The sequence below is a fragment of the Paramormyrops kingsleyae genome, chromosome 8 (assembly GCF_048594095.1).
Source record: "Paramormyrops kingsleyae isolate MSU_618 chromosome 8, PKINGS_0.4, whole genome shotgun sequence".
NCBI lineage: Eukaryota > Metazoa > Chordata > Actinopteri > Osteoglossiformes > Mormyridae > Paramormyrops > Paramormyrops kingsleyae.
The window spans coordinates 36,154,303-36,215,250 of NC_132804.1; the positions used below are offsets into that span (position 1 = coordinate 36,154,303).

At 44.3% G+C, this 60,948-nt stretch overlaps 1 protein-coding gene across 1 annotated transcript; it reads left to right on the plus strand.

Moving 5' to 3' along the window:
- Positions 1–1,246: 1,246 nt before the first annotated feature.
- On the plus strand, positions 1,247–60,498 carry wnt4 (wingless-type MMTV integration site family, member 4). Its single transcript, XM_072715754.1, has 6 exons — positions 1,247–1,499; positions 1,581–1,739; positions 50,111–50,346; positions 56,951–57,082; positions 57,324–57,466; positions 59,948–60,498. Exons 2-6 carry the CDS (start codon positions 1,663–1,665, stop codon positions 60,413–60,415), a joined length of 1,056 nt encoding a protein of 351 aa, XP_072571855.1. The 5' UTR covers positions 1,247–1,499; positions 1,581–1,662; the 3' UTR covers positions 60,416–60,498.
- The last annotated feature ends 450 nt before the right edge of the window (positions 60,499–60,948 follow it).

Below are 60,948 nucleotides of genomic sequence, written 5' to 3' on the forward strand. Positions count from 1 at the left end.
CAAAAAAATACAGTGATGTCAGTTCGGACGTAGCACAGTGCTCATTTAGTAAATGCACAGCTAAACAATATGCTAATTGTGGCCATTAATGTTAAGTTAACATTATGCCAAGTCGTCACAAATAAAACAATGCATGGGAAACGGCTTTGGCGTGTTAGTTGCAGTGCACTATGCAACAAGCTATTGTAAACAAGCTAACGTTAACTAGATAAGTAATATTTTAATCGCTAATATAGCAGATTCATGGAAAATTACATCGGTAATCAGAATTTTTGCCGCAACTAATTTATGAATGAGTCTGCATCAACTACATTAAAGAGAATCGCTTTATTTAAAGTGAATAAAATACCCTACTTACTGGAGTTCAACATCAATTGAGCCGCAGCCACACGCCTTACTCGTGTGTGTAGAAGCAGGCAGTTGGCCAAACCACTGTGAGGAAGGGGAGGGGGAACTCAACTGTTTCTAAATGCATTTTTTGCGTTTGTTTTTTTTTCTACTTACAGAATTATTTTAGGTATACATACATATATTTTTCACAATAGATAGTGCGATTTTTTTTTATATATATTTTTTTTTGGGGGGATAACCCTCGGATAGGGGGGGACATGCCCCCTCCGTCCCCCCCGGGATTTACGCCCATGGTGATCATATATTCTTAGTTTATATAGTATTGCTTTAAAGTGGTAACAACATGCAGACAAATAAATTCAAATATCAATCCAGTTACTTTTGTATAATGTACTCGTAACACTGCGAATTAAAATGAACTATGCATTAGTGATCTCCTTGTAACCGAAAGAAATGAAGAATAAAATGCACTCTCACCTTTCTCTCGATTGTGAAAGAATTACCAAATATACACAATCTGCAATAATCAAAAATTTAAATCAGTCCATATGAAGATTATATTTTAAAATCCATTGTCGCCTAGGTAGGTTTTTTAAGGCTGTCATTTTTAGCATACGATGTATTACATAATTTTTATATACGACTGACAACATGTTATGAACAAATTGATGAAATGCAGTGAACCACCACTTTGTATTTTAATAAAACAGCGCAGACAGTAGTTTCGCTTGTACACCCTTTCCAGCCTTGCTTTCATTCTGGTTAAAAATATAAAAGCAGTCTCAGGGGGGAGCTTTAAACCCGCCTTTCTCACCATTCTTACACATCAAAACCTCCCCTATACTTCGAACCGCCCCTCATAAGTACATAAGGAGCTAGTAAATTCGACGTTCAGTTTTATGTTGCGTTATAGCCGCGTCATACTGCTGTCAGTCAGAGGAAAATATTAAGCAAATAATCAAAACCTAGAATAGGAATGGGGGAAACAGTTTTACTGCATTCAAGATCATTTTGAGAAGGACGAAGTTAATTTCTGATTTGATTATCAGAGGGTAAATATAATACAAGCTGTTGTGCTAGAAAGGAAAAAAAACTGCCGTGAAGTGTCACTAACTTTTTTGCTCATCTGTAGCATTTTCTGTGAATAGGTAAGGATTATTAAAACATCTGGATTTCTGATATTGGATTTATTGTGTATAACACAACTGATGTGCATCATCCCTTTACAGAGACCACTACCACATCATATGCAATAAAATCACATCGTCTGTGGATTGTTGGCTTGTGGAGTTCGGCTTTCTACTACTCAACATGACATCGGAGTATTTGTTACGGTCACTGCTGATGCTAATTCTAGCGCTCTTCTACGCAAATGCTAGCAACTGGCTGTAAGTGTATGAAGACGTTTGGAAATAATTTATTTGTTTATTTGTTGAATAAAAGCAATTTACGTAGCTTATTGATATCCGATAAGTGGATGTTGTTTTTTCAGTAATTGACTTAATTTCATACGATAGATCGATATTGATTAATCAATTGTGAATTTTTGCTTTGAATATTGTTTGATCTATTTACTTGTTCATCCAAAACGCACACCGAAATCTTAATAATCGTTGTCTTTTTCTTAATTCAAAGTATTATACGATGGATTTTGTGTATCACGTTTCATGTGCGTGCGTGTTGCGTGGAGTTCTTTGGAGGGGTGGTTGCATTTCTTGCGTTTCTGGGGGGTAAATCCTCAACTTCAATTTATTTTCAGTCTAGGCTACATGTGCAGCACTTGTTTATTATTAGTTATTTCGCTTAAGATGTTAATATGTAAGCAGAGAACTAGCTTCGAGTTGTTCATTTGAACTTCGTCTCTGTAATATTCTCTTCGACAGTTAGGCTAATAGAATTATGTCATCGAAATATTTGTGAATTGATTTCGAAGGCCTATATTATGTAAAAAAATCAAGGTCCCACTTGCTGCGGGACCTTGCCATAAAAATTGCAATAATTGGAAAAATGCAAAAATATTTGTTTTAAATTCGCGTTCAGAAAAATTACGTATAAATGTATATTTTGAAAGACATTTAGCATGCATGCATGTATGTATGTATTTATTTAACTGCCAAGGCGTGGTGACAGAAGTAAGCCACAGACGTGTAGAGACACGTATGCTTAAGAAAAGAACCTTTCAGGTACTCTGTAAAATATGATTTTACTGAGCAGAACTATTCAAATGGGTGCTTGAACATTCTTCGATTGAGCAAACAGAAGTCATTAACATATCTGAGGAATCCCTTATGTTTTTATGGCCAGTAAATATTTGTGTCTGATGACTTAGGAAGGAATACACAAGACAGTTTGTAAGAAAGTGGGAATCATTAAATTTGTTAATGACATAAGGAATAGAGAGGTAAAATTGAATCTGAAATTTTGTCTTAGTTATGGATTAAGAATGAATATTACTCATGTATGTATGGACTGTTTGTGATGGTGAAGGTCTTGGAGAATGAGTATTAGACAGAGAAATTTTTTTTCATATGTTTTATTTAGAGGGATGAATATTCAACATTTCAAAATGTATTGTATACTTCTCTACATTCTGCCATAGTTAAATACATTCTTGTGTGAACTGAAATGTGATATATCAATTTGCTGTAGCTTACTCAGCTAGCAGCTTGAGTTCATGAGAAAAGACTATGGTGTATGTTACTCTCACTAAATTTTCAGTTTGTTTTCTACGTTTTTGTTTCATGATGTTGACCAACCCTTTAATATGTTTTCTGGGTTTGTCATTGTTATGTAGAAACTACTAAAGATAGGAAAAGTTGCAACAGTCATTTTTATTAGGTATTTTAAATCCCCCATGTAACCACTGTCACAGAAGTGCAACAGAACATTCCATCCCTCCATCCTTCCTCTATTTGATTATTACAGGAGTTCTGGGAGCTTATCCCAGGCAGCATTGGGCCAAATGTTGGGAGGTACCAGGAAGGAGGATGACAGACCATTGCAGGGTGCACACACAAACACACACACACACACACACACGTATAAATTCACACCATGGACAGTTTAGAGATGTCAATTTACTTTTAGGTAACTTATGAAGGAAGGCCAAACATTATGTTTATGTGATTTTAGAATCAGTATTGTTGGCACTTTTCATCTCGATACAGATTAAATAATTTTTTATATTTGATGTCTTGAATGAGATCAGTCTGATTTTGGTTTTTTTGTGTGTGTTACAAAACAATAGACAAAGAGGAATCTTTGCAAGCTATATCACATGATCATTTTGCATTAAATCTCTTTTGAATATGTCTTTTCATGTTAAAGTGTATTTTATGTTACAGCTATTATTGCCTTTGCTTTTACCATTGTCTTCACCTGTATAGTTTTCAAACAGATAGGAGGATGGAAAAAGATATATGGTTTTAGTTTAATTATTCATGTATGTCTGGGTGAAAGTAAGATATATTGTAATGATCTGTTAGGTCCGTGCGTGGGACGAGCGAGCAGGGAGTCAGGAATCAGGGTCAGGTAGACAGAGATCCAGAAACTGGGGTTTATTGCAGGCAGAGCACAGCAATACGAAGAATACGTTACAACACTTCAATGACCGGACTTGGGTAAACAGACTTGAATGTGGACTTAAATACACATGACTACTCAGAAATAACACGAAACAGCTGATAACAATCGGTGTTTCACTCGAGGTTTCTGAGGGGGTGTGGCACACAGGAGGATTGGACGAGCAGGTCATGACATAACCCCCCCCCCAAAGGCGTGCACTCCGGGTGTGCCCCAAGGGGAGTGACGGATGAGACGGGACCGGGAACCGCACAGGACCTGGGGAAAACAAAACCAAGGACCTCAACGAGGAACTGGGAACAGGATGGACACACAGAACAGGCAAAACGGCAAAAACCAGGACAATAGCTGACAAAGAACGGGAAACGCAGACAGGCACACCAAAAAAAGGAGACACCAGGGGAACACAAACGAGAGGACCATGAGGGAACACAGGAGACACAGAGGGACAAGGAGCAGACACAGGAGGCCGGAAGGAATAGGATGGGGGACAATGGGGAGCCAGAGGGAACACCAGCGGACGGAAGGTGGCAGCCGCAGGGGCAGCAGGCAACCATGAGGCCGGAGCAGGAGGGGACCTCAGAGGAGGTGAGGAGGCAGGCAGAGGGACAGGCGGAGTAGGTGAGGAGGAAGTCGGAGGGGGCACCAGGGGAGGCGAGGAGGGAGAAGGGGACCCCGGTGAAGGTAAGGAGGGAGCGGAAGCTGCAGCAGGCACGGCACAGCCACAGCAGGCGAAGGTGCTGTCCACTGACGAGCTGTAGTGGGGGGACCCACAGGCGACCGACAAATCGAAGTGGGGGAACCCGCAGGTGACCAACGAGGTGTCGGAGGCGGGGCCGACCGCAGCCAATGAGTCATCAAAGGGGAACCTGCAGGTCACTGCCGAGCAGGAGCCGGAGGACCAGCAGGCACCCCTGGAACCATAGCCAAGGAGACTGAGGGTGAGCCAGGGGGCAGGGCGGGCGGGACTCGACCCCTGCGCAGGTGTCCTCTCCCGTTTCGGGAGACCGAAAGGTGGGGACCCAGCCGGGATCGACCACGCCGGGGCGATGGTCGCGGTGACCCCTCAGTGGGGGTTGTGCCATCAAGGATCACCTCAGAGCCAGGGACTGGTGGTGCGGGAGCTGGGACAGGAACCGTGGGGACTGGAGCCAGAGCCTCTGTGGGTGGAGCAGTGACAGGCGGAGCAGGAGCCGCTGTGGGCAAAGCAGGGACAGGCAAAGCAGGAGCCGCTGTGGGCGGAGCAGGGACAGGCGGAGCCGGAATATCAGGAGCGGGAGCAAGATCCTCAGGCGTGGGCGGAGCCGGGGTCGGAACATCCCGCTTTATCACGGATACCCCATCCCGCTTCTCTATCACGGTAGTGATGAGACAAACTGACAGTGAGCGCAGGCAGGGAATACAACAACACCCGCAAGTAACTAAAATTGCAGCAAAAGTAGCAATGGATAATAAAAGCGAGCCCATTAAGCCTTTCCACTGTCCGAACGCCGAGGTCAGCCAAGCATCCCAGATGTTATTGATCCCGGAGTGTGCATGCATCGTTTTGGAGAGGGTCCGGAGACCCTTGAGTGCCCTGGTCACTGAGCCGTCTGGTGCTGTGCTATTGGGAATGTAAGTACAGCATACTTCCCCGAACATAACGCACACTCCCCCCTTTTCGGCTAGTAGCATATCTAGCGCAAGCCGGTTTTGGACCGCCATCAGAGAAGTAGGGCCTAATTGCTCAGCCAAGCCTGCCACTGTGTCTCTAGTAAGGTTGGACAAGCGCAAAATGTTATAGTGTACATAGTTAATGCGGTCTATATTTTTGTTTGGAGTGATGTGGAATATGCCTGCCACAATAGGAATGTTTTCAAATCCCGCAGCGACCTGGTCAGCCAATTTGAATTAATCTGGCACTCCTCTCAGGATCCCTATAGTGTCGATGTAGGTGGGTGAATCTACCGTGGGGTCAGAGTTGGGTGCCTCGCGTCTGCGTCTAATCAGTACGCGCCTTCGTCGTCTCCCCACCAGTTTCCCGCCTGGTGCACTAGTAGTGACCTCTAGTGTATCGGGACGTTCCCCTATCAGGACTAACGGCACCATTAGCCTTACCATGGCGCATACCACGTGGCCGCTGAGAGGCATTCTAACGAGTAACTTATCCCGGCCACAGAACCAGTAGACGCCAAAATGGGCCCAATGCTCTATGTAGTTGTCACTGGAACCGTTGTCTATGATGTCATGACACCACTCATTGGGAATGTCCCCCACGTGGGGACCGGTACCCGCAAAGATAAAGCAGAGGTATTCCGCTTTACCTGGACGGGGAGTGAATGCTCCTGCTTTAGTCCTGTTATCTATGGGTGGAAAAAGGGATGCCAAGGTGGTGCAGTCCACCGGTGTGGCCTCCCTGGTCAAGGCTAACATGCAGGCATAGCCCCAGGCGTCTGAGGGATGTAATGGGGCTGGTTCCATATAGAGCTGGGGTCTGGCTGAAGCACAGGCCACACAGCCCTCCATCTGCTGTTCTCTGGCGTTCTGCGCAATCCAGGCGAGCCAGATGTTGCCGTTCTTGTACCCTGTGGCTAGTTCTAAAATGTCTAGGGGATTCAGTCTAGTGTAATCGACCTGAAGCACTATAGTATCGTTGGTGACTTGGAACGGGGTGGTTACTTGAGCCATAGTGGGCCATCTAGTGGGCTGTGGGGCAGTCTTAGGAGGGTCAACAAATAGGATACTCACGATGCCCCAGGGGTCCTTTCCGGACTGATCCACACCCAGCAGGTTATTCAAATCATTTCCCTCATCCGGGGGGTGGTAATACTTTCCTATAGACAACGCCAGTGGATTCAGACTAGATTTTCCAGTATACCCTTCCCTAGAGAAGGTGATGTTAGTCCACCAGCTTCTCGCGGACCTTGGCCTATAGGGCTCCCAGGGTCCGGTGTACTTAGCCACCCTGTCCCAGCCTTCACACGGTCGGGCCACGGTCCAACCGGCGCGCCACCCTAAATGATGTTGTTGTTCATAACAGAGCCATACATCGTATCCTCGATAGATGCGTTCTGGTACTGACAATTTATCACGTCACATAAGTCAAACAGGAAAGTGGTGGTGGTGCCTCTTATGTACTGGAGTCGCAGAGGTGCCTCTCCTCGGTAACCTACACACATGACCGCTCTTATTTGGACAGTGGAAAGCAGTATTATCATAACCATAATCATTAACCCTTTAAGCATTTTAAGCATCACACATAACACTTGTTTCCCCCAACATTCCCATTTTTATCTTGATCTTCATCCTGGTCCTAGTGTTGTCTGGCGGTGGATGAGGTGCTTTTGTTCTTTCTGGTCGTTGGAGCAGGGGTGGACTACCCTGCTCTGGTTGCTCAGGTCAGGGGATTATTCTGCCCCTTCTGGTGAGACCTGAGTTGCGTCTAGTTCAGCCGAACTGACGCTCTGGATTCCTTCCCTCAGGGCCTCCTGGATCTCTGCTGTGGTACTCCCTGGGTCCTCCGCAGCCGTGCACTGGCTCCAGTGAAACCATGTGTCGCCTTTGCCTTTCAGACGAACCGCATGTGACGTCCTCTCAGTGACCTGGAAGGGGCCCGTCCACCTGGGCTCTGACCACTTCCGTTTCATGACTTTCAGGAGGACCCACTCCGCCGTGTGTGGTTTGGCTGGCTGGTTCTCTGGTCTCGCCTCCTGGATCTGTTTAGAGAAATCTGCAACGAGACCTTGCAAACAATCATAATATACCCTAGGATTTTGCTCCCCCTTCTTGTCAGGGGTCCAGGTTAATCCTTTCTGGGGTCCTGGGAACTGCTTGCCTGTCTGAAGCTCAAAGGGGGTGAACCCAGTCCCCCGGTTTATGGAACACCTCACTGACATCATTGCCAGTGGTAAAGCGTCAACCCAATTCATTTTGGTCTGTGCGCAGATTTTTGCCAATTTTTGTTTTATTGTTTGGTTCATTCGCTCAACTTTTCCCTGGGACTGCGGATGATACACAGTTCCGAACACATGTCTCAATCCCAACGCTTTCTCCACCGTCTGGAGGTCCTCGTTCTTAAAGTGGGACCCATTGTCTGACCGAATCCTGTTGGGAAACCCGTGTCGTGGTATATACTGATTGATCAGAAACTTTATCACGGATACCCCATCCTCCTTCTTTGTGGGCCATGCTTCTGGCCACCCTGAGAATGCGTCCACACATATCAACACATATCTGAACCCTCTCACTGGAATCACCATGTCTGTATAATCTATAATGATTTCTTCCCCTGACCTGGTGCACATTGGAAACTGCCCTTTCTCAGGCTTGACTGTGGGTCGCGAGTTATACAAGGTACAGGTAGCGCAACTCCGTACATATCTCTCCACCATCTCTTTCATAAATGGATGCCACCAGCTTGTCAGATTCTCTAACATTTGTCTCACCCCTGCATGACCCATCCCGTGGGCTTCTGCCAAGATTGTCTGGCTAAGGCCTGGGGGAAGAGCTGACTTCCCTTCCTTACACTGCCTTAGCCCCTCCTTCTTGTGCCCCCCTTTTTCTCTCCACATTGTCTTTTCCTCCGGGGAGGCCTTGTCCTGTTCGTGCTGAACTTTCTCTAGGGTCAGTCGGTAATTCGGGTGAACTTCCTACTCTACCATGACCATCGGTTTGGACACCACGTACCCTGCGACCCACTTCGCTTACTCATCTGTGGCCTGATTTCCTTTCGCTACCATTGTTCCTGACCCTTCATGTCCCTTGCACTTTACCACTGCAACTTTTTTGGGAAGCATCAAGGCCTTTGCCAGGTCCCTCATTTCTGCTTCGTGTTTTATTAGCTTATTTCCCGCAGTCAAGAATCCTGCCCTCAGCCATTGGCTGAGTTCCACATGCACTGCACCTACAGCATATGCTGAGTCTGAGTATATGGTAACTTCTTTTCCTTCTGCTAATTTCAGGGCCTCGATAACTGCTATCACCTCGGCTCTCTGGGCTGACTGGGCTCCCCCCAGTCTTTCTGCCTTCAAGGTTACATAATCCTGGCCTTGTCTGGCCACCACTGCATACCCTGCCTGCAAACCTCCTCTGTCTGTTCTAAAACAACACCCATCTGTGAACCAATCCTCTGTCTCCTCAATTTTTCCTGCCCCTAAGTCTGGTCAGACTTTCTCCTCCTTCTGGACTCGGTACTCACACTCATGCAATTCTCCCCTGCTCATGTGGTCTGCCATGTTGATGCCTTCGTGAGAAAAATTCAGATTAGGTGCCTCTAGTATTTTACTAAGTCTCTGTTGCCTGAGTGACGTCATGGTAAACATCTGTGAATTCACATAAGCCACCACACTGTGCGAGGTCAGAATGTGCAGCGGATGCCCCATCACTATGTGTGCTGTTTTCTGAATAATTTTGGCCACTCCCGCCACGTGCCTTGTGCATGCGGAGTGTCTTTTTTCTGTAGTATCGAGTTTTACGCTGACGTACATAAGCACTCTCCTCTCTCCCCCTTTTTTCTGAAACAGGATGCCGTTGACAACCTCTCCTGTTTCAGAAACATCCAAGTGAAATGGGAGAGAGTAATCTGGGAGGGCTAAGTCCGCGGTCTGTGCTAGCCTCTGCTTTAAGGTGATAAAAGCCTCCGATGCTTGGTCCCAGTTAAGGGGCGCCCTGAGGTTACGTAGGCCGTGTTCTCGGACAAGCGCCCTCAGGGGCTGTATAAGCCCCATGTAATCTGGAATGTAGGTGCAACTGTAACCTGTGAGCCCTAGGAAAGATAACATGTCTTTTACCGTGATGGGCTTTGGGTAATGCAAGATAGCCGACCGATGAGCTGGGGAGAGGCCTGTTCCTGCCACCGACAGCACTCGTCCTAGGAAGGTCACTGCTGTCCTAGCAATCTGTCTTTACTGACCTTAAAGCCTGACAGAAGGGCCACCTACGCTTGTTGGGGCCGTGATTAAAAGATCGTCCACGTATTGGACGAGGGTGACACCGTCCGGGAGAGGACACCCCTGCAAAGCCTGCTTCAGGACCTGGTTAAAGATACCTGGGGAAAGGGCGAACCCTTGAGGCAGGCGGGTGTACCGCAGCTGACAGCCCCTGTAAGTGAAGGAGAATATGTCCTTAGGGGCAGACAGAAAAAGGCATTTGCCAGATCAATGCATGTGAACCATTTTTGTTGCGGGGTCAGATTAGTTAGGGCAACATATGGGTTCGGAACTGGAACAGTAGGGGTCAGCAGGAGGTTGTTTATGGCACGCAAGTCGTGGGCCATCCGATATTTGCCCGTGCCAGGTTTTGCCACTGGGAGGATGGGGGTGTTCCACTGAGATGTGGAGGGCTCTAACACCCCGGCCCGCAAGAGGCCCTCTATAGTCTCAGCTATCCCTTCCTCCGCCGCCGGCTTATGTGGGTACTGTCTGAGCCAGAGGGGACCCTCCCCTGATCGAAGTTGGAACTGCACTGGCGTGCAGGATATTAGACCTACATCTGTGGGGCTGGTGGACCACAGCGAGTCTGGCAGAGATGCCAGCAGGGCCGCCGCCTTTGGGTGGTCCATCTTTTCACACCCGTGGTCTCTAGCTATCTGCTCATGTTGCAGGAGGGCTGTTGTTCTGTTGTGTTCTGTCATGTAGGCGGGTGGCTCGGGCACGGGAGCGAGGCATGGTGCACAAAAAGGGGCGGACGACCCACTGGCGGCTCCGAGACAGATGGGGCAAAGTAAATAGGCATGGCCCCCTGTGGGCCGAGTGTGGGCGGAGCAGAGGCAGCGACCCCCTGTGGGCCAGCGCGGGTGGAGCAGAGGCTGAGGCGGCCCCCTGTGGGCCGGGCGCGGGCGGAGCAGAGGCTGAGGTGGCCCCCTGTGGGCCGGGCACGGGCGGAGCAGAGGCTGAGGCTGCCCCCTGTGGGCCGGGCGCGGCCAGAGGCTGAGGCTGCCCCCTGTGGGCCGGGCGTGGGCAGAGCAGAGGCTGAGGCTGCCCCCTGTGGGCCGGGCGCGGGCGGCCGGGGCAGAGCAGAAGCCGAGGCGGCCCCCTGTGGGCCGGGCGCGGACGGCCGGGGCAGAGCAGAAGCAGAGGCTGAGGCGGCCCCCTGTGGGCTGGGCGCGGGCGGCCGGGGCAGAGCAGAAGCAGAAGCTGAGGCGGCCCCCTGTGGACAGGGCTCGGGCGGCCGGGGCAGAGCAGAAGCAGAGGCTGAGGCGGCCCCCTGTGGGGCTGCTCCAGGGAGATCCGGAGTCTGCTCCAGGGAGATCCGGGTTGTCCAGTATAGCTGACCTAACTACCTCTGGGACCCCTTTCATTACTGCCTGCCTAAACCACTCCCGCTGCACCCCTTCCTGCCCCGGGTGGCACCCAGTTCGACAGGTCCAATCCTCTCTACATTTATCCAAATATTCTCTATGGTGAACCTTAGGGTCCCATGTAAACTTTGGGACAGCTGCTCCACTAGGGGCGGGGAACATCTCCCGCATGGCGTCACCCAAGCACATCACCACCATCGTCAGACACATACTGTCTGCATATGTAATAGTCCCTGCTCTGTCTTCTATGCCCTGTAGGGACTCTTTAGTCAAGCAACGGGCTGCCACCGCCCGGAAATCTCCCAGTGCAAGCGTCATGCCCTGAGTGAGTTGGTCTAACTTCTCCATCCACTGTCCTCCCCCCTCTGCCGGGGGAGGCATTTTATCTGCCAAGGCCTGCACATCTCCTATAGAGAAAGGTTTATACCTTTCCCTTCCACTGCCTGCTCCCCGCAATAAGGGGAGCTGCTTGTCTCTGGAGCGCTGGCCGTATCTATTTCCAGACGGGCCCGGTGGTCCCTCTATGTATTCCTCGCTGAGTCCATCTATCTGTAGGGCCACTTCTGTCTCCTCCTCCTCAAGCAACCCTAACAACTGGCCCAGCACCTCTACTTTCTTCTGCGTCCGGCCGCTGAGGCCTAGCTCTCTCCCCGGTGTGACGGGTTTACCACATTCACCTACCCCTAGGTCCTCTGCTTGTTCCCTCAATACTCTGTTGCTAAATACTGGCTGCTCTTGTGCCCGTGTATTTTCACGGACATCTGACATGTCTCTCTTCACTTGACTAGTGCACGCAGATCCTATGTCTGAGTCCCTGTCTGACTCCTCCTCTGCCTTCCCAGACCAGACACAGTCTGAGACTTCCTGAGTATCCTGTGTTCGAATGTGGAGGGTTCCTCCTGTCACATGGATCATGGGGCACATATGGGCTGGGGGCGCTGTTGGGAGCGCCTCCCTACCCTTATACACTGAGGGACGATCCCCACATTTTACTTGTTTTTCTTTTATGGGAGGGAATGACTTACACTCCCCCTTTTCCTCACTATGGAGGTGGTCTGTCCCTTGCCAAAATATGGCTAATCTCGCCCACACTCTCCTTTCCCTCTCATGCCTCTCTTCCTCTTTTTTCCTCTTCCCTTTCTGCACTATACTAGCTCTTGCCCTCTGCCTTGCTGCTTCATCCCTTTGGCTAGCATGCTCTCTCTCCTTTTTCCACAGTAATTCTCCCAGTGAGCGCTTATCCTCTACTCGACATCCGGCGCTCCGAACCGCCCCACACATATGCTCCCCGGCATCAGCTACCTCCTTCTCTTTATCTCCTTCACCACTTGCCCCTTCTATGGCTTCCTTCACCACCTGGATCTGCTTTACTAGTGGCTTCCACACTGCGTTTTCTGTCATCTAGCTCCCGATCAAACTCGCGGTCCATTTTTAATCTGTCCTGACTGTTTTGATCCCTTGTCTAGCAGCCCTTCTGCCTCGGATGTGGGTTCAGCCACCCACACTTAGTACACCTCCTTATCTTAGTCGAATGTCCTACCAACAAACACCACCAATACGTAAATCAACAACTTCTAAAACAATAAGACTATATTCAAAGCAGCTTACTGTTGTGTCCCTCCTGAACAGGGCACGCCCCACGAGCTCAATCCCAGCCAAACAGGCCCGCTCCCAGCCGAAACCCCCCCAATCCCCAGCAATGTCAACTTGGAAGGGGGTGTTCTGTATGCACAACTGAGACAACCCAGGTGGGAGTCAGCTTATCGGCCGCACTACCGGTGTTCTGACCTGATCAAGGCCGGCAAAATAGCCTTCAAGTGTCACCCACCCTCCCAAGAGTCCAAGCTAGGGGTGTTCTTAGAACTCACCCTAGGCGAGGTCCTACTCGGCAGTTGTAATAACCGCCCGAGGTACCTGTCGGCCCTGCCCGTACTGAGTCAGCGGGTGCGGCCAGGCTGGCATGCTTTTGGGCGTCCAATTGCTGAGAACTCCCCTTCGGTTCTGACAAACTGTAAGACCGCAAGCAGTGACAGCAGAGCCATGGGCAGGTTCAACCAACAGAGAGAGAATGGCGAGCACCCCGTACAGGAAGAGCCCACAACGCTGCTCACACACAAACCAGTACAACTGCACCCAAGCTGGTGCTTTTATTCACCCTTTCTTTTTTTTTTTTTTTTTTTTCCGAGAGGGGGACCTTATTCCCTCCTCCCAATCTAGAGTTCGGGGGTCCTGAATTCCCCGGGTCTCCCACCCAGCTTTTCTACCGCTCGTCAGCAAGTAGTGGAGTTGCCACACCAAGGACAATGCGGGGGTCCCATACTCTCCGCTCCTTAAAATTCTATTTCCCTGCGGGGATCCCGTACCCTCCGCTCCTTAAAGTTATATTTCCCTGTGGGGGTCCCGTACCCTCCGCTCCTTAAGTTCTATTTCCCTGCGGACGATGCCTGCACACAATCCCTAGACACAATGCATACACAATACATAGAAATACCCCATATATAAACACAGTGCGTGCAACCTCTCCTCCGTCTTAATTTACCGACGGGCCCTTGGACACTTCAAACTGCTCAATTTGACATATCCAATGTGCAGATTTTGATATAACAGGCTCTGCTTACCTCTTCTGGTCGGGCCCTGCAGTTCTCTGTGTGCAAGGAGGCTGCATCAACACTTAGCCGAATCTTGCGAATCTCCTGGTGATCCCGGACTAGCCCCCAAATTGTTGGAATATGCCGTCTCCACCGGGTCCGTGGATGAGAAGAGATTCACAGCTGACACGGGGAGAAGTTGCAAATCACCGGTTTATTCTCTGACAGATTGCAATCCTGGAGCGGCCATCTGACATACATTCAGCATGTACAGGAGGAAGCTCTGCCATATGTATCAGCTGTATCCATTTTAAAGACCTTTGGGCATCTCCCCCCCTCTCTCGGTACCTTCCGTCTACATGACAACCACATGTTTGACACTTGCTCTAGTTAGTCGGTTCGTATTTGTCCTTCTGGAAGGCTAAAAGATAAGTAGGGGCCGCTGACGTTCTCTGTCGCCCCCTCTATCTGTTCCGATTAGGTAACCTTGCCTTGCCGGCGCGCCAGTCAGTTCTCGTTTTGATTAGTTACAGCCTTATAGAATCATTCCCTCAATTTCCCCTTATAGAATTATTCCCTCAGTGGCTGGTTTGGATTGTTGAGTGGTGGTGAAACAGACTTCAGGAGGCTGCTCGGGGTGATTGGCCACTGCTTCCATCTCACACACCTCCGGGTACTTGCTACACTCCTCCCGATCAGCCACAGGGCAAGCAGAAGAGAGGGAGACGGCCCCTAAGAAGAACTCAGGAGTTTCGATGTGTCTCCAGCTCCTCCGCTTTTTTTCCCTGCTTGACATTGGGGTCCCATTGGGCAGTTCAGCTGATGGAACTACAGGTAGTCCACTGTCAAAGGCTACCTGCTGTAGATTTGCCTACGCCACCATACTTCGGAGTTTCCGCAAGTTTAGACGCAGCTCTTCCGCGAGGACCCATCCTGGGTCTGTGATATCCTGATTAGGATATCGCCCGTGTGGGCAGCAAGGGCACTCACTGTTGGGTCCTCCCGAAGTATGGGATGCTGAAGCCAGTACCCGGCTTCAGTAACACTAGATTTGCCAAACCTGCGCAAATTTGTATAAATTCCCTGGACCTAATACCTACTAGCACCCCTGTTGAGATTTTCAGCTCCATTGTCCTCCTGCTTTTGTTGTGCAAACACACCAATTACCTGTGAGGCCTGGCACATTTGCATTTGTTTTCTCAGCGTAGCTCAAATCCAAAGCAGGCTAAACCTCTGTGTGTAACATGGAAACCTTCACAAAAGCCTATTATACAAAATATCCAGCACACTGACTGACCTGCAAATACGAAAGACATACATTCACAAAATATATGGAAACAAAAGTCTGTTTTATTTATTAAAAAATGTAGTGTTTCAAACTTTGCAGCGTTTGCAGACCCAGTGACCATCTTCCCTGCATTTGGCGCAGGTGAATTTGTAACACTTTGCACAGGTAAACCTGCTGTGATTTCTGTTGCAGTTCTCTTGTACCTGGCACTGAGTTGTCCATACAAGTCTTGGCACAGCAGCAGCAAACGCTGCAGCAGACTTCCTCTCTGTCTCCATTGCCTTTTGTTGCATAAATCGGCAACGGAGTTCCTTGGCTAGAAGACTCAGAAAGAATCTTCTTTTGCCTTTCCACCCTGTACACGCCTTGTACAGAACGTAGGCATTCACTGCCACCAGGTCCAGCATGTTGTAAAATACAGCTACTGGCCACCTGCATGTTGCTGCTCTTACGGAATACATGAGCACCATATGGTCCAACACATCTACACCACACTGTAAAAGCAGAGAGAGAGAGTCATGAGTATATGTGCTTTTTTTCTACCCGATATAGGCCATATCAGAAAACATTGTAGCACTGGTGTAAAATTATACACGCATTCACATACCTTCATGTGGTTATAGTCTGTTATCGTGTTGAGTTTCCTCTTTCTGCCGTCACCGATCGCCACGTCTTGATACAAGGAACTCAGAACACACACAGTCTCTTTTTTAGGGGCATTAATTGTCAAGGAGACACTGCCACTTCTAAGCACTGATGTGGAGAATTCCTCTCGCTGTGCAATGTCCTTTGCAAGTGGAGGAAGTTCACGCCAAACTTTATTCACTGTGCCCAGTAGCATTGTTTTGCGCTGAAGCAGTCTGTGTGACAGTGCCAGTGAGGTGAAGAAATTGTCCGTTGTGACATTTCTCCCGTCATCCAAAAATGGCTCCATCAGATTCATGACCACATTCTCTGCCAGCCTCTTCCCCTTCTGAAGACTGGGGTCCTTTCCCAAGTAAGGGGATGCATTACAGACATATTTGGTCTCCAAATCCGTGACCATCCAGAACTTGATCCCAAATTTGTTCGGCTTGGATGTGATATACTGCGTGAATGGACAACGAACCTTGATAGCGAACAGCTGTTCATCTATGGTCATGTGTTCTCCTGGAGTGAAACTTGGTTTCTTAGTGAAGCATTTCCAGATGTCAGAGATCACAGCAAATTTGTCTGTTTTCACCCATTCTGCCCTTTTTATATTGTACTGTTGGTACAGTTTTTATTCTATTGTTTTTCATTTTGCTGCTCTTGTCTTGCACTGTCCACTTTTCTGCCGTGACGATGCAAATATTCCACTTGTAGGACTAATAAAGACAGATTTGCTGTGATCTCTGACATTTGGACATGCTTCACTAAGAACTGTGCTGAGAGTAGAAATAGCAAGGAACCATGTATAAAACAAAAACAAATAATTGACAGATTTGATGGAAATGCTGTCTACTGTAGTTATTAGAAAAACACTGAAAATACGTTTCACCTGTCTTCATTTAAAGGTAAGTGAATCTACCTTAAACAGTATTCTGCATTAGTCACGCACCTTATGTGCAACAGAGCATTGTAGTTTGTGTGTACCAAATAGCTGATCTTGATTTCATAACTCAATACACCTCCATACAACTAGCGGTTCAGCAGCTACAGCGGGATCTTAATTTAATTAGTGACTGGGCCAACACCTGGCAGATGAAATTTAACATAGACAAATGTAAGGTACTCCATGTAGGGAGCAGAAATATAAAGTACAGGTATTTTATGGGACCTACTGAAATAAAGGTAGCTGATTATGAGAAAGACCTTGGTGTGTATGTTGATGCTTCCATGTCTCATTCTTGCCAGTGCGGGGAAGCAATAAAAAAGGCCAATAGGATGTTGTGGTATATCTCCAGGTGTGTGGAGTTTAAGTCAAGGGAGGTAATGCTAAGATTATACAATTCCTTGGTGAGACCTCACCTAGAATATTGTGTGCAGGTTTGGTCACCATATCTTAAAAAGGACATTGCGGCCTTAGAAAAGGTGCAGCGTAGGGCCACAAGAATGATTCCTGGTCTTAGAGGAATGTCATACGAGGAAAGGTTATTTGAGCTAAATCTGTTCAGCCTCAAGCAAAGGAGACTGAGGGGGGACATGATCCAGGTCTATAAGATTCTAACAGGTTTGGATGCTGTTCAACCGAATAGTTACTTCAGCATTAGTTCAAATACAAGAACTCGTGGCCATAGGTGGAAATTAGCGGGAGAACATTTCAAACTGGATTTAAGGAAGCACTTCTTTACGCAGCGTGTAGTCAGAGTATGGAATAGTCTTCCTGATAACGTAGTGCAAGCTGAATCCTTGGGTTCCTTTAAATCAGAGCTAGATAAGATTTTAACAACTCTGAGCTATTAGTTAAGTTCTCCCCAAGCGAGCTCGATGGGCCGAATGGCCTCCTCTCGTTTGTATAGTTCTTATGTTCTTATGTTCTTATCCGTGCCCATATCCAGAATAATAAAATATTATTTATGTGTTTGTAAGTCACCACTGTCATCACTTTGGAGTGGAGTGCAGAGATTATAACATTACTATCACTACCGAAATTACTCGGTAGCAGAGGTTCAGCCCTATTTGTTAGATGAGCTGTTGTTTTAAAGATGTAGCGAAGGTTATTTCTATTTCGATCAAGAAGTTTAGAATAATAGGCTGCATGTGCCCTATAAAAGGCTCGGTTGCATTATTGCAGGTTGTCAGACCATGACAACTTGAACACCTCTAAACCCATGGATTTCCGTTTACGCTCCAGTCTGTGGCACTCCTGTTTGTAAGAGCATGTGTTATCATTAAACCTTGGGGAGTGGTTTTTACGACTTTATTTTTCAAAGACGCTGTTTTGTCTAAAATCTGACTAATCACTTTATTGAAGTCATGGTTGACTTGAGAGTTGACATATGTAATAGAAATAAAGTTCACTTTACTTACTGCATTAATAAATTATAGGGAGTTTCCATCATTTACGTGAAGTCATAATAATCTTCTCTGCCATAGTGAAATAGGGTGGCTCAATCACAAAGGTGATTAGAAAATGGTCAGAGAAGGACTTATTCAATGGACAGAGAGATACACGATGAACATAATCTCTGTGAGTGATAATCAAGTCTAATGTATGATTGTGAACATGCGTTGGTCCCGTGACATGTTGGTAACATTCAACAGAGTCCAGGAGGGACAGGAAACTTTTTTTCTGAAGGCATCAGACTCTATGTCCACTAAATGAAATCTCTAAGTATTATAATATTCTCTAAGTAAATAACTAAGTCAAAAAGAAGTTCCTCAAATTCAGTCATAAACGGGAGTGCATGATCCTGATGGTCTGTATACTATAAGAATACACTATAGGCAGGTTGGACTCCATGTGAATTAGCATTGCTTCAAATATTTATGAACCTGGGTTAAATTTTTAACAGTGTTAAAAAATGGCTGCCAGGCTGCCTCCATATATGAAACTAAACCCATCGGGTGAAGCTTCAGCAAGAGGAATAGTGTCTGTGGGTCTGAGCCAGGTTTCAGTTAAAAACATAGGTCTGCACCACTGTCAAACACCATATCATTGACAAGAAGTGATTTACTTCCTGTGGAGCAAACGTTTAATAGTACATGATGGGTTTATGTTGTGGCTTATTCAATTTTATCAATAGGACTGATATTAACACAGGAGCCCCTAGTGGACTGTTTATGTCTAAGTCTTAGTCTAATAATACTTACAATATTCTTTCTATGCTCACTCAACTCTGTTTCTAAATAGTTGTTAAATTTAGGGGATGTTATGTGATGGAGCACCTGGGTGAAGGCCAAACATGATCTAAAGGTGTGAGAATAAACAGCCTTTGATTTAAGATCACAAGGCTGAGGCCTGTGTGGTGCTCTCAGTCAGGCAGGTAATTACTTTCCATGTTTTGGGATAACATAAATGATCCACTCCAATTAGGATGAAGACCATCCCATTAATAAAAGCCAGGCCATTCCCAACAAAGGTCCCAATAATCAATAAAGGCTATATTTTGTACACCTGGGGCCTGTACTACGAAGTGGGGTTACTGGCTTATCGGGGTAACTTGTTGGATTTAAGGTCGTCTGGGCAAAATGTAAGTAAATGAATATGAAGTCCATTTAAACTGTGGTACCTTAAATTACCCTGAGTTACCCTGATAAGCCAGTAACCCCACTTCAAATGATGAAATTCATTCATTTTATCCTTTGTGTCACACCCTGCTCCATACGATCTCGATGTGTGCCACGCCCCCCTCATTACCTCGTGTTCTTCCCTGATGGATCTCACCTGTTGCTCGTTTCCCTCAGCTTGTTTAGTGTATTTAGTCCTTGTCAGAGTCAGTCATCCCCAGATCAGTCATTGTTGTACTGTCCGTAGATGTCCGTCTGTGTAAATAAATCCCGGTTACCTGACGTTCTGGCTGCACGTCGCCTGTTTCCACGGCTCGCCCGCCCCGTATCGTGACAGAATGACTGATCTCCGAAAAAGCACAAAGCGGCAGACCGAGCACGGTCGGCTCGGTCTGCTGCAGGAATTTGTGTACTGGCGTTCCCAGCCAGAGGTCGAGGAGGACCCCTTGGCCCTGGAGTTGGCTAACCGGGGCACGGACCTCCTTGGCAAGGACCGCCCAGCCGGGCAGGAATACCCGCTCCAGAGAGCCCGGAAATGCCTCCGTCGGCTACTGCGCCGGCTCACCGAGCGAGGGGAGAAGCAGCAGGAAGAGACTCCATCACTCTTCCTGGGAGCCTGCTCTCTCCTCCCCGCCTGGGATGACACCGCCGCTACCAGCCTGGCCAGCTCCCATCCGGAGAAGCCACCTCCGATGGAGGGTTACTTCTATCGGCCGGAGCGTCTGGGGCACGGCGGAATTCGCGCCGTAAGAGACGCCGTTCCCCGGGTTCCCAAAGCCCTACAAGGGAGGGCGCCCACGCGCTCAGCACCCCTCCTGCCGGCTCCGGACCTGCATGCTCCAGACCTGCCCGTGGCACCGCCTGCTGCTGCTGTTGCCGCCGCTCTGCCCGCGGCACCGCCTGCTGCAGCTGCCGCCGATCTGCCCGCGACTGCGCTGCCTGCTGCCGGCGCCGATCTGCCTGCAGCACCGCCTGATCCGCCTGTCCAGCCTGTCCAGCTTGACTCTCCTGTCCTGCTTGACCCACCTGACCCGCCTGTCCTGCCTGCTCTGCCTGCAGTCCCTGCAGCTGCCACCACTCTGGCTGCGGCACCCGCCACGGCGCCCCCTGCTGGCCGCGTGATGGCGGCGCCCGCCACGGCGCCCCCTGCTGGCCGCGTGATGGCGGCGCCCACGACGGCGCCCCCTGCTGGCCGCGTGATGGCGGCGCCCGCCGAGGCGCCCCCTGCTGGCCGCGTGACGGAGGCGCACGCCGAGGCACCCCCTGCTGATCAAGTAACGGCGGTGCCCGCGGAGGCGCCCCCTGCTGGCCGCACGACGGAGGTGCCCGCTGAGGCACTCCGTGCTAGCCACGTGACGGCGGCGCCCATCCTGCCGGCACCTGAACTACCTGTCTTGCCTGTCCTGCCGGCACCTGAACTGCCTGTCTCGCCTGTCCTGCCGGCACCTGAACTGCCTGTCTCGCCTGTCCTGCCGGCTCCTGAACTGCCTGTCTCGCCGGTCCTGCCGGCTCCTGAACTGCCTGAGGTGGCCGCGGTTGCGCTCCCTGCTGGTCGTGTGATGGCGGCGCCCGCTGTGGCGCTCCCTGTTGGTCGCGTGCTGGCGGCGCCCGCCGAGGCGCCCCCTGCTGACCGTACGCCCGAGGCGCCTGCCCAGGCGGCCCCTGCTGGTCGCACGCCTGCAGCTGCCTCCGCTCTGCCTGAGGTGCCCGTCGAGGCGCCCCCTACGGGCCACACGCCCGCGGCCCCGTCCAAGGCCGCCTCTCCCGTCCTGCCCGCGGCCCTGCCTGAGGCCGCCCCTCCCGTCCTGCCCGCGGCCCGGCCTGCGGCCACGCCCGAGGCTCCGGCTGCCCTGCTTGTTGCCTCCCTCCTGACTCCCTCGCCCTTACCCCGGCAAGGCCAACGCCCCCCAGGACCCCGTCTCTCAGTGTCCAGCAAAGGACGGGGACATAGGCGTCGGGTCCTGGTCCCGCCCGCCCTGCCCCCTGGCTCGCCCGTTCGGCCCCTGGCTGTGGCTCGTTGGCTGCCTGCGGGTCCTCCGGCTCGGGGTCGCCGGTCCCCTCCGCGTCCCCCCCTGGATCCTCGGTGCCGGTCCTCAGTCCCGCCTCCGGGTCCATGTCGGCCGCCTCCGGGCCCCCCTGCTCCGGCTGGGCGTCGGACGGCGCCTTCCCCGGCTTCGGCTGCGCCTCCGCCTGCCGCGGCTTCCCCCTCCTGCCTGCCTTCACTGGTGTTCCCTCCGGCTCCCTCCGTGTCCCCTCCGTCACTCCCTCGTCCCGTTCCCTTGGCCCCTGGGTGGTCCCCTCCTGCTCCCTCCTCCCTCTCCCCTGCGGCCCCTCCGGCCGCTGCCCGTCGCCCGCCTGGGCTCCCTCGTGCTCCCCTTGTTCCTCCTCCGTTCCCGTCTGTCCCTCCTGCCTTTGTTCCTCGTCCCTCTCTGTCTCCTCCGTTCACTCCTGGCCCTTTTGTTCTGCCTTTCTCCTCTTCTTCTGTGTCTCCCTTCCTGGTTTGTCTGTCCGCCTTCCCTGTCTTGTGTCGTGTTTTGTCTTTCTTCTCGTCCCTGTTCTTGTTCTGCGTCTCCGTTCTGTTCCCTGTTTTTGGTTGACGTTCTGCTTTGTTTTCCAGGTCCTGTTTTCCCGGTTCGTCTCGTCCGTCGCCTCTCCTCTGGCGCGCCCGGTGTGCGCGCCTTTGGGGGGGGGGTTCTGTCACACCCTGCTCCGTACGATCTCGATGTGTGCCACGCCCCCCTCATTACCTCGTGTTCTTCCCTGATGGATCTCACCTGTTGCTCGTTTCCCTCAGCTTGTTTAGTGTATTTAGTCCTTGTCAGAGTCAGTCATCCCCAGATCAGTCATTGTTGTACTGTCCGTAGATGTCCGTGCCTGTCCGTCTGTGTAAATAAATCCCGGTTACCTGACGTTCTGGCTGCACGTCGCCTGTTTCCACGGCTCGCCCGCCCCGTATCGTGACACTTTGTGCCATTGCAAGTTCTCACTAGAGGACTCATTATTTTATAAGTTCTGTGTTATCCGGCATGTTCAACATGTTTTATGGTGCTAAATGAGGGCCAGTAGTTTGAACTCAACAATGTATTCAAACTAAGAATAAGTGAAAGTTTTTCATTTTTTTCAGTTAAATTTTTATTCAGTTCTGGATTTTTTAAAAGAAATGTTTTTTTTTTAATTATTATTATTTATCGGTTTCATATATGCTTTCATATTTGAGGTCTTATTTCTTGTTGCAAATTTTTTGTTTTCAGATTCAGATCTTTTTTTACAGTTTCAAATCTTATTTTTTGGTTTCAAATTCTTTTTCACATTCAGATTTTTTTCACTTTCAGATAGCATTTTTTCAGTTTCAGTCTTTTGGCACTGATTTAGCGTAAGGGCATGGTATCAACTGAGAGAGGCGTGGAATAATGAGTGACAACATAAGAAAGTAAGCTTTGTTATGCTTCCATCGTTGCCTTTGGTATCAGCTTGTACTACATACCAGATACCAAAGCCACAAACCAGAGGTGAGGACTCACAACTCAACTCGGACTCAAGTCACACATTCGGCGAAACTGATGGCAGGCAGATGTTGACTTGACTTGGACACTATGACTCAAGGAGACTTGCGGTAATAGTCCCCACTCTGGATACCATAATGTTAATTTTATCATTTCAGTGTATATTAATTCTCTGCTGTCTGCATTTTATTTTAGCTGAATGCAAGGTCTCCAGAGATAGCTTGTTGGAAATTAGAATTAGGTGATCAGTGATCATTGTTGACACACCACAGCACACAGTGCACAACAAAATGTGTCCTCTGCATTTAACCCATATGCGACATCGTGACATAGTAGGGGACAGCTAATTCAGTGCCCAGGGAGCAGTGCTTGGAGGCGATACCTTGCTCAGGGTACCTCAGTGGTGCCTTGCTGGTCAGGCATTCAAACCAGCAATCTTTCAATTACAAGAGCACTTCCATAACTATTAGGGCACCACTCTGAAAGAAGCATCACTCCTGAATATACATGGACATAAAAATCTGTGTGAAGAAAACCGTGATGGAATGGAGTCTCTCTTTTCAACCTATCTTTGCTTGTGAAGGATTTAACCTACAATGTACTGTGGTGGGTTTTGGCTACAACAAGTTTTAATCACTAAAGGTAAAAAAGTGACATAGGTAGGGATTCAAGTAACATGACTCACAACTCGACTCAGACTTGAGTCACAAATTTGATGACTCTTGACTCGACAACAAAAATGATGGCCAGACTTGGACTTGAGGGCATATGACTTGAGACTTGACTCAGACTGAAATGTTTTGACACGAGACTTGACTTTGACTCATCAATAAGTGACTTGTTCCCATCTCCGCCACAGCCATATATATAGTTTCTTTCATACATTAACATGTAAAATATATAGTAGTGACATTCATAAATCCAAATGCTGTTCACAAGGGCGTTTAGGATCAGGACATTTACTGACTGGATTTTTTTAGCTTTCAACAGTTGAATAGACTTTCTGCAATAGACAGTCAGAATCGGGTGCAGCCACCCTTTTTTACAGTGAGACCTACTTTTACAATGAAATTGCTCTGGCGACTTACAATATTGCGATGGTATATTTTGCCGATAGGGGGGTGAGGTCCCCTTTTGCCGACCGTGATTGCCTGAATGTTCACTGATGAAAAAAAAGCAATCTGAAAGTGAAAATAAGAAAAAAAATCTGAAACCAAAAAACAGATTTCAAACTGTTAAAAATAAGATCTTGGTCTCAGTGGGCTAAGTGTGTGGCTCACTGGGCTAAGCTTCTGTGCCTATAATCAGAAGGTTATGAGGTCAAGCCCAGCCACGGCACATCTGCAGTCCCTTGAGCAAAGCCCTTAACCCCGAGTGTCGTAGGTTTTGCAGCTTTTTTAAGGTTTTTGAGATTGACACGAGTATTGGTTTTCTAATAATTTAAGAAAATTTCATTTATAAATTCCAACACAAGGGTGAAAACCCGTCTAGAGGTAAAAGTTTGTCTATGCGAAATGCAGGAATAGAAATGCAGGGGTGCGTACATAATCGGAGAGAGGACCGGAGAAAAAAAATCCGAAATATCTGCAGGTGCTTTTATACCCAAACTGGCGCCAGACGTGGGCAATTAACGTCCCCTCCTACATATGCAGTCACTGCATGGCCACTACACTGACTGCAGAAAAAGCAGGGGGGGGGTCGTAACAGTGTCACTCTCAAAACCTTTGGCCATGGCTGTACACCCTCATCATTAAGAGCATCCTGACCGGTGTCACGAAAAAATAGCCTTTTTTCTCTACTGTAGGAGAATTTACAAACGAGAGGAGGCAATTCGGCCCATCAAGCTCGTTTGGGGAGAACTTAACTAATAGCTCAGAGTTGTTAAAATCTTATCTAGCTCTGATTTAAAGGAACCCATGGTTTTAGCTTCCACTACACTAGCAGGAAGACTATTCCATACTCTAACTACACGCTGTGTAAAGAAGTGCTTCCTCAAATTTGTTTTAAAATGTTCTCCCGCTAATTTCCACTTTTGGCCACGAGTTCTAGTATTTAGACTAATATTGAAATAGTAATTTGGCTGAACAGCATCCAGACCCGTTAGAATCTTATAGACCTGAATCATATCCCCCCTCAGTCTCCTTTGCTCAAGGCTAAACAGATTCAGTTCCGCTAACCTCTCCTCATAAGACATTCCTCTAAGACCAGGAATCATTCTCGTAGCTCTTTGTTGCACCTTTTCTAAGGCAGCAATGTCCTTCTTGAGGTACGGTGACCAAACCTGCACACAGTATTCTAGGTGGGGTCTTACGAAGGAATTATATAAGTGTAACATCACCTCCCTTGACTTAAACTCCACACACCTAGAGATATAACCCAACATTCTATTGGCCTTTTTTATTGCTTCCCCACACTGGCGAGAGTGGGACATGGAAGCATCAACATACATACCGAGATCTTTCTCGTAATCAGCTACCTTTATTTCAGTGGAACCCATAAAATATCTGTACTTTATATTTCTGCTCCCTGCATGGATTACCTTACATTTATATGTGTTAAATTTCATCTGGCAAGTATCAGCCCATTCGCTAATTAAATCCAGATTCCTTTGAAGCCTCTCTGCTGCTAGATCAGTATCTGCTACACCGCCCACCTTGGTGTCGTCTGCAAATTTAACCAGTTTACTGTATGTATTTGTGTCAATATCATTAATGTAAATTAGGAACAATAGTGGTCCTAAAATTGAACCCTGCGGTACCCCACTATGAACGGTGGCCCACTGTGACATTGTGCCTCTAATAACTACTCGCTGCTTCCTGTCAGTTAGCCAGTTTTTGATCCAAACTGCCACAGTTCCTAAAATCCCTGCAGCTTTAAGCTTTAGCAAGAGCCGTTTGTGGGGGACAACATCAAAGGCCTTCTGGAAATCTAAGTAAATCACATCATAGGCCTTTTTGTGATCAATTTCACTTGTAGCTTCCTCAAAGAACTCAAGTAGATTCGTTAAGCAGGATCTACCTCTCCTAAATCCATGTTGGCTATCCTTTATAATGTTATTTGCATCTAGGTAATCTACCATTTTCACTTGAATTATAGCTTCCATTATTTTTCCAGTAATGCTAGTTAAACTGATTGGCCTATAGTTTGCTGGATTACTTCTATCCCCTTTTTTGAATATGGGTGTTATATTAGCATGCTTCCAATCTGATGGTACCACACCCGCAGATAACGATTTCTGGAATATTAAAGTTAAAGGTTGGCTAATAATATCCCTCATCTCTTTTAAAACTATAGGTAAGATGCCATCAGGCCACTGCGATTTATTTATTTTGAGTTTAGCTAGGCTTAGTATCACATCAACCTCAGTTATACATATATTGGTCATAGACGATGCTGTATTCGTATTAATTGGTGGTAAGTTACTTGTGTTCTCCATTGTGAACACCCTTGAAAAATAATCATTAAATTCATTTACTATATCAATTTCATTATCAATTATAAGTCCCTTACTATCCTGCAAATGAGTGATTTCAGCTTTTAGTGCTCTCTTGGAGTTAAAATATTGGAAGAAACCTTTATTGTCATGCTTAGCCTCCAATGCAATTTTTCTTTCTACATCCCTCTTGGATAGCCTAATGTCATTTTTTAACTCTGCCTGTAGACTTAGATACTCCTGCTTAATTTTGAAATCATTAGTTATTTTCCAATTGTGGAACAGAGCCCTTTTCCTCCTGACTTTATTCTTAATTTCTTTAGTAAACCACCTTGGTTGTCGTTTCCTAGATTTAGTTTTGCTGGAAACAGGTATGAAGTCCTCTTGCACTTGCAACAATGTGCTTTTGAAAAATTCCCATGCCTCTTCAACTGTTTTGCTATTTAACTCTGTCCAGTTTACAGTTTCTAATTTCCATCTCATACCATTAAAGTTAGCCTTCCTAACATTGTATACTTTTAATTTCGACTTTGCTCTTCGGACACTAAAATTAACCTCGAATTTAACCATGTTATGATCACTACCGTACAATGGGTCTAAAACCTCTAATTTTCCAATCCTATCCTGGTTATTACAGAAAACAAGATCAAAAAGGGCTTCTCCCCTGGTAGGAGTATTAACAAACTGAGTAAAAAAACAATCCTGTACTAATTCCACCATCTCAAGTTCATTTACAGAAGAGCCAGAGACTGTGTCCCACTGTATCCCAGGTAAATTAAAATCACCCATAACCACCACATAATTTTTATTACTCATAATCCTGATATCATCATATAACATTCTGCTTTCCTCAACAGCTACATTAGGTGCTCTATAACAAACCCCGAAAATTAGGCCATTTGAATCTTTAGCATCAAGTTTTATCCATACAGCTTCTGAATTTTTATTTTTATCAGTGAGATCCCTTGCCTGCAAGTTTTCTTTTACGTATACTGCAACACCACCTCCCTTCTTGCCTATCCAGTCTCTACGGAACAACGCATAACCTTCCATATTATATTCATCACCATCATTGTCACTCGTCCATGTTTCAGTTATTCCTATAATGTCGTAATTGTCTGAAGAAATTAAAGCCTCTAAGTCATTAATTTTGTTTCTAATACTCCTAGCATTCAAATACAGACCACTAATGGTAGGCCTTTTACAGTGTCTACTTTTAATATTTATTTGGGCTTTCCGTCTCTCCCCACATAAATTCTTAACTGACCTCCCTGCCCCCCCAGTCCCTAGTTTAAACATTCCTCAACTATTCTGCACATACGCCTCCCCAATACACTAGTTCCCCTATGGTTCAGATGCAACCTGTCCGGCTTGAACAGGTCCCACCTGTTCCAGAAGGTCTTCCAGTGTCCCATAAACCTGAACCCCTCTTTCCTACACCACCATTTTAGCCACGCATTTAATCCCCTTATCTCAGCTAACTTTGCCTGACTTGCACGTGGCACGGGAAGTATTCCAGAGAATACCACCGTGGATGTTCTGCTTCTAAGCTTATCTGCGACTTCTATAAATTTATCTTGCAGAACAGCCCTCCTGCCCTTTCCTATGTCATTGGTGCCAACATGCACCACGACCACTGGATCCACCCCGGCTGGGGCCAAAAGCCTGTCCACTCGATCTGAAAGGTCCCCTACCTGGGCACCAGGCAGGCAAGACACCGTACGGGACCCTCTATCACGGGTGCACACATAACTATCTACACCTCTTATAATTGAATCCCCTACTACCACAACCTCCCTCCTACTAGGGTTAGGTGGCTCCTTGGTGCCCAAGGGCCCACCTGCCTCCCCAGTCTCTTCCGGCTCTAAAGCTGGAAGCACCTGAAAGCGGTTAGACACCGTTACTTCAGGTGATGCCGCCTCTGTGAATTGTGTACGCCCTTTTCTACGTCTACGACCTACGTTCACCCAGCTCTCTCGACCTACCTGTTCATCATTCTCCCCCCTCCCCACTTGTGACGTACACACAGTCTCCCTAGAAGGCGTAATAACTCTCTCCTTTAACTCATTGTTATGTTGGATGAGAGCCAGTCGCTCCTCTAGGTCACGAACCTGGACCATGAGTGAGTCAACTAACCTACATCGCTCGCAGACGAAGTCCGACTGGACGCAAGCATCCAGAAGGGCAAACATCTTGCAAACACAACACTGAGCTGGCCCCATAATTACCTAACTCACTATGTCCCCGTCCTTTACTCCCAGCCCAGTATATTAATATAGAGTATTTAAACTTTTAGTTGATCTAATTAACGTATAGTTAAAACAAAGTTCCGAGTACACTAAAACACTAAATTAACACTTGCGTTAAATCGGTACTTTATTATAAATTATCCGGCAGCGTCAGCGATGACAACCTTTAAATTAAACTTTTAAAATAACCAAATTAACAATTACTTACCCGAGATTAATTTCCTGCTGAACCACGTTTAGCTAAACTAAAGCGAAGTTGCTCTAGGGAGGCCAAAAAACCACAAAAAACCCTCTCAAAGCAGGCTACTGCCGGAGCGTTCGGAGTTACTATTGCCAAGTGAAGGCCAACACTGAGAAACTATTCCTCATTCTACGTCTGACAGCTTACATTGTCTTATGGAAATAGAAAAATTAATATTACTACTTTTATATTACTGGATACCATGTAAACTTAAATAACACCGTGACCTTGATCTATTTTTTTTTTTACAATAATTCAATTATCAGTGTCATAAAGGTATTAAAACATGTTCAATGGCTGTATAGCTCAGCAGCTGCAACTGAATAATTTTAATTATGTTAAAACATGTTTAGTATCACTGTGCACCTATGTAAAAATAGGCTATATTTTGTTTAATTTGACTGATATTGACAAAATGGCTAGGCAACTGTGCAGAGCAGTGGCTGTAAGGTTGTTGGTGTCTGTTGTAATGGCAACTTCTGAACCCGGTGATGCACACCAATGGTAAAGGGAGCCATCAAGTTGAAGAAGGAGGTCTTAGAATTTAGAATTAAGTGATCATTGTCAACACACCACAGCACACAGTGCACAACAACGAAATGTGTCCTCTGCATTTGACCCATATGTGACTTTCGTGACATAGCAGGGGGCAGCTAATTCAGCGCCCGGGGAGCAGTGCTTGGGGACGGTACCTTGCTCAGGGTACCTCAGTGGTGACTTGCTGGTGGGGGATTCAAACCTGCAATCTTTCAATTACAAGTGCGCTACCCTAACCATCAAGCCACCACTACCCACAACTTACAACTTACACTTCTCAGTTTGGTTAGCTTATGGGACTCTTGATACAGTTGACCAACAAACTAAGTGGAATGCAGCAACTACGTGGAATGCATCTTTACCAGTTGCAGAAGCAAAAACTGTGGGAGGAGAATGGTGAGGCCATGGAAAATGACTTTGGGTCAACCTCAAAGAGACTCTGGGAAATAGTCAGATGACTAAGATGGGGGAAACAGCTTTGCCATGCTGTTTACAGGAGGGATGGAGTGGATGCAGTACTTTGAGGACCTGCTGAATACCACTGACATGCCTTCCTTGGAGGAAGTACAGTCAGAAGATGCAACAGTTTTGTTGTTTCTTTCCAGCTGGAGGTATTTTAATGTTGGACAAGTTGTGTTTAGCTCAGGGGTCGGCAACCCTAGGCACGCGTGCCACAACTGGCACGCAGAGGAATTTCGGGTGGCACCTTGACGATGATCACAATAGAGACCTGCACTCCCGCAGGAGTACCGCGGGACCCGCGGGACCCAACGCACCGAGTGCGGCGCGGGACAAGATTTGATGGGTGAATGCGGGTGCGGGCGGTAAGGTCCTCATGTATGTGCGGGTTGCGGGAGAATAGAATTAATCGCGGGACTCCCGCAAAATGGAATTATCTTAAAATTCATTTATTAAAAACAAGTACTCTATTATTTATCTACTGCACAAAAGCAACAAGAACGACTAAATTAAAGGCTAACGCTCTGAAGCAGTATTAGGCCAAATGCTTTTCTGTTTGACCACTTGAGAAATCAACGTTTATTATTATTTTGTTTCATTGCAATATTATTAGCCTATTTCTAACTGTTCTGAGTGTATTTCTATGTTCTGAAAAGCTCCTCCATGTTCATCATTCCATTTAATTAAACTCAAATAAAACGAAACATATTTGTTTATTTTCCGTTTCTTTTTTATATACACTCAAAAGGGAAGCAAGTGAAACGAAATAACAGAGTAGCGGGAAGAAGTGGTAAAAATAAAAGTACTTATATGTTTACCTGCGGGATTTTGCGGGCGGGAGCGGGACAAAACTTGAATACTGCGGGCGGGAGCTGGAGAAAATAATATATATTTTTTTGCGGGAGCGGGACAGAATCTTGCGGGAACGGGCAGGAGCGGGACTGAAAAATGTGTCCCGCGCAGGTCTCTAGATCACAACCCTAATTATTAAATACATTTACATTTTTCAGATGTCTTCTATGATGTTGAAATGTCATTGGCTGTTGCTTGGCGCGCCTGCTGCTTTGGTTTGACTACTCGATGGTAGCCCCCCCCCCCCCCCCGTCGTTAACATGGCACGCGGACTAACAAGAAAATATAGAATTGGCACTCCATGTCAAAAAGGTTGCCGACCCCTGGTTTAGCTCATTGTTAGCCTGCTGTATTTGCCATGGTTGTAGCTCTTTATGAAGAGCTCATGGAAAAACAATTTGGGTAAACTTTAAACAGATTTTTATATGCAAACTAGATAATCTAGATAAAAAGAACAATCATTAAAGCTGCAAAGCTTGTTGAGTTTTGTTTCCAATGACAGTAGAAATGTTTTAGCAAAAAAATAAATAAATAAATCACACCAGTGCACAATTATAAATGCTTGCCACAGCATAGGTCACTTGTGTAGGTTACAGCATAAGCTCTGCATAAGCTGGATGCATGAGTATAACTCGAGCTCAACCCTGGAGGTGTGAAGTGTCAATGTTCTCCTTTTGGGGCACCTTGCAAAGTTCTTCATAAAACTTTGCTTTTGATTTTGATGGTAACGATGATGGCTTACAAGACGATTTCTCAATTGGTGGGCCATCTGATTTTGTCCCTAATGGGCTGCCACACAGATGCAAACCTGAAAATTCCCTGGTCGGCAGAATTTACTGACCGGATATGGTTCGGCAATAAAAATGATATATTACTGTCATACCAATTTTAAAAAACAAAAAAATGAGAAACGTCGATAGATTGTCGATAAGAAACAATGCTTGATAGCACCCATCAACCAGTCACATCACAGATACAAACACAATTCCAACTAAGCATATGGTAGTCTTTTAAATACGGATAACTGACATGCAGCAAGGCTGGTTTAGTTAGAGGAGTATGCACGTCATGCATGTTATTTTGGTAATAACATGGAAGAAATAAGCGCCTCATCAGAAGAATCTTCAGTTCTTGGTGAAGAACGCGGTAGCTCAGCAGCCACAACAGCTTTTATTTCTGAAATATTGTGAATAAACAAGGTAAAAAGACAGTGTTGTGGGGGTACTGTTGGGTAGGGTAGAGCCTCTTCACGAATCTGGGAGGTTAATGCTGGCAGACGCAGTCAATATGGACAAAGATTCCAGTCAGAGAATCTGGCACCAAAGGGGGATGACTTTAAAACAGAATTTATTGAAATGGAACTTGAGGAATCAGAATGTGAGATGCATTATGGAGGTACATTGCAGTGAGGGGCTGTGTGTATGTGTGTGGTCTGTGGAAATACAAATGGTATATTCAATCACATGTATGGTAGAGCAGCTTACAAATTACAGAAATACAGCAGGAATAAAGCTCAAACAGTATTCCACCTTATTACAATCGAAAACAGACCGGTTTAAACGTTCACTAAAATTGTATTTACTAATAATCTAAACATACAAAAAAGCTCTGCAACTCCATAATTTCCGTAGTTACAGACTGTAGCGCAATAATGAAGTTACAAATGAAGACACATAAATTACAGGCCATCAGTACATTAACGTCTTAACATAATTAATGCACTACTATACAGTGCCGAAAAGTAAACGTGTGTAGTGTTTTGTAATAAGGAAATAAGGCAATTGCACTCTTATAAGCAGTACAAACAAGACCGTGAAGTAACAACAGAAATTAAAGTTGCTGTACTGACTTTATATTCATTAACAGACAACATCAGATAAGTAAACTTTCCACCACGGTTGTCCCGTCCACACTAACCAGGTAGGAAATTAACTGAATAACTAAGTTTCCAATGGCAGGCTTTCAGATACAGCCACCCCCAATTATCTATCAGGATAATTGCACTGAAGAAAGACTGGCCGAGGTGCTCTTTTCCTCCTCAGTGAGTTTGGGGAGCTGGACCAATCGGGCAACAGGTTGGACATAAGATTTGTCTCCAACCTTCACTGATGCAGATTGAACCTGTCCATCTGCTCCGGCAAAGGTCTTGGTGATGATGCCCACTGGCCAGTGAGCATGCAGCAGCTGAGGGTCAACTATGAGAACAATGTGACCCATGTTAAGTGTTTTGCCATCAACTCCCCACTTGTGACGATCCTGCAGGTCTGGTAGGTAGAAGCAAACGAAGGCTGTCCAGAAGTCTGCAAACATTTAGCTGTGTCTCCATCACCTTTACACAACATGTTGTTTGAATTGTACAAGGCCTGAGGAAGAGCAGAATCCCGTCTTCCCATAAGTAGGATATTAGGCATTATAGGGTCAGGGTCAGTTGGGTTTGCAGAGATGTTAGAGTTCAAAAGAGGTTTGGAGTTCAAGATATTCAAAATTTCGAGGATGACCGTCTGCAAGATGGCAGGCACTGTTCTCGAAGAATCACCCTCAACACAGACTTCACTGATTTCACTTCTCGTTCCCATGTTCCTCCGAAATGAGGAGCAGCTGGAGGGTTAAACCTGAAGTGAATCTTCTGCTTAGCTAGCTGTTCCTTCAACTGAGGCCCCACCACCTCAATGGCCTCTCGAACCTCATGGTCTCCGCCCACAAAATTGGTACCATTGTTGCAAAGCAGTTTGAATAGCTGACTAATAAAGAAAAGCAGGGAGAGCAGAAAGGCGTTGGAGTCAAGATTCTCTAGAAGATGTAAGTATACACATCTTGTGTTCATACATTTATATATGTTCCCCCACCTCTTCTCTTGGTGACTCCCATATTTCACAATGAAAGGACCAAAGCAATCAATGCCATTTGAGTAGAATGGTGGCTTGTACAACCGCAACCTGCATGGTGGAAGATCCACCATCTTTGATATGTCAGGTTTGGCCCACCAGAATTGACAGTCCCTGCATGTATGGTGGAATCTGCAGATAGCCTCCCGGCCTCGAGGCACCCAGTATTGGTGGCACAGTTCTGCCAAAACACACTCACATCAGGGATGAAGTAGCTGGGCATTGAATTCCTTGATCAGGAGTTTCATGATGGGATGACCTAGATCCAGAATAATGGGGTGAATCACATCTGCCTCAAAGCCCTCCAAACAACAAGTCGCAGTGTCAACCACCACCCCTGATTATTCCAGTGACTTCATCATGCTTCTGTTGAGAGACAGCTTAGATGACTGTCTGCAGGTATGGGACGCATGGCCTAAAGGGCCTTCGCTTCAGGTTTGGATGCTGTTCAACCGAATAGTTACTTCAGCATTAGTTCAAATATAAGAACTCGTGGCCATAGGTGGAAATTAGCGGGAGAACATTTCAAACTGGATTTAAGGAAGCACTTCTTTACACAGCGTGTAGTCAGAGTATGGAATAGTCTTCCTGATAACGTAGTGCAAGCTGAATCCTTGGGCTCCTTTAAATCAGAGCTAGATAAGATTTTTACAACTCTGAGCTATTAGTTAAGTTCTCCCCAAGCGAGCTCGATGGGCCGAATGGCCTCCTCTCGTTTATATAGTTCTTATGTTCTTATGTTCACTCGGGAATGAATCCATCTGGGCTTGTGCGAGTAGTAGTTATGTAATCATGAGTGTCATATGTTGGAGTGATACTCGGATCAGCCGCCCCATGATGAACTCTCACAGTCTCTTGAAAAAGGTCCTTCCAAGAGTGGAACTTGTTAGCGTCAGGAAGGGATGCTGTAGAGGATACAGAAAAAACCGTTCCAAAGCACGAAGACTTCTTCAGTTCACTCTGGTCAGGCTCTGCAACAGAAATCAACATAGCTAGCCAGAGGTTGACAGGTTGGAGCAGGAATGTTGGCCCAGAATTCCACTGGTGAGGATGGGCCATTTCTGACAGCATCAACCCCCTTGTGATGTGGTCCGCTGGATTCCTGGCTGAATCAACATAGGGCTAGCTCTGCCCCATCTGTCAGGTTCTGAATTTCTGCTACACAGGTCCTACGAAAACCTTATAGCGGTAGGACGTAACTCTCAACCAATACAACACTATAGTTGAGTCTGACCATAGGAAAACTTTACAGACAGGGATGGTCAGCTCGTTCTGGATCACACTGGCTATCTGAGCACCTGTAAGAACAGCACTGAGCTGTAACTGCAGCATCGACAAACGCTTCTTGGGGGCTACTCTAGACCTAGCCAGGATGAAATTGACATATACCTCACCAGTTTCGTCCATGGTGCGTAAGTAGGTGACTGACCACACTTAGTCTGAAGCATCACAAAATATGTGAAGCTCCCAAGTAGCAGATAGCATGTTACTGGAGGGTGGAGTGGTGGGTCGCAGGAAGCACAGGTGAGGCAGGTTTGTTCTCTGACCCAGGTAAGCCACTGGTTTCGAAGATGCTGATGCTCAGTCAGATCATCCCATCTAAGGTTGCATTTATGGAGTTCCTGGAAGAGCACCTTAGTTGTAATTGTGAAGAGAATGATATACCCAAGTGGGTCATACTGGGCTAGCAAGTGTTTTATGCAAATTCCTCAAAGTTGGCTGGACCATTTCTGAAGCGTGGTGCTTGTAGCCCAGTATGTCATCAAGGCAGTTCCTTTGCAGGCCAAGGGTTAGCTCTTGGAGGTCAGAGCTATTCTGAGACAACCAGTGTTCACTGCTAGCTGATTGGGCTCCTGCAGGGGGGTGTTCAATGACAGAAAGAATATTATAAGCCCACTGCCTGATCTCAAATCCTCCCTCTGCTATTAGCTGACATAGACTATCAACCATGTCTCTGGCCTCCTCTTGCATAGGAGTACTATGGAGACAATTGTCCACATAGAAGTTGGAGTTCACTATATCGGCCAGCTTAGATGCTTTATCTGTGTGCTCATGTGAATGCCGCTGGAGGGCGTACACAGCACAGCAAGGACTACAAGTTGTCCCAGCAAGCATAACCTGCCTTTCATAAATAATGGGCTGATCTTCTCAATGCATCTCTTGCCAGATGAATCGTAATAGTGGTCTATCAGCGGGAAGGAGATGTACCTGGTGGAACATACTCTTAATGTCGCCATTAACTGTTACTGCATGGTGCTGGAACCTAAGGAGAACACCAAGTAGGGAAGAACCAAGGGTTGGACCAGGTAATAGCTGTTCATTCAGAGATTGTCCCTGGTACTGGAATGAGCAGTTAAAGACAATTCTGTCTTTGCCATTGTGGTGCACCTTATGGTGTGGAATGAACCAGGACTCAGTGGTCTTACTGGCTTCCTCTGGTGAAATCCTTGTCATGTATCCAACCTGTTCCAACTTAGAGATCTCTGAACAGTAAAATTCATCCTGTTTGGGGTCCCTGATGAGCCTATGTTCAGTGCTACGTAGACTTGGGAGTACAGCTTCCTTAGTTGTATATAGAATATTGGCTGGAGTATGCCATAGTAGAATGGTTGCATAGAGCTGTACACCCCGTCCCTCTACTCAGATGGTAGCACTCTGAAGCAGGGTGTAGGCTTGTTGATCTTGCTTGGATCTGGTGACAAATTTCTCACTGTAAGGCAGGGTGTCAATTTGCTAGAGCCGTTCCATGTTCCAAGCTAAGTTCTCCCCAAACGAGCTTGATGGGCCGAATGGCCTCCTCTCGTTTGTAAATTTCTTATGTTCTTATGTTCTTATGTGTCGGTGAAGCTCATCAAATGGTGAAGTTGTGGTAGACATTGTTGCACACTCCATGTGTTCTGGATGAAACTGGCAGGTCCATGGATTGACCAGGTCCTTGGTGACGAGCGATGTGCACACAGCAATCAGTCCACATTATGACCCTTTAAGTACTGGATGCACAGGAGTCAGGTGTGGTATCTCATACTGTAGCTGATCAGGAGAAGGGGTCGGGCATGATCAATTAGGAGCAGTGGTAGCCCCCTGAGGTGTGGGTATTACTTCTGCATGATAGCTACTGGATAGGTATGTTCAACCAGATTCAATCCATCTCTAAATGGTGTGAAAGGGAGAAACCTTGACCAATTTATGTATAACTGAGGCTGATGTGGTACTAAGCCTAGCTAAACTGAAAATAAATAAATCACAGGGTCCTGATGGCATCTTACCTATAGTTTTAAAAGAGATGAGGGATATTATTAGCCAACCTTTAACTTTAATATTCCAGAAATCATTATCTGCGGGTGTGGTACCTTCAGATTGGAAGCATGCTAATATAACACCCATATTCAAAAAAGGGGATAGAAGTAATCCAGCAAACTATAGGCCAATCAGTTTAACTAGCATTACTGGAAAAATAATGGAAGCTATAATCCAAGTGAAAATGGTAGATTACCTGGATGCAAATAACATTCTGAGGGATAGCCAACATGGATTTAGGAGAGGTAGATGCTGTTTAACAAATCTACTTGAGTTCTTTGAGGAAGCTACAAGTGAAATTGATCATAAAAAGACCTACGATGTGATCTACTTAGATTTCCAGAAGGCCTTTGATGTTGTCCCCCACAAACAGCTCTTGCTGAAGCTCAAACCTGCAGGGATTTTAGGAACTGTGGCAGTTTGGATCGAAAACTGGTTAACTGACAGGAAGCAGCGAGTAGTTATTAGAGGCACAACGTCACAGTGGGCCTGCATTCATAGTGGGGTACCGCAGGGTTCAGTTTTAGGACCACTATTGTTCCTAATTTATATTAATGATATTGACACCAATACATACAGTAAACTGGTTAAATTTGCAGACGACACCAAGGTGGGTGGTGTAGCAGATACTGATGTAGCAGCAGAGAGGCTACAACGGGATCTGGATTTAATTAGCAACTGGGCTGATATTTGGCAGATGAAATTTAACACAGATAAATGTAAAGTAATCCATGCAGGGAGCAGAAATATAAAGTAAAAATATTTTATTGGTTCCACTGAAATAAAGGTAGCTGGTTACGAAAAAGATCTCGGTGTGTATGTTGATGCTTCTATGTCCCACTCTCGCCAGTGTGGGGAAGCAATAAAAAAGGCCAATAGAATGTTGGGTTATATCTCTAGGTGTGTGGAGTTTAAGTCAAGGCAGGTGATGTTACATTTATATAATTCCTTGGTAAGACCCCACCTAGAATACTGTGTGCAGGTTTGGTCACCATACCTTAAGAAGGACATTGCTGCCTTAGAAAAGGTGCAACGGAGGGCTACGAGAATGATTCCTGGTCTTAGAGGAATGTCTTATGAGGAGAGGTTAGCTGAGCTGAATCTGTTTAGCCTTGAGCAAAGGAGACTAAGGGGGGACATGATCCAGGTATATAAGATTCTAACGGGTCTGGATGCTGTTCAGCCAAATTGCTATTTCAATATTAGTTTAAATACTAGAACTCGTGGCCATAAGTGGAAATTAGCGGGAGAACATTTTAAAACAAATTTGAGGAAGCACTTCTTTACACAGCATGTAGTTAGAGTATGGAATAGTCTTCCTGCTAGTGTAGCGGAAGCTAAAACCCTGGGTTCCTTTAAATCAGAGCTAGATAAGATTTTAACAACTCTGAGCTATTAGTTAAGTTCTCCCCAAACGAGCTTGATGGGCCGAATGGCCCCCTCTTGTTTGTAAATTTCTTATGTTCTTATGTAAACCTCAAACAAGACAGGAAAACCACCAAGCTTGGTGACCCTTTGGAGGACTGTTTGCAAAGACAGCATCTCAGGCATGCCAGTGAGGTTTAGCTGCTGTGCAGAATGATAGTTCACTGTGATCCATCATGGAGGATGGCATGGGCCTCCATACTGCCATCACCATTGTGGATGAGGATCTTCACAACCTTTAGCATGACCCTCTGAGAGTGGTTTGTTCGGTACAGGTAAACTCTGGTAGGTGGTACAGTAGTGCTTGAAATATGTGAACCCTATAGAATTGTTTAAATTTCTGCATAAATATGACCTGAAACATCATCAGATTTTCACACAAGTCCTCAAAGTAGATAAAGAGAACCCAGTTAAATAAATGATACAAAAATATTTCACTTGGTCAATTATTTATTGAGAAAAATCCAATAATATATATCTGTCAGTGGCAAAAGAATGTGAATCTTTCATTTCATTATCTGGTGCGACCCCCAGCAGCAAAAATTGCAACTAAACGTTTCCGGTAACTTTCGATCAGTCCTGCACATCAGCTTAGAGGAATTTTAGTCCATTTAGTCCTCCTTGCAAAACAGCTTCAGCTCTGGGATGTTGTTGGATTTCCACGCATGAACTGCTCACTTCAGATCCTTCCACAACATCTCAATTGGATTAAGGTCAGGACTTTAACTAGGCCACTCCAAAACATTAACTTTATTCTCTCTTAACCATTCTTTGGTAGAACGACATGTGTGCTTAGGATCGTTGTCTTGCTGCATGTCCTGATATTTTCCTTTAGTATTTGCCAGTATAATTCAGAATTCATTGTTCCATCAATAATGGCAAGCTGTCCTGGCCAAGATGTAGTAAAACAGGCCCAAACCATGATACTACCACCACCATGTTTCACAGATGGGATAAAATTATTATGCTGGAATTCTGTGTTTTCCTTTCTCCAAACATAACGCTTCTCATTCAAACCAAAAAATTCTATTTTGATCTCATCCATCCACAAGACACTCTTCCAATAGCCTTCTGACTTGTCCACCTGACCTTTAGTAAACTGTAGGCAAGCAGCAATGTTCTTTTTGGAGAGCAGTGGCTTTCTCCTTGCAACCCTGCCATGAAAACCATTGTTGTTCAGTGTCCTCCTGATGGTGGACTCACGAACATTATCATTAGCCAGTGCAAGAGAGGCCTTCAGTTGCTTAGCAGCTAGCCTGGGCTCCTTTGTGACCTGGACGACTATTACACACCTTGCTCTTGGAGTGAACTTAGTTGGTCGACCACTCCTGCGGAGGGTAACAATGGTCTTAAATTTCCTCCATTTGTACACAATCTGTCTTACTGTGAATTGGTTCGAACTCTTTTGAGATGGTTTTGTAATCTTTTCCAACCTAATGAGCATCAACCACCCTTTTTCTTAACTAAATGGCTCGGAGAACAAAACATCAACATTTTGGGTCAATACTTAAGAGGTAGGTGGACAAACAAAAACCCACAAATTCTGACAAACGCCAAGAATTGATTATGCAAGAATGGGCTGCCATCAATCAGGATTTGGCCCAGAAGTTGATTGACAGCATGTCAGGGCGAATTGCAGAGAAGGTCCAACACTGCAAATATTGACTATTTCCATAAATTTAATGTACTTGTCAATAAAAGCCTTTGACACTTATGAAATACTTCAGTATACCATAGAAACATCTAACAAAAAGATATACAAACACTAAAGCAGCAAACTTTGTGAAGACCAATACTTTTCATTCTCAAAACTTTTGGCCATGGCTATAGAATGCCTTGAGTATCTTGAAAGACAACTTGAACTGCAGTAGCATTCTGAGTAGAGGCTTTAATGTGCCTTGTTAACAAGAGCGCTGGTGTGTATTGCCCATATCAGGGCTTATATAATGTGGACACCCAGGTGTCTGAAGCAGGACTCCCTTTCCACAAGTCCCACTGATTGAAAAATTATTTTCCATTTATTTCTCCTCTGCACTAACACCAGCATTTTCTGTGGCATACCAGTATACAGTACAGATAGAGGGACCACGGACAGGTTTTTTTTGTACACATGATGTAAATTTTACTCATGTAAGTTTAACTGACATTTTTATTGAAAAAGAAGAGGGAAATGCTACAATTTAGGTGTGCTTCCTGGGATTTAAATCCAAGAGCTCTGGGTTGTCAGTGTAATGCTCTGTCTGTTGAGCACAGGCGCGCAGTTAGCACCAGGGACGGATGTAATGGGTCCCCTTCAGATTCAGAGTGACCTTGATTCGTCCCCCCCACTTACAGGACAAAAAAACAGCATCTGCCGTCTTTGCATAAGGAAAAAACATCCTTGGTCCCTCCCAATTCAAAAATCCTATCTGTGCCACTGGTTGAGCTACAGTACAGGGGCACTGCTGATGCAATACTACAGTACATCATGTTTCGTTTAATGTGTCCACAAAATATTAAGTTGAGTTCACGATCACAAGGTCAGAAAATTTCTGAAAAATTGCATTCCATATTGGTTAAAAATGGGACACAATATTTTATTTTATTAATACAGGGCAAACGCAAAATGTATGAGATGGGTGTGAACTCAAATTCTTGCATTTCACAAAAGACTTAATTGCACAAATACACTGCCATGTTCTTTTTGCACAAAAAACTAAAGAGAAACATTCTTATTTACAGTATATCCAAGGGTTTAGCTATGATCAACAAGAGCAGTATCTACAAATCATAGTGTTTTTAACTCTTGGCTCTTTCACGTAGAGTATACCAGTTCCTTTCCAAAAAATCAACAAGGAATATTGGTAAAAAATGACTATCTTGCCTGAAGGGTGAGCTCATACTGAATACTGAAATTGTGGTTAATCACGTTCCTTTTCAGACATATTCACACACACACATGCACACACAAACACACACACACACTAGGAGAGAGAGAGAAACCTGTACTCATATCTTGGTGTCCTTTAGTTTTTATGGGAAAAACCCTAATCCCAATCATGACACCCTTAAGACCCTTAACACCTACCTAGCCCTAACCTTAACCAAAAACAAAACTTTTGGCATTTTTACTTTTTTGATTGCACTCACAGATTTTTTGTAAAATTCAGGTTATCCAAATGGGGACCTGAAAAATGTCCCCAAAAGTAAGGAAGTTGTCAAGTTCCCAATGATACATGCTATTGGACTTCTATGGATAAAATTTGCCAGAAGGGGAAGCTAGTAATGAAAAACAAATGAAAACATTATTATAGAATATTTAGAAAATCATCTCACACCCGCATAGTTTTAAAATCACTGACCTGTACAATGCTCCTGTGAAGTATGTAAAAAAAAATCCACAGAATATGTTTAGTTGTAAAGGTGTGCAAAAATATATATTTTGATGAATTGTTTTAAAATTTGCCCGATTTGATATCAACCTGTAAAATTCATAGATTTATCTTACAGGCTAATATGCATTTTTTTCAGTTTTCTAGGTTAATTGCCGCAGTGGTTAAACATAGATGTACAGTACTGGACTGTTTCGCAAGGCAGATTTCAGTGCCACTTAAATGCCTGAGCTATCCATTGCAATATTTGCCCTGTGGTGCACAGGCAACATAAGCTTCACTGAACTTCACGTGCCATTGCTATTTAACAATACACTTGCTCTAATGTCAGCCGACACCTAATGTTAGTTAGTGCCTACCTTAAACACAAATGAAATGCCTAAAGCTAGACAGCCTGAAGTGTGGCTGTATTTAACTCAAAATGATTCCCACATTGGGATGTTTATCTGGTAGAAATTGCCCAATACTACACCTTTTCCTACATCTGTGTCATATCTGTTGTATTGTTACATCTGTTGCATTTCTTATTTCTACAGTCACCACCATATCTGTTGCATTGTTTGTGTTCCCCTAGCTCCCCTGTGTGTCAGTGTATGTGTATTCACTATTACTTTTATTTATTAGTTATTACTCTCCTTCTCACCTGTTGTGTTGCACTTGTTTATAGTCTCTTCCTCATGTGTTGCACCTCTTTACAGTCTCTGCATTTTATGTATATACACTGCACTGCAGTCCTGGGGAACGTTATTTCATGCTACTGTATGTTGTGAATTGTATAGAGATGGTATGACAATAAAGACCCACTTGACATTTGGCTTGTTACATAATTTGTTAAGCATTTTGTATTTATTTATATATTTAAGGGGTTAAATTATATAGTTAACACGACAAACCTATTTAACCATTTAAAAAGACATGCTTGAGCATGTGAATCTTCTTTTCAAGCAAAAAATAAATAAAAAATTACAAACTCTAATTTATGTTTTGGCACATCTTATATCCTTCTGAATCATGGCATGTGAATTTTGGACTTACTTTAAATTATTCATTTTAGGCTTTAAAAGAGACATGGTTGGTTTTGTTATTAAGGAACTATACATCTGTGTTCCTCAAATAAAAGGATTTTAGTATACAAGCCTTTGGCCTTTTCTTTAGTGGTTTTCACAATTTGTTTACAGTGACTCTGCATTTGTAAATTTGTGATCCATTTAGAGCTTTTTAAACATCTTTGCAAATATGGAAAAATGCTATACAGTGGTATCTCAGAACTCGAATTTAATCCGTTCAGAACTCCGGATCTAATCCTAAAAAGTTCGAGTTCTGATCGAATTATCCCCATAAGAAATAATGGAAAACCAATTAATTGGTTCCCAGCCCCAAAAAATGACACCTAAATATGTTTTTTTTTGCATTTAAACACAAAATGAACCAGAAGAAACAAGAAGAGGTTTGACTTCTGAGATTCAGATCGAGTTCTAGGTAATTTTCTTTCGAACTGGTTGGTTCGACTTTTAAGAAATTCGAGTTATAATGAGTTCGAGAACTGAGGTACCACTGTATACCGTGGCCTGCAAAAGTATTCCACCCCATTGAAAGTCTAGAGTATAAAATATTTATACACAATTTTCTCAAACATCATTTATGGTGAGAATTATTTTGCTCCAGTTTATTTTCAAACACCAAAATGTGCCAGTTCTATTAACATTAAAAAGATAACTATAAAAATATGATCTGTGCTGTTTGCATAGGTGTTCTTTGGAAGCTCCAGGTTTACAAAAATGACAAATTAATCACAAACGACACAAAGGTGACAGTTATTCAACCATGATTAAACATAATAAAGTGTTAGGGGAGACTGGGGCTGGTTGTCTCACGGGTTGGTTGTCACAATGCTTATTCCAGACACACTAGATGGCGGTGTGGTACAGTTTTGATATCAAACTGTTAGCCTTTGATAGGTTACTCATTTGCACTTGCAATTTTGCTGAGCAGATACAAAACATTGAGGTGAGGAGACAACTTTTAATTTTCATGGGTCAGAGTAAATTTTCATGTTGGTGTTGTTTTTGCATTAAGAACTTGTAGGTTATTAGTCATTCAAAAACAAAACACTCATTAAAAAGTCAAAAGTAGTAGCTTTATTTTGAGTAATCTTTTAGCTATCAAGTTAAAGCCATGTGGCAGCTAGCTTAACATGTTTGTCAAGAAGTCAGTTGGGGATAGTTGTCTCATACTGTAGCTCTCGGGGTTGGTTGTCACATGTCAACACCACTAGTCAACAGCAGGCCCTGGCCCCTATCATCGCCAGTCAACAGGAGGCCCTAGTTCCTCCTACCACCAGTCAACAGCAGGTCCTAGCCCCTCCCACCGCTACCTGTTCAACTATTTTGCCAAGCCCAGAGGATATCTGTCCGTTTCAAAAGGCGGGCCCAAAGAAACTGGTCCAGCGAAGGAGAAAACGCACAAGTGCTGTACTAACTGATACTCCTGTGAAAGCCCAAATTGAAAATGAAAAAAGGTCTACTGATGCTAGGAAGAATTTTTTTTGTGTGACCAAAGATGGTCCTCAGCTGTCAAAAAGAAAAGCCCCTCTTAAAAAGAAGGTAGCAAAGAAGCCAAGGCTAGAACAAGAGTCCTCTGATGAGGAGGAATGTTTCTGCCTGGTCTGCTTTGAGCCGTACAGCAATAGCAAATCCAGGGAAGTATGGCTCAGCTGTGTTCGCTGCCAAATGTGGGCCCACGAAGATTGTACCCCTGGCAATCCAGGGACATACATTTGTCACAACTGTGACTCTTGTGACTCTGAATGAAGCACAGCCTGTGCAGCGCAGGGTTTCCTACTTTAGTTCAGTAGATTCAAGGATTCAAGGAAGTTTTATTTGTCACATGCATGAGGTTACTCAGTGTAAAATGCAGTGAAATTGAATCTGGTTCTCAGATGATGGTGTTTGTGTTTCTAGATGTTTACACAGGCCTACTCAATATCAATGTCATTTCAATAACTTGTTTAAGAATATTGGACATGTAGACCTTTTAATGCTGTTGGTCTGTTTGTTTTTGTTTGCTGTTAGGCAACTTACATAATGAAATACAGTAAAACCGGTCTAAGTCGACACTCGCGGGACCAGCTTAAAAGTGACGACTTAGAGAATTGACGAGATACACCTAAGTCGACACTTCAGCGACTTATGTCTATCTCGCCGTTTTGCCGACTAGTAAATATAACACCATACCTCTATTCATCACGGTAGAGACCTGCGCGGGGCGGATTTTTCAGTCCCGCTCCTGCCCGCTCCCGCAAGATTCTGTCCCGCTCCCGCAAAAAATATATATTATTTTTTCCCGCTCCCGCCCGCAGTATTCAAGTTTTGTCCCGCTCCCGCCCGCAAAATACCGCAGGTAAACATATAGCCTAAGTAGTTTTATTTTTACCGCTAATTCTTCCCGCTACTCTGTTATTTGTTTCACTTGCTTCCCTTTTGAGTATATATAAAAAAAAGAAACGGAAAATAAACAAATATGTTTCGTTTTATTTTAGTTTAATTAAATGGAATGATGAACATGGACACGAACGAGCAGCTTTTCAGAACATGCCATCCCGTCCAAGCACCAGGCTGATTACTTCTTGGGGTGTCCAGTTACTGTACGTCCCCCGGCACTCAGAGCGCGGCAATTGTAGTTTCTGTAGATGATTCTCCTGTAAATTGTTATTATTTTAATTTAGTCGTTCTTGTTGCTTTTGTGCAGTAGATAAATGAGTATTTGTTTTTAATAAATTAATTTTAAGATAATTACATTTTGCGGGAGTCCCGCGATTCTCCCGCAACCCGCACATACATGAGGACCTTACCGCCAGCAGTCACCTATGAAATCTTGTCCCGCGCCGCACTCGGTACTCCCGCGGGAGTGCAGGTCTCTACAGTACATCACGGCCTCGGCATCCAGGGAGCGACTAGTGCGATAGGTGGGGATTCCCCGTTTCTACATTGCCGTGGTGACAAGCAGGCGGCGGGAATGCAGCGATTGGGGTGTCGACTTACAGGTAGGAAAATCCATTCATTTGTGTTGTTCAGGACCGGGATTTAGGTGACGACTAAGGGAATTTGATGACTTACAAGCGGCGACTTACACAAGGAATTTTAAAGGAAACATCATTAGGAAAAATCTGGACTTTTGCTTGAGCGTCGACTTGTGCACATTGACGAGTTACAAGCCGGCGACTTAGACCAGTTTTACTGTAATAATAAAGAGGTTTAAGCACTGAAAATTATTTCATTTTATTTCTCAACACAGAGGACAATTCAAGTAACTGATCACCTGCTTTAATCCCATTGTATTAACATAAGGGGCATTAATGACAACTAACATAGGGGTGGTATTCATATTAAAACTTATTTGCAGTTTCTATCTTAAAAAACTAAAAAGTTACACTTCATCTTTTAAGATCCCAATTCATCACTGGAATCCTTTGGCACCTCTAAAGGGACAACCAACTCCATACCCTGATGGGGTTAGTTGTCACATTGTGTCAGAGTGTCTTTGACGGTTAACTACTATCTGTTACAATACGTTCTAAAAGTAAAAGGGATACGCATTTAAAGCCAAGACCTCAAGTTTTCATTTCATGTAGGAATTACTGCTGAAAGATTTTTTGTAGATGAGCAATTCATGCATGAGTAAAAAATGTGACAACCAACCCCGGTCTCCCCTACTTAGTCCTGATGTTTTTCACTGGATATTAAAAGTACCCTTTGGGAGGGTCATTGTCTTGGAATATCACTGCAAAAATGAAGACAAAGGAGCATTCTGTTGATGTGAGAAACAAAATCACTGAAATGCACAAAGCAGGAAAAATGTCAAAGAGTTTGAATGTCCCATTAAACACTGTTGGATCCATCATCAGAAAGTGGAAGGTTCATCACAGCTCCCAGACCCTTACTAAGCATCAGAGAAAGACATTAATTGATGAGAGAAGGCTACTTACAGTAAAATCCAACGACACTCTCAGAAGTCTGCAATGCACTTTGGCTGAAACTGGAATGAAGGTGAATAGATTGACAATTTCAAGAGCTCTACATAAAACAGGACTCTATGGAAGGGTACCAAGAAGCCATTCGTACATTCCACATAAAAGCACATATGTCATTTGCTACAAAGCATGAAGAGTTTCATGGTCAGATGAAACCAAAATAGAACTTTTTTGCCAGACTTTAAATTGGTATGTGTGCTGTAAAACTAACACTGAAAATGTCTCAAGAAACACCATACCTACGGTAAAATATGGTGGTGGCAGCATCATGCTGTGGGGATGCTTTTTGTGTGCTGAGACTGTGGTCTTGTCAGAATTGAAGGGACAATGGATGGACAATGGATGGATTATGACCTGAAGCATAATCGGAATCAGATTCAGCTTTATTGGCCAAGTATGTTTACGGATACAGGGAATTTGTCTCCCGTTTGTCATTGTTCTCAGTGTACTTAAACAAGAAAGACAAACAAAAGTGAGACAAAAAAAAAACAATTAACTACAGTACGAACAGAAGAGACTTAAGGCAGAAGGACATAGTGCAAAGGTGCATTGTCCAAGATGCTGGACACTATGCTGTATATACATGAGGTACAGTGGATGCTTGGTGATAGCAGATATTGCACAAGTATTGTCCTTGACATTTAAGTGGTCATCAGAGTGATGGCCTGTGGAAAGAAGTGTCTGTCTCTTTTGGAGTACAGTGCTCTGTAGCGCTTGACAGAGGGGAGGGTTTCGAACAGGTTGTGACCAGGGTGTGATTGGTCGACAGTAGGGGTGGCACGGTTCACAAAACCCACGGTTCGGTTTGTATCACGGTTTTAGGGTCACGGTTTTCGGTTCTGTACGGTTCTTGTTATTTTTTCTTTTAATCTTTAACAATCCAGAAATGCACTTCAGCATATGATATATAGCTTAATTATCCACAATTTAGGATACAGTATTAAAAAAGTTATATCATGTAATCATGCATAAACTGAATTTGACTTGACTTAAAGCACATTATTAAAATTATTAAACATTATTAATCCCAGAACAGTAATAAAATAAAAGTCTTGCCTTAACATAAATGCTAAAAGAATAAATCGCTTTAATCGCTATTACACTTGGGTATGGGCACGCGGTCTTATTTAGAAAACATACAAAAAGAGACGCATATAATGTTTAATCATTCGTTTTGTATTTGTCCGGTCCACGGGGTTAATTTAATTGGGGATCGTTAAAATGATAGATCACCTATCTTGATTAAGCCTGATTCGGTTCGTTATATATATATATAATATATCATTATATATAATATATCATTATATATAATGAGCAAAAGGAACACAGACGAGCGGTAAAGCAGAATTACAATATAATGACCGGACTGGAGAAAGAAACGGAAACGCGGACTAAATACAATGGAGTAATGACAAATTTGACAACAATCAGGAACAGCTGGTAAACACGGGGAATCCACACAGGGTTAACGAGGGGGCGTGGCACACGGAAAGAGCGGACGATCGAGGCATGACACTCACTGGAGTGCTTTGTCACAGATAACTTAATTTTCTTTAACAAAGTGCCTAACCGCACATTAAATAAAGTCACACAACAAAGGCGCACAACAGTGTTCAGATGTTGTGCTATCGGTTGGCTGAAATTTAAACGTTTTCTTCAGAGACAGGGTGGTAACGCCGAAAACTCGAGCTAAACGCAGCAAACGAAAGGCTACCGGAAATTACTTAGCTGGCTGAACTTTTACCGGAACTACGTCACACCGCTCTGTGCATATAGCCTATTCTTTCGCGCGAAAGGGAAACACACTGACGTCATATACGGGGCACGAGGCTTCATTGCGCATGTCATGAACCGTCGAACCGTGCGACGCATGCATGCTCCGAACCGAGACAAGCGAACCGAACGGTTCGGTTTTTTTTCATGAACCGTGCCATCCCTAGTCGACAGTGATTTTGCCTGCCCGTTTCCTGATTCTGAACATGTATAAGTCCTAAATGGAGGGCAGGTCAGCACCAATATTTTTTTCTGCAGTCCTAACTGTCCATTGCAGTCTCCTCCTGACTATTTGGTGGCTGAACCAAACCAGACAGTGATGGATGTGATGGATGTGCAGAGAACAAACTGTAGTATTGCGGAGTAGAACTGAATTGGCAGCTCTTGAGGCAGGTTTAACTTCCTGAGCTGGCACGGGAAACCATCCTCTGTTGGACCCTTTTGAAAATTTTGTCTATGTTGACCGGCCACTTTAGGCCCAGGGAGACTGTGGATCCCAGAAACCTGAAGGTTTTCATAGTAGACACGGTACTATTGTGTATGGTGAGGGGGGGCAGTACTGGGGGGCACTTCTGGAAGTCTACTATCATCTCCACCGTTTTAAGCATGTTCATCTCAAGGTTGTTCTGACTGCACTAGAGAGCCAGTTGTTCAGCCTCCCATCTGTATGCAAACTCATCACTGTCCTTGATGAGGCCAGTGACCATCATGTTATCTGCAAACATCAGGAGTTTAACAGATGGGTCCGCTGAGGTGCAGTCATTTGTGTAGAGGGAGAAGAGCATAGGGAAGAGAACAAACCCCTGTGGGGCGCCAGTGCTGATTGTACGGGTGCTGGATGTGATTTTCCCCAGCCTCACCTGCTGCTTCCTGTCTGTCAGAAAGTTTGTGATCCACTGGCAGATGGGGGCTGGTACAGTCTGCTGGGTGAGTTTGGAGTGGAGGACTTCTGGAACAATGATGTTAAACAGTGTTAAATGCCAAGCTAAAGTCCACAAACAGGACTCTAGCATAAGGATAAACCAACAGTGGAATGGCTTAAAAACAAAAAGGTTAATGTTCTGGAATAGCTGGTACATACCTACCCCAAAAGAATTAAGGCTGTTATTGCAAGAAAATGGTCCTCAACAAAATATTAATGTGTACGGGCTGAATACTTATGCAAACACTAATTCAGAGTTTTTTTCTTCAGTTAAATATATCAACAGAAAATGGTTTATTTTGACGTTTTCATAAAGGTGGCCACATGCTTCAAATATAATCAATATTGTTTTAGCAATACAATGTTGTATGAGCAGTGATCTCACTCTCTGTCCATGATTGACTGACACAATTTGACACTGTAGGGTCGGTCAGCAGGGTAAATTTTGCAGCTATTGGTATTGAGTATTTTTCCATTTCGCTGAAAAGCTTTGTTCATCACTTCTTTGTAGTGATGACAGAAATGAGGCTTTGCATAATAGGAAAGACTCTCATGCACCATGAGTCATTGAGCTAAAGTAAAGTGAGTTAAGCCAGTTGGTGATTGATTGTGTTCTCTGGTTTGGGAACTCCTCTCTCACAGTAGTTTGTGATTAAAATTTCAGTTACAATAGTTACTGCAGGTCAAAATGGAATCCATACTAATTCTGTATTTTCTATGTTTTAAAATATCTATATAATTTTTCTGGCCTGATCTATATTATTAAGATTCAATAGATATTGATTACAGTATGTTTCATTCTGTATGTTTGGGTCTTTAACAACATTTCCGTGTAATGTTGCTTGTTGGTTTCTGCAGGTATCTAGCTAAGCTCTCAGCCATGGGAAGTATTTCTGAGGAGGAGACATGTGAAAAACTAAAAGGTCTGATCCAGAAGCAGGTACAGATCTGTAAGCACAATGTGGAAGTCATGGAGGCTGTGCAGCGGGGAGCCCAACTTGCTATAGATGAATGCCAATTCCAGTTCCGCAATCGTCGCTGGAACTGTTCCACCATGGAGACACTGCCTATTTTTGGCAAAGTGGTCTCTCAAGGTAAGAAAGCTCTATCTCCACATTGGGTTTTGCTCAGATCAGCTAAGAACAGGCGACAGGCATATTTCCAGCACCTTGTTGAGTCCATGAAATGATGAATTCAGGCTGTTCTGTCACCAGTATTAGAAAGGTGTTCTTAAAAAAGTGTAAATGTATATCATGGGCACAGCTTCATATTGGATCAGTCAACACTAAGAAACTATCGTAACATATTAATGTACAATCAATGCTTTGTTTTCCTTTAATAGGATGTATTTCACACATACCTACAGTACACAAACAAAATTCCACAGGTAGTTGCAGAATCAAGTTCTACATTATGTAATATTATTATATCTGAAAGAGGGTTAAGGTCTTTAGAGATGATTTATAAATTGTTTCATTTAGAAATAGTACCTATAGACTGGAAAACCGAGTTATCCAATCCAGAAAGATAGAACACCTTCTGCCACTTTAAATCCAGCTAGGCTTATATCCATGCCAATTGGTCTAATTGAGGTTGTTATTAAGTCCAGTCCAAGGTAATACAATGCTTTTTAAGTGATAAAATTGCTTCAATTTCCACATTCCAATTCAATGGTTGTGATTGCTTATAGCATGTAGGAGTGATATAGTGCCATACACAATGGTTATTGAAATATAGTGATTCACATGGACAACATGGACTTTCTTTGCGCTGTGAGAGGAAGTCAGAGTGACTGATGGAAGCCCGTATGTACATGTAGAGAAGATGCAACCACACACAAATGCATACACACATCATCATGTTTAGAATCCATACTACTATAGCAACTATGCTGCCCATTGTTGATAGAGTTCAAAAACTTAATTTATTAACTTTTCAAAGGGGATGCAGTTGACTATCAACAGAAACAACAAGTCCACACACATTTTTCTATATTTTATATTGTAAGAACATAAGAAACTTACAAACGAGAGGAGGCCATTTGGCCCATCAAGCTCATTTGGGGAGAACTTAACTAATAGCTCTTATTTAGCCCTGACTTAAAGGAACCCAGGGTTTTAGCTTGCGCTACACTAACAGGAAGACTATTCCATACTCCAACTACACGCTGTGTAAAGAAGTGCTTCCTCAAATTCATTGTAAAATGTTCTCCCACTAATTTCCACTTATGGAAATAAGTTCTAGTATTTAAACTAATATTGAAATAGCCATTTGGCTGAACAGCATCACAACCTGTTAGAATCTTATATACCTGGATCATGTCCCCCCTTAGTCTCCTTTGCTCAAGGCTAAACAGATTTAGCTCAGCTAACCACTCCTCATAAGATATTCGTCTAAGACCAGGAATCATTCTTGTAGCCCTATGTTGCACCCTTTCCAAGGCAGCAATGTCATTCTTAAGGTATGGTGACTAAACCTGCACACAATTTTCTAGGTGGGGTCTTACCAAGGAATTATATAATCGTAGCATCACCTCCCTTGACTTAAACTCCACACACCTAGAGATGTAACCCAACATCCTATTGGCCTTTTTTATTGCTTCCCCACACTGGCGAGAGTGGGACACAGAAGCATCAACATACACACCGAGGTCTTTCTCGTAATCAGCTACCTTTATTTCCGTGGAACCCATAAAATATCTGTACTTTATATTTCTGCTCCCTGCATGGATTACCTTACATTTATCTATGTTAAATTTCATCTGCCAAGTATCAGCCCAGTCGCTAATTAAATCCAGATCCCGGTGTATCCTCTCTGCTGCTAGATCAGTATCTGCTACACCACCCACCTTGGTGTCGTCTGCAAACTTAACCAGTTTACTTTATGTATTGGTGTCAATATCATTAATGCAAATTAGGAACAATAGTGGTCCTAAAATTGAACCCTGCGGTACCCCACTATGAACACAGGCCCACTGTGACATTGTGCCTCTAATAACTACTCGCTGCTTCCTGTCTGTTAACCAGTTTTCGATCCAAGCTGCTACAGTTCCTAAAATCCCTGCAGCTTTGAGCTTAAGCAAGAGCTGTTTGTGGGTGACAACATCAAAGGCCTTCTGGAAATCTAAGTAGATCACATCGTAGGTCTTTTTATGATCAATTTCCCTTGTAGCTTCCTCAAAGAACTCAAGTAAATTAGTTAAACAGGATCTAGCTCTCCTAAATCTATGTTGGCTATCTCTCAGAATGTTATTTTAATCCAGGTAATGTACCATTTTCACTTGGATTATAGCGTCCATTATTTTTCCAGTAATGCTAGTGAAACTGATTGGCCTATAGTTTGCTGGATTACTTCTAATACGTTTTTTGAATATGGGTATTATTAGCATGCTTCCAATCTGAAGGTACCACACCCGCAGATAACGATTTCTGGAATATTAAAGTTAAAGGTTGGCTAATAATATCCCTCATCTCTTTTAAAACTATAGGTAAGATGCCATCAGAGCCCTGCGATTTATTTATTTTGAGCTTAGCTAGGCTTAGTACCACATCAGCCTCAGTTATACATAAATTGGTCATAGACGATGCTGTATTCGTACTAAATGGTGGTAAGTTACTTGTGTTCTCTACTGTGAACACCCGTGTAAAATAATCATTAAATTAATTTACTATATCAATTTCATTTTCAATTATAAGGCCCTTACTATCCTGCAAATCAGTGATTTCAGCTTTTAGAGCTCTTTTGGAGTTAAAATATTGGAAGAAACTTTTATTGTCATCCTTAGCCTCCAATGAATGTTGCTCCAAGTGGGCCAGAGGCAGGAATGGAGCATGCGTATTGGTGCAGCACCACTGTCTGTCTCTGCCCTGACATCTGCATTTTGTACACAAGATCAAAGATGTGCTCCATGACCTCTCCGGGGCCTATCCAGTGGCTGTTTGGCTTGGGTGACCATCACTTGTTCCTAATGGGGCAGAACACCCAATCTGAGTGCCCAGCACGGAAGGCCTGGCCTTGGCAGGGTTCATTAGAGGCCCTCTTTTATTTAGACATTGCCGATCCTTGCTGTTGCCTGGCCAGTTCATGTACAGCCTGTAAACGTTCCATGAGGTAGCACAGGTAGTCCAGTACAGGTGCTGCTGGGTCTGCAGCTCACAGCCGAACATGAGAATGGCAGGGGTGCAATCAGTGCTCTTATGCATCGCTGGCTGATATGATATGAGATGAAACCACTCCACCAGTCTGTCGCTCTGAGGTCTTCATGATCCCCAGCCACTAGCAAACCTTGCAGAATACCTTCACCTCAGAGTTTTTCAGCTCTGGTTGGGAATCACATATGCCTCAGGCCATTTCATCAAAGAGTCCATGGCCATAAGCATGTAGTGGCTCCCAACATCACTGCAGTAAAAGGAGCCAAGGATGTCTATCGCCAGATGCAGCATGGGGGCGCCCACCAGGTATGGCTGCAGGGGAGTCCAGGACTGCCAGATAGGACCCTTCTGAGCCATGCACACCTATTATCAATGCACAAAAAACTGGATATCCTGTCTGCACATGGGCCAGTAGAAACACAGCTCCATAGGAAATTAATTTAGGTAAGGCCCCCACACTTTCCTGACCTAAATCCAACAGAACATCTCTCTGGGACAAAGGTGTCTTTGAATTCATCCCACTGTAGGTTGATAATTTTAATTCCATCAAACAATGTGGCATCCTTTCATTTCTAATACATTACCCAGTCCATATCAGTATAGACATCCAGCATGATTTTTTCCCCATTGAGATCTGATGTGTTTTCAAAGTGTTCCTTTAATTTTTTTGAGCAGTGTATGTCTCAGATGACAGGTCAGCAGCCTCAGTATCCCTGTCACCTGTTCAGCAGGAGTGGTACATGGGAGGAAAGATTTAAGGCTATGAGTTTTGAACTGTAGCAATGGAACTGATTAGGTGAAATTTGGGGAAATTCAGTGGGTCAGTGCGGATGAAGAAATACAGGGAAAAAAAAGGTTTATCAAACGGTAGGAGCCAGTAGCATAGTTTCTATCTGGAAGGGAAAGAAAAGGTCTTTCCCTCTTGACTAACTGGTGTACCTGATTGCCTTTGGGCAAAGGGAAAGAATGATTTTGGGAAGGTAGTGTCTGCCAAACTTTTAGTGGTCCACCCCAAGTCTGATTTCCAACCACATAAAGCCTAGTATTCTTTATCTAGAGAAGCTGAGTAGGGGATTACAGAAATACATGCAGGTTTGCCTATGCAGAGTTAACGGAAATAAAATAATTCAGTATTATTAAAAGAAAAAGGTGGATGTTGATGGTGATGCCACAAATTATACAGAGGCACCCAGTGTGTATAGTCTGGAATTCACGCTTCTGCAGAGAGATCTGACAGAAAGACTGATATGGATGCTTGAGGCAAAGGACCAGCTATTACCAGCTTGTCAGGTCTGGTTATGCTCTCCTCCTTGGGTGGAACAGTCCAACGGCAAAGAGTCGCTGCTGGGAATGGGGCACATTTTTTGGTTCCTAGCATAATTGGCCAGGTGAATACCTGTGATGGCTGCTGGGATAATGGAGATGGTCAAAAAAAGATTGGAAATCTTGTGTAATGCTAAAAACAAAACACCTGGTTGAATATCTTACAACTAATTAGCTTAATTGGCAACAGGTCAGTAAGATTACTGGGTATAAAAAGAGTCTCCCAGAGAGCCAGAGTCTGTGAAGTGAAGATGGAGAAAGGTTCATCACTCTGTGAAAGACTGCATGGGCAAATAGTGCAACAATTTCCTCAAATATCCTCAAAGTAATATTGCATTGAATGTGAGAATTTCATAATCTACAGTAGACAGTATAATTAAACGATTCAGAGAGTACATAAGTCTCTGTATGCAAAAAATAAGGCCGAAAACCAGTATTGGATAGACGTGGTCTTCGGGTCTAAAGAGGAGAGGGACGATCCAGTTTGTACAGATATGCTGCCATCCAGACAATGTGTTTTTCAAAGAAAGCCTTGTATATTTCAGCAAGACAATGCCAAACCTAATTCTGTGCATATTACACTAGAAGGGGCGGCATGGTGGTGCAGTGGTTAGCACTGCTGCCTCGCACCTCTGGGACCTGGGCTCGAGTGTCCGCCTGGGTCACATGTGTGTGGAGTTTGCATGTTCTCCCCGTGTCGTTGTAGGGTTTCCGCTGGGTGCTCCAGTTTCCCCCCACAGTCCAAAGACATGCTGAGGCTAATTGGCATTGTTAAATTGCCCTTAGGTGTGCATGTGTGAGTGAATGGTGTGCGAGTGTGCCCTGTGATGGGCTGGTCCCCCATCCAGGGTTGTTTCCTGCCTCGTGCCCGTTGCTTCCGGGATAGGCTCCGGACCCCACGCTACCCAGTAGGATAGGCAGGTTGGACAATGGATGGATGGATGGATTGCACCAGAATGGATGCATAGTAAAACAGTTCAGGTGCTAGACTGGCCTGCCTGCAGTCTAGACCTGTCACCCATTGAACACATTTGGCACATCATGAAACAAAAAAATTTCACAAAGGGGACCTGAACTGTTCAGCAGTTGAAATCCTGAATCAGGCAAAAAATGGGACATTTCCCTGGTCGTCTCAGTTCCCAAATGTTTACAGAGTGTTGTTAAAAGAACAGGTGATGCAACACAGTGGTAAGCATGCCCCTGTCCCCACTTTTTTGAAATGTATTGCTGGCATCAAATTCAAATCAAACACATATTTGTCATTTCAACATTTGATACATTGTCCATCCATCCATTTTCCAACCCACTTATCCTACTGGGTCATGGGGGGGTCCAGAGCCTATCTCCGAAGCAATGCACACAAGGCATAGAACAATCCATGATGGGGGGCCAGTCCATCACAGGGCACACTCACACACCTATGGGCAATTTAGGAACTCCAATAAGCCTCAGCATGTCTTTGGACTGTAGGGAGAAACTGGAGTGCCCGGAGAAAACCCCATGACGACACAGGGAGAACATGCAAACTCCACACACATGTAACCCAAGCAGAGACTTGAACCCAGGGCCCACAGGTGTGAGGCAACAGTGCTAACCACTGCACCACCATGTCGCTCCCTTGATATGTTGTCTTTGTTCTATTTTCAAATAAATAATGGTTTATAAGATTTGAAAATTCTGTTTTTATTTTACACAGCATCCCAACTTTTTTGGAAACAGGGTTGTAATAATTAATTAACCTTCAAAATACTGTGAAGAAATGCTTTGCTATATTTGTTGTAGTAGGTACAGCTGCATATGCATTTTTTGAATTTGGGTACATGCTCAGTGGCTAGCACTGTTGCTTCATCCCTGCCAGGCCTACCCCCCTTCTTTGTGTGCGTTATTTTGTGGTTATGTTATCATTCTGTTGTGCTGGTTTCCTCTTAAAATCCAATGATTTGCAGTTATGTGAATTGGATTCTCACAAACTGACCATAGTTTATGAGTGTGTGCTGGATAACAGACTGATATCCTCTCAAGAGAATTCCTGCATGCTCCATTGACCCTGTATTGGATAAGTGCTAAATAACTGGATTATTAAACCTTTTTTATTCTTAAAACCAGGATTAAATTAAACTCAGTCAAAGAATGTAATCTGGCTACTCAACAGATCATGTGGTTCATTTTAAACATTTTAGTTGCTGGCCCAGTATCTTAACCTCTGTATTACCTGTCCTAGCAGGCACCAGAGAGGCGGCCTTTGTGTATGCCATCTCCTCAGCAAGTGTAGCCCTAGCAGTGACTCAGGCGTGCAGTAGTGGGGAACTGGAGAAGTGTGGATGTGACCACAATGTGCATGGCATCAGCCCAGAGGGTAGGCCTCAGATATTTACACTGGCTTTACTCTGAATTCAGTTTACATTGCCATAGCACCTTTCACAACACGTTTGCCCCAAGGCATTTGATAAGAGTATACTATGTTCCCTAATGTCTCTGTATTGCATCTATGTTACCTGCATACATCTTGGCTCAAGCATACCACTATTTCTGTATACCTTGAGCTTAATGCTGGGTGGTGATCACACAGACCCTGATCACACTCTGTCATCCTGCAGGGTTCCAGTGGTCTGGCTGCTCAGACAACATTGCTTATGGTGTTGCATTCTCCCAATCATTTGTGGATGTGAGGGAGAGAAGCAAAGGCTCCTCATCAAGTAGGGCACTGATGAACCTCCACAATAATGAGGCTGGGAGGAAGGTAAAATTAACCGAGGGTTGACTGTTTTATTTGAAAACAAACTGTATACTCTAGCAATGTTTAATTTGTTGAAAATAAATGATTGTTTTATAATGAAATTAGAGCTTCAAGTAAATGTTTGCTGTTTACATTAATGCACAGATATACAGTTAAGGTCAGAATTATTAGCCTCCCTTATGAAATCACACAAAACCCTTAATATTTCCATGTAAATTACCATACCAAAAACGCTTAATACTTGTATTGTTTCCAAAAGAACAAAGACACAATCTCCACAAAGTTTGACTAAGAATTTCTATTTATATGCTGAATTTTAACAATAAAACTGAAAAATGACAAGGCTAAAATCTTAGCCCCCCCTCCCCATGTTTTTTTTTCTCTTTCAAGATAAACCTGACCATTCAATTAGCTTTAAAACCAGACCTGAACATTCAATTAACTTTCACACCACACCTGAGTAATCAATCAGAATTGAACTTTACATAAGGAGCTCTGGTTAACAGGGCCAGTGGCATTGGACTACTCTGACACTTTTGGTAAGAAGCAATTTCATCATGCCAAAAAAAAAAAAGAAATTAGTCTGGACCTCAGAAAATGGATAGTAGATGTTCATCGTGAAGGTAAAGGCTACACTGCCATTTCCAAAGTTTCACAGTGTCTAGGACAGCTGTACGGTGCATCATTGCAAAGCACCAGAAGCCAAAATCTGTTGCAAACAAATCTGAGCGTAGCCGAAAGCTTAAGATTTCAAAAACTTTGGAGAGAAAAATAATCAGAGATGTCAACAAGGATCCCGGGTCTCTGCTAAGGTGACTGTTGCTGAGCTGGCCTCTTCTGGAGTTTATGTATCAAGGAAGACAGTTGTGAGAGCTCTTCATTGTGGAGGACTTCGAGGTCACTGTCCAAGAAAAACTCCTTTGCTGAAACAACAGCACAACAATGCCCGATTGAAGTTTGCCCATGAACATTTGAAACATAGTAATGAGTTTTGGAAGTCTGTTCTTTGGTCTGATGAGACTAAACTTTGAGCTGTTTGGGCACAGGGATGTTGCTTTTGTTTGGAGAAGGAAGAGGTGAGGCCTTCAACCCTAAAAACACAGCTCCCACTGTTAAACATGATGGCTGGAGCATCATGTTGTCGTTCGTGTTCATGGGGTCATGAAAAAAAAGCAGTATGTTAACATTTTGAAGAATAATTTAAAGAAATCTGCTGCAAGTCTTGCTTTAGGATGCCGCTGGGTATTTCAGCAAGATAATGACCCAAAGCATACCTCCAAGTGGGTCACAAACATCAAAATCAGGGTACTGGAGTGGCCCTCACAGAGCCTGGATCTCAATCCCATTGAAAGGTTAATGTCCATGCTCGAAAACCATGCAATCTGGATGAACTGGAATGATTTTCCATGGAAGAGTGGGCTCGTATACTTCAAGAAACATGTGCCAACCGAGTTAAGAACTACAGGGAGAGGTTGTTGTCAATTGTAAGACAGAGAGGCCACACTATTGACCATTAAATGTCAGGGGGGGCTAATAATTTTAATAATAACCTTATCATTTTTCAGCTTTCTTGTTAAAATTCCGCACATCAATAGAATATCTTAATCAAACTTTGTGGAGATTTTGTCTTTGTTCTTTTGGAAGCAATACAAGTATTAGTTTTTGTTATGGTAATTTCCATGGAAATATTAAGGGTTTTGTGTGATTTCATTGGGGGGACTAATAATTCTGACTTTAACTGTACCTAATTTATCATACATACATACACAGGTGACCCAAAACATTATGACCACCGCCACATGTTGTGAATAACACTGGCTATCTTGTACAAATGGAACATGTCAAGGTCTGGGATATATTATACTGTAAGCTGACATTTGTTACTCATCGTCATGTGTTGAATGTAGAAGAAATGGGCAAGGATAAAAACATGAATGACTTTGGTACAGGCCATATTGTTAATGCCAGATGACAGATCAGAGCATCTCCAAAACAGCAAGGGTTGATGGGGTGCTCATAGTCAGCCAAAGTGTGCGGGTTGTCAGTTACTGGCATTAAACATCATGCAGCAGATATTTGGCTTTTTTTGCGATGTCATTAGTTTGCACTGACATTTTGAAGTCAGATAGTGGGAAGTGCAATTTGTTTTTCCAAGTGTTGGGCATGATTTTTGTTATGTATCATTTAACTGAATTTGGTATTACTGAGCTTATGGTGTACAAAAAAATAAATATATTTCATATTTCAATCAGTTCAAACACTCCTCAAGAATCATAAGATAATTAAGATGCATCAAACTGTTGTGTAACAAATAAGCTTGCAAACACAAATAAACTCAGTGTAACCTCAAGACTACCATTGAGACTGACTTGCATGAGGAATTGTTGTTATGACAAAATAGATGAAAATTTCTGTTTATTTTAATGGAAACATGCCGTAATGACTTGTTGGATTGTTGTCATGTTGATTTCCTCTGGCATCCAGGCTATCTTGAACAACATGCGTGTGGAGTGCAAATGCCATGGAGTCTCAGGCTCCTGTGAGGTGAAGACTTGTTGGAGGGCTATGCCCCCTTTCCGCAAGGTGGGAACTGTGATCAAAGAGAAGTTTGATGGTGCAACTGAGGTGGAGCAGCGAAAGATTGGCACCACAAAAGTGTTGGTGCCCAAGAACTCCCAGTTTAAACCACAAACAGAGGAGGATCTAGTCTATTTGGACCCCAGCCCGGACTTCTGCGACCATGATGCCAAGAGTGGGGTTTTAGGCACAGCTGGCCGGTATTGCAACAAGACCTCCAAGGCCATTGATGGCTGTGAGCTGATGTGCTGTGGGCGTGGCTTCCATACAGAAGAGGTGAAGGTAGTGGACAGGTGCAGTTGCAAATTCCATTGGTGCTGCTATGTGAAGTGTAAGCAGTGCCGTAAAAAGGTGGAGATGCACAATTGCCGGTGATCCTGATCAATTCACAGCCATGTCGGAACACAGGACTAGGAAAATATCTAACAGCACAAAACAGCAGGTATACATATATGCAATTACAGATGACCATTGGAAAGAAATATAAACATAGAAATAATAGAAACAAAAAAAATCTAATTTAAAGTCCCAAAGGATTTTTGTGATTGTTATTTTCGCCTGTTGAGTCTTTGTTTTGGTTGCTTTTTATTTTTGTATGTTTTTAACTTTTTATTTATTGTAACAGGATTGTGAGAATCCTGAAGTAGCATTGCTCCCAAATACTGGATAAAGAGAGATTAAGTTTAGTATCATATGGGACCAAGGCCATAGTTTGGAATTTGGGTAGAGTTTGGGATTTGGGTAGGCGTAGACAGAAGAGTGTTTCTCCTGTGTTATTGATGGTGCTTTAGAATAATTTCATAGTAGCCAGATGTGCATTTCCCTATTTCAACTGTATGTGGCCGTTATCTAAAGTCCAATGTTCAATTTTACAGGAATATTAAGTACCTGCTTAATATACAACACAC

Bases quoted from the DNA above. Each gene is read 5' to 3' on its own strand.
- wnt4 (XM_072715754.1), top strand. From the start codon at position 1,663: ATGACATCGGAGTATTTGTTACGGTCACTGCTGATGCTAATTCTAGCG. The intron at 57,083-57,323 runs GTAGGCCTCAGA...GTCATCCTGCAG, and splicing joins GCATGGCATCAGCCCAGAGG to GGTTCCAGTGGTCTGGCTGC. The intron at 57,467-59,947 runs GTAAAATTAACC...TCTGGCATCCAG, and splicing joins ATAATGAGGCTGGGAGGAAG to GCTATCTTGAACAACATGCG.